The 64,723-nt window shown below is 37.3% G+C and overlaps 4 protein-coding genes across 8 annotated transcripts; 1 reads left to right on the forward strand and 3 right to left on the reverse strand.

Annotated features, from left to right (window-relative positions):
• Positions 1–3,621: 3,621 nt before the first annotated feature.
• Positions 3,622–7,628, reverse strand: LOC145768290 (protein SET-like). Its single transcript, XM_082579766.1, has 7 exons — positions 7,458–7,628; positions 6,408–6,525; positions 5,403–5,589; positions 5,100–5,213; positions 4,791–4,864; positions 4,277–4,469; positions 3,622–4,158 (listed from the first exon to the last, which is right to left on the reverse strand). The coding sequence occupies exons 1-7, from the start codon at positions 7,522–7,524 to the stop codon at positions 4,147–4,149; spliced, it is 765 nt and encodes a 254-aa protein (XP_082435892.1). The 5' UTR covers positions 7,525–7,628; the 3' UTR covers positions 3,622–4,146.
• A 1,926-nt stretch (positions 7,629–9,554) lies between these two features.
• LOC145768417 (cytoplasmic dynein 2 intermediate chain 2-like) lies at positions 9,555–19,044 on the forward strand. Of its 2 annotated transcripts, none has more exons than XM_082579904.1 (12): positions 9,555–9,797; positions 11,918–12,091; positions 12,955–13,091; positions 13,542–13,638; positions 13,805–13,932; positions 15,248–15,368; positions 15,708–15,768; positions 16,219–16,280; positions 16,969–17,164; positions 17,253–17,338; positions 17,905–18,105; positions 18,472–19,044. In XM_082579904.1, exons 1-12 carry the CDS (start codon positions 9,709–9,711, stop codon positions 18,665–18,667), a joined length of 1,548 nt encoding a protein of 515 aa, XP_082436030.1. In that variant the 5' UTR covers positions 9,555–9,708; the 3' UTR covers positions 18,668–19,044. The 2 variants fall into 2 exon arrangements, with proteins under 2 accessions (XP_082436030.1, XP_082436029.1); XM_082579903.1 differs by having other exon boundaries at positions 9,556–9,797; positions 13,539–13,638.
• A 139-nt stretch (positions 19,045–19,183) lies between these two features.
• Positions 19,184–43,901, reverse strand: LOC145768415 (ral guanine nucleotide dissociation stimulator-like 1). Of its 2 annotated transcripts, none has more exons than XM_082579902.1 (18): positions 43,812–43,901; positions 29,991–30,086; positions 29,482–29,672; positions 27,607–27,657; positions 27,034–27,272; positions 26,122–26,273; positions 25,443–25,637; positions 24,615–24,779; positions 23,813–23,989; positions 23,335–23,492; positions 22,960–23,043; positions 22,595–22,699; positions 22,294–22,363; positions 21,799–21,879; positions 21,344–21,458; positions 20,973–21,087; positions 20,250–20,620; positions 19,184–20,098 (listed from the first exon to the last, which is right to left on the reverse strand). In XM_082579902.1, the coding sequence occupies exons 1-18, from the start codon at positions 43,884–43,886 to the stop codon at positions 19,389–19,391; spliced, it is 3,150 nt and encodes a 1,049-aa protein (XP_082436028.1). In that variant the 5' UTR covers positions 43,887–43,901; the 3' UTR covers positions 19,184–19,388. The 2 variants fall into 2 exon arrangements, with proteins under 2 accessions (XP_082436028.1, XP_082436027.1); XM_082579901.1 differs by lacking the exon at positions 43,812–43,901 and adding an exon at positions 30,499–31,177.
• Positions 43,902–51,807: 7,906 nt separating this feature from the next.
• Positions 51,808–54,770, reverse strand: LOC145768755 (uncharacterized). 3 transcript variants are annotated; one of them, XM_082580338.1, is made up of 5 exons: positions 54,042–54,770; positions 53,432–53,551; positions 52,949–53,110; positions 52,619–52,801; positions 51,808–52,296 (listed from the first exon to the last, which is right to left on the reverse strand). In XM_082580338.1, the coding sequence occupies exons 3-5, from the start codon at positions 53,091–53,093 to the stop codon at positions 52,130–52,132; spliced, it is 495 nt and encodes a 164-aa protein (XP_082436464.1). In that variant the 5' UTR covers positions 53,094–53,110; positions 53,432–53,551; positions 54,042–54,770; the 3' UTR covers positions 51,808–52,129. The 3 variants fall into 3 exon arrangements, with proteins under 3 accessions (XP_082436464.1, XP_082436465.1, XP_082436466.1); XM_082580339.1 differs by lacking the exon at positions 52,619–52,801; XM_082580340.1 differs by having other exon boundaries at positions 51,808–52,801.
• Between the last annotated feature and the right edge of the window lie 9,953 nt (positions 54,771–64,723).

Raw genomic sequence — 64,723 nt, forward strand, 5'->3', positions numbered from 1 at the left:
CCTCATCGTTAATGGGTCCCTCCCCAGAATGGCCTGCCCGACCGCAAAGAACATCATCAGGCTTAAACTCAGTCGAGTCGACGGCGGTCGAGTCCCTGTCACCACCGAGTGTAGACATATTAAATGTTAGGGCTAAATTTAACAACTAAAAAAATTAAGTTACACAAACACACAAAATTAAGTTATAAAAAACTTAACTGCAAAGACCGTAAAAATACAAAAAAGAATTTAAATGCACGATACCGTAGCTGTACGAGTATGAAGTCCTAAAGTCCACAAAACTTGCTTGGATTCTTCGACTTGAATCTTCAAGCACAGATGGATTGCCTTTAATCTTCTTTCTTGCCGATAAATGTCAAAGTTATTTTTCTTCTGTACCAAACTGAGAAGAAATGTCTTTACTGTTTAGCTTAAAGTTCTTCAGTTGCCTACCGAGAAGAAATGTCTTTAATTTTCTTTGCTTCTTTAGACTACCAACCAATAAGATCTTCTTTTATTATTTCTTTGCTTCTAAGTGCTTCTTAGCCTACCAACTACAAGCCACGTCTTTTATTTTTTATGGTCACAGCGGTAAACCATAATCTCTTCGTGGGAAAATTGTAACGTAAGATTCCCAAATCCGTTCGTCTGCATGCAATGACCCAAAAATAAACACACTTTCGAAACGTCTATTCAAAGTGTATTCCAGTAAAATTAGCCCGAGGCTACCGAAAACGAGGGGGTGTAACGCCGTACACCTAAAAACTGTCACTACAATACAAATTACTTGGATAAAAGACGGAACTTTTGTCCAGCTAGCAAGCACTAAGCCAACAGTTAAATGAGCGGCCAACTTTCAAGCAATCATTTTACGAATGACCAGAATAGATAGCAATATCTCAAATTCACGTATGCAGTACTGTGACGCAATAATGAAAGACAATTATGAAGTCATTTCAACAGGTGTTTAAAGCTAATGTAATATTTCCTGTTTAAACAGGCCCAAACAAGTCCTAACAAGTTTGACACAAGTCTATGAACGATGGTGCAATTTTGGCACATTTTCTAGCAACTTCCATGACGTAATATTCAGTAGACTTGAACGGTTTTATATGACGTTTGATTTGTACAGAGATTGGCCGTAACAGTACCATACCTTACCTTGCATGGCCTATGACAGCTTTGGTCTGTCCCTTCACCAACAATTTCAATGGATAAGTCAACAGACCTGGCTTATTTTTTTCAAACTCGAGATTGCAAAAAGCCTATACTACCTGTCTTCACATAAAAAGCACGTGCAACAAGATCGAAGCAGCGAAAAAAAACTTCCTTCCTCTAGGTCTAGGACAAACACAACTAGCTAAACTAAAACTAGTAAAAGACTTGTAAAAGTAAAACCAGTTGTCGCTTCGATCTGACTGACTCCAACTGACGTCATAATCTGCGTGTTGCGCAATGCAGGCGGAACGTGGCCAAAAATACAAGCGCGTGGAAAACCATAGTTTTGTTAATTTTTATTGAGATAATTATAGCCTTAAAAAGTAAGGGCGAGGTTGGTATTTATAGATTGAAACATGCTCTTTCAGATAAAGTGCGGTCAAAGTCATCGTGCAGTAGCACTTTAAGACAAATCTTCTCTCGGCTACAGCGCCGCCTTCGGCCTGAAAATGTCTGGTCATCGCGAGCTTTTTTTACGCTCTGGAGAGATTCGCTTGACCAAGGTTCTGGCTCAAAATTTAGTTTGAGCTCAGGTCTTAGCATTTTGTGGGACTTTGGCGGAAAGGCAGTTTCAGTTTTCTGGAAAGATGGTACTCTGTTTCAGTTAATAGGTTAGTTGGTGAGTGTAGATAAAAATTAAAAGGTTAGGTTTAAAAAAGTCTTACATAGGCCTACTTAGCTGTTAGTTTGGTTAAGGTGGCACTTCACTAGGATGTTGGTATGATTAAAGTTGGCCTTCCAGCTAGTATGGTGGTCCTACTTCTTAGACGGATTCAAACTATCTTTAGCTGTTGGTCAGGTTCAGGTAGCACTTCACCAGGCTTTTGGTCAAACTTGGGTTGGCCTACCTGCTAGCCTTGCATTGATTGCAGTGTTCAACTGTACAAGTTAAAAGATAGCTGTAGGCCTACAATACTATTCTAGATTATTTTCAGTTGACCTATTACACTGTGTCAGTACAGCGATGGATGCGTTTGATTGATAAGTTTGAATCAATTGAAGGCGAATTTCCAGCCAGATGATGTAACCAAGCAGAAAGTGATGTTGTTAGCGCTTGAATGCACACGGTTGCAAGATCAAATTTGCCAGTGTAGACAGTTTTTAGTCAGTCGAGGCTGGACAAGGCAGGCGTTTGCGCTTTTCGGGCTTGTAGTGTAGACCAGGCTTTACGTTTGCATTTCTAAGTTAATCGTTGATCAACAATCTGCTGACTCAAAAGAATTAAGTTGACCATCGCCTTATTAAAAAAATTAATTTATTAATATAATATTTTTAGTTACGAAACGAAGCCTTTGTTCGATGTCCTTGGAAAATTCAAACCACGCACCAGTTCATTGCTGTGTCCAGTTTGAGAATTAGGCCTATCCCTGATTAGGCCTATACTGAAATACATAGCCTATAGCACAATCAATTTCGTAATTTATCAATCATGCTGCAAACTCGGAAAGTTTTACGGACACCCGGTTGGGAACCACTGATGTAGCCGACTCTACAAGCCCCAAACAGGTGCTTCACGTATTGGCTGGTTTTGAATATTTATCCTCGGACACAAAACCTTGATAGGTTCCTGGTAGTTTCGCATATTTGTAGAGGCTCTGGACGCAGGGCCGGTTACAGAGTTTTTTTTCGATTGTTGCCGCTGAATGGAGAGCAGTCCTGAAATGCGTTGCTCGAGCGCACACCCGAACCAGCGCCGCTTGATCTTGAGCAAGCCGGACAGGTTACCTATAACTACTGTATCTACTACTAGGGGTGCGTAACTATCCATCGTTGCACCGAGGCTGCGTACATTTCTGGAATTGGGAAGAAAACCAACTGCAATCTTTCGTGAGGCTCACTTTTGTTTTGAATTATTTTGTAAGACACAATTCTGTTATGTAGTTTGTAATCTCTAACCATAGCCTGGATAACTTTAGTGATATAGAACTTGCGCAAGTGACAATTGAAGTAACCTCCGAAAAAGTCAATATAGCCGAATTCTATCTGTCGTCTGAAAACGGGATTTTGCAACAGATGCTACTTTAGCAAAATGTCACAATAGCCAAGTTGTACTGTAACCGCATTCAGCGCAACCAAGCTATGTCTTCCTCTAATGTTCTTGCAATTAATTGGCAAAGAAAATGTTCAAACAACTACGTACCGTACCGGAGTTTTTGCTCGCAGTTTAGAATTCAATTTTAGAGACCACGGTATGTACTTACATGGCAGTTTCTTTTGTGAAAATGGTACAACCTGATACTTTCTCCACGTCATGTTTTCACGCTATTCAAATGTGATACGTCATCACATCGCCTGTTTAAACTTCACAGAACGGTTCGTGATTTACCTCAACGCAAACGCCATGATCTGGCATGAGCCCCTCATGGTCTAGCTCTGCAAGATGTGCCTTGATAAAAATCTGTATCGATAAGAAACGAAAAAGACTTAAGAAAATCCAACAATGATTTTATAGCAAATAACTGAGATCGTAAATTATGAACAAATTCACATTTTCAGACCTTAGAAAATCAACCAATAAGTGGCGAAAGCATTAAAATGTTGAGGAAGTCAAGTGGTATTTTAACTATATTTTTTGATTGACAAACATAAAAGAAACTCGTTTGCAGGCCAAATTGAGGATAAGAATCCACAAACATACGATTGCAAAATCAGTTTCTAACTCCATGCACTCAAATGGCGCGTATTGTTTTTACGTTGGAAGAAGTCAACATGATGGCAAGCGCAAAAAACAAGAGCCAAGTAAAAAAATTCAAGAAGCGATGCAACCCGTTGTCCATATTCCTAAGACGGAGTTGAAAAGCTTCCCAAAAGAGTAGAGCAGCAACCAGTCCAAGTAGATGAGCAAGAATAAAGATTAAAAAAGACAAATCATCTTGCATTAGCACTACTCCGGACCAGGAATCGCGGCATTTTGTAAATGTGATCGATTTCGGGGTATCCAAGGGATTTTCAATCTTCATCCTGAAACAATGGGCTATGATTAACACACTATGCTTCAAAGAATTATTATGCTATTTTTAGCTTGAAAGTGCAGTGTTTAAATGTGATTATTTCGACTCAAACCATAAGCATTAACTACTTCATCGCCTAAATCTTCTTCTTCGTCCTCGTCTTCATCAATGTCGTCCAATCCTTCCTCTTCATCATCCTCATCTTCGTCTTCTAGGTCTCCTTCTGCGACCAAGTAGTACTGCAGAGGATTTGGCCAAATGTCATCCTTGATCACTTCACCAAGCTCGTCCGCTCCCGCATCACCGGGATCACTAAACCAACTGGAAGACAAAAATGATAACAGCTATCAGAGTTGTAGAGGATGTAACCATAGTCTGTTCCAATTAATGGCGGAATCATGGATTTGTATGGCACTCGTTTGAAAGGTATTGAGTAACGATAGAGCTTAATTGCAATCCAGTTACAAGAGATTTATATCAGAGAAAGTAAAACCGCATTACCAGATTTTGGTAGTTTCAACTCACGGTAATGGGGGGCAAAAAAAACTTGTTAAATTTACTCAAAACGATCAGAACAACTTGGCACGCTGTGTCTAAACTACAGCACTTGTTGCAGTACGCTGTCAAGCAGATTTCATGTACCTGAAGAAACTGTCTGGCTCATCATTTCGCTTGTTTGCCTCTCCATTGTTTCTTGGCTCATGCTTAGTGAGGTTCTGTGCAGAAATATACAACTGATTAAAATCACATAAAACAATGCATTAAATTCTTACGGTTTTTGCATGAAGAAACAAACACGATGCTAAATGCAAATATATCTTCAGTAAACCAAGATACCCAGACAGCAATCAATTGTTTCTACATTGATTCAAGGTCTGTAGAACAGGTATTTGCCATAACAGCTAAATGTTTCACATTCTAATTGGTTAATTCAATGGGAAAAGTGCTCACCTTCCCCTCTTTCCACTTGATGATGGTGGAAACAGATGAGGGATCACCTGTCTCATTCATGTGAAATTCCTTGGAAATCACATCATTTTCAAAATATGGATTTTCTTTGAAGTGCTAAAAACATATTTTGCGTATAGTTTAAGTTCAACATTTTCTACCTGGTAAACATTTATAAAGTGAAACACACTACACCTCTTAATTTTATAATTCTGAAAGCAATTTTTAAGTAAAATGCAATGCCTTTCAGTTTCGATTTCAGAAATCAGTTACAGCTGTGGACATCCTGTGCAAAATTTTACTTACAAAAGTAATGGTATATCCAGTCTTGATGTCATCAAATTCCTGAACTTCAACCTTTGTGAGGTAATGTAATGCATCCTCATCATCTTCATTTAATAACGCAGAAATCTGGGGGTGATTCACAAAACTGGTAACCCAAAAGTTTGGGATTTTTTCAATCAATGATGATCTTTTCTGATAGTATGGCCACCTGTAATTTTAACATAGAAATGGTAAAATGAAATTGAAGGTGGTAAAATTATGTGACAATGTAGTATGTACATTGTACACACACATTTAAAGTTGATTTTACTACCATGGCAAGGACACATGTGAGTATGATCATAAGTTAAATGACAGAAACTAGAAGTTGTCAAAGGTAATCCATTTCTAGAAAAAATATTTTAACCATTAATGCATTGCACTAGGCATATACTATATAATTCTTCAAAAACATTATCATGTTTATAAATAACACATACCTTTCAAGGCTTTCATGCAGATTTTTTTCTACATTAGATTGATGAAGGTTTCGCATCAGTAGCGTAGCCAGGAATTTTGAAAGGGGGGGGGGGGGGGTTGATGGCCGGCAGGCAAAGCCCGACGTCGTCGTCGCCAAGAGCGACACCCAGCGGCGGGGGTTTAGAGAGCCTCCCCCAGAAAATTTTTAAAATTACTTTGAATTTGGTGCATTCTGAGAGCATTTTCAACAAAAATTTGGGTATAAATATTACTGTAAAATGGTGCTGTCTGGTGGCACAGCAAAAGGATAAGATCATGTTTTCTTGGGCATTTTTCGGTAATAAAGCTAAGTCTCTGTGTTTTCTTGTTGCTAATTCCTGGCTGAGATATTTGAATGTTTGGTATCGGCAAAACTCGCTCTTTTAGTGCAGTTTCGTTTAAATTAGGCAAACTTTGTTTTACAGACATAAAGCATCATTCTCAATATCGTGACGTCACACGCGTGTCAAAGGGGGGGTTGTAAGTAACCCCCAAACCCCCCCTTGGCTACGCCACTGTTTCACATACCTCAACTTGATGTATTTCTGTTCTACTTTCAATATTTCTTCACTAGCTTGCTCATTCAGCTTATCAACATCATTTTGCAGCTCATCAATGCTTTCGATGGCTTCTTGTGCAACAACATCTACAGAACACAAAGCTTTAAAGTAAGTATGCATTTTTATTTTGTTTTAAAATCATGACATACAAAAATGAAGTGCCATTAATTAACTTTATATAAACACTAAATTTGAAGGGTAGATTGCATTGGGCACAAAAGAATTGTAATATAATCTTGTTTTGTCTAATCTAAATAGTAATATATTAGATGTTGTAAGCACCAAGGTGTTTCTCGTCTCTCTGATGTACATAATTTAATTATATATATGAAAAATACATAGCACAATAGTAGCCTACTATGACTTAATGCATCATTAAGTCAAAGATGATTTCAAAGTAAATGTCAATGGATTACTGCTAGTTTTAACACAAGTTTCATGGGTGATTAACAAACCAAAGTAACAGCTTTTACCTGGAAGTGACAACCCAGAAATAATATGTAAAAAATTAAGTGCCGTATGTTTAGTAAACTTACAAACTTTAACTTAATTGCTAAAAGCTAAAACTAATCAGTGCTTTTAGACAAGATAAATTTTTATGATTTTTGTTGCATGGTTCACATAATCATAACTTAGGCCAAAAAAAAATGTTAGACTTAGTGTCATAACCTGACTTTACTTTATACAAAGGAATTACGACCAAAACCTCAACCACAATCAACAGCTAATCGCACACCACACGTGACGCAGAGCGTCTTTTCGAAAAAACCCGCGACATGACGAAAACGAGACACGACCAGACGATGCGACACAATCATTTAAAATGACAAGTTAAAAACAAAAATGCGCCACTGCACTTTCAGGCATTTTACACTTGCTAAATATATGTCCATTTGCAAAATAAAAAGCCATTACTTTGTAAACATGACGTTGATAATCATACCGTGCATGAATTTGTGAATATACTGAAAACGGTCAAAAATCGTGAGTTTGAAAGAAATTAGTTCAGAAAACTTACCAGGACCCTGTTGAATTTCTTCTTTATCGTTGTCGAGTCTAGGCTTCTTTGCTACTGTTTCTGACATCTTAAAATCTGATTAAAAAAATACAATTACACCAAAAATCTTAACTTCTGAACCACAAAATGCCTTTTCCTTTGCTTCGTTCGCACACCAGAATGAATGATTTTCACGACACGAGTGCTATTGAGCAAGGCGTGAGCCGACTTTAGCAGAGTTGCCAGATAACGTATTTAAACCATAAAATCACAATTCATATCCAAGTTACTTATAAACATGCATTAAAATTACTTCATTTTGATGCTTTCAATTTAGCCAAAATCGAAAATTTTACGATAAAATTCATGCACTAATTTAGAATTTTAGCATAACTTCAGTTTTCTATAGCGTAATTTTTAGGTCAGATCTTTTGTTGACAAAAGGCCTATGTAGAAAACAACACAAAAGTTTATCCAGCCCGCAACACCTGTGGCAAGGTCAAGTCAATTTATTTATTTCGACAGTGCCATTTAATCAACAAAGTGAAAAATTTTTCAAAAAAAAAATAATAAGTGTGAGGTCAAAACAATATGCGCAAAGACTGTTACATTTTTTCAAATTTCTTTATTGGCTAATCAGTAAAATGGGCACCATAAAAACTGCATTTCCACCAAACACAAAATTATACCATTTTTTAGAATTTAACAGCAGTAGCCTATCTGTTGACTGTTGTAAGAGAGAGAGAGAGAGAAAACTTTTATTTTGTCTGTTGCAACAATAGCACGGTAACGGTACAATTATACACAACATGAATAGAATAGCACCATAGCCATCTAGGTACCACAACAGACAGGAAGCAGCGAAAGACTATATCAGTCATCGAGTCAGCTTGTTGTAAACTGTGGAAACTATTGCAAAAACACTTGACAAACATTCTACACAGTGAAAAAACATGTAAAATAAAAGAGTTTTTGAAACTGACATTCTGACATAGACCTATTGTTTTCAATACCGTAGCCTACTTCTTCACCTCTGTTGTATTATGGCAAATCCGCTCTTGTTTCCGCTTAGATAATGAGAAATAAACAAACCTGTACAAAAACTAAAAGCGTCAAATTCTACAGAAAAAAATAAAACAATTATTTAGATGAAATCGTATGGTGTTTTTAAATTTATGCAAAAAAAGAACAATGTAGCCAACAATGACTTTCTAAGTTGTGCAAGTTAAAAATATGCTTTTCTAATGATTTTGAGTTTTTCGTGCTCATTGCACCTTTTAGGACACTGCATTTGAAAATATTTTATTTATTTCATGACTTGCCATTTAGAATATCTATAACTTTCTTATCAAGGGTTGCACATTATTTATTAAACTATTGGCTTACCCGTTGACACAAATCGCTTGTCTAAAAAATACGTCTAGTCAGTTACTTTTTACTCAGCAATGTCTTTGTATATTTTCAATATTTTGTGTGAATTGATAAAAAGCTTAAATATAATAAAAAAAACTACTATTTTTGTAAATTGCAAAATTTGTTCACTTTTATATTTCGTATGCAAACAATCGGCAGCAGTGGCCGAGTGGTTAGCGCGTTGGGTTCGCAGTCGAGATCCTGCATGTTCGACTCCAGCCACCAGCACTTGCTGCTGTTTCTCTGGGCAAGAAACTTTACGATAATTGCCTCTACCCAGTGATCGATTTCGAGTAATGGGTAGTACCAAATTTAAGTCATAAGTAGAGTAGACAACCGGAAACAGACATTGCAGTCGGCTGCAGCGTGGGTCAGGTGTACGTCGGAAGGCGTACACCGATGCATAGCGCTCAAGTCCGCTTTCCCGCAATGCAGGATAAAGATAATAAAACAAATAATAATACCCAGCATCGGTAACTGTATGTACTTGGCAAATTACCTGAATTGGCAACTCTGATTTAAATTTTTCTTTTCTTTCAGCGAAGCTTGCTTCCAAAATATCATTTATGTGATTGGTTAAAATTGTTCTCTCGGAAAGAACACTCGATTGTTGATTGGTCTAATTTCTCCCACTTTTTAAGCTTTGCCTTCTACTTATGTTTCTTCCTTATTCTTCATGCGGTGACAAACCAGTGAAGCGTGTAGATTCATTTGAAACATTCTTCTCCAGCCTGTGAAATTGTGAAAAGAATTCATGTGACGAAGTGCATGAATAGGGTTGGAATGTAGAAAAACAATTTTTGTTCCTTATTCCGATCATCGCGGCCAACTTTTGTGAAATTTTTGTTCACCCATTGTGATGTTCGGCGACTTTTCCTCAGATACTGTAGAATTCCAGTCCTGTTGGAGATCAGAAAAGAAATTTAGAGAAAATTGTTCACAGACAAGGTATGTTCCTTTGGGGAGGTATAACCGGATTTGTTAAGGCATTAAAAAAGTTTGATCTACTAGTTAATATTTAATGACTAACTAGAAAGTGTCTTATTTAACCATGAGGCCTAATTAATGTAGATTAACAATATTTGAAAGTTAAAACAAGTGTTGGACAAGTCAAGTCAATTTATCAACAACGCCATATATTAACAAACAAGCAGTGTAAATGTACGGTAGTTGTCAAAACAATGCATTGTACAACTGTTGGTTAGATTATGGCACAATCAGGATATTAGCGAAAAACCATAAGCAGTCATTCACCACCCCATAACAGTAAATCTAACTACACATTCATACACACGGGTGCAACCTAATTTGTACCATGAACAATTCGTACCGTCAGTTTGTATCTTGAAATGATCGAGAGAAAAAAGAAGTCGCTGATCAAAGTTTCCACAAGGTTAGGGTACCGGAGTATCGGTTAGACATCGATAGTTAGGGTATCGGTATCCGCAAACAAACAGAAAAGATCAAGAGAAAAAAATTGAACATCGCTGATTGCAGTTTCCGCTTTTCTGCAGTTTCCGCAAACATTTTAAAATTTCTGGTAATGATCCTAAGAGTTTGCCGAAGTCGCTGATCGCAGTTTCCGCAAATATTTTAAAAGGGTTAGGGTTGATCAGAGCTTCCGCAAACATTTTAAAAGGGTTAGGGTGTTTCTGCAAACAAACAAACTGAAAAGATGGATAGAAAAAAATAGAACAAAGCCGAAGTCGCTGATTGCAGTTTCCATTTTTCCGCAGTTTTTGCAAACATTTTATGTATTTTAAAATTTCCGGTAATGATCATAAGAGTTTGCCAAAGTCGCTGTTTCGCTGATCGCAGTTTCCGCAAACATTTTAAAAGGGTTAGGGTTGATCGGAGTTTCCGCAAACATTTTAATAGGGTTAGGGTTGATCGGAGTTTATGCAAACATTTAAAATTTCTGGTAATGATCCTAAAAGTTTTTGTTTGTTTGCGGAAAATTTTAAAATGTTCGCGGAAACTGCGATCAGCGACTTCAGCTTTTTTTAATTTTTTCACTCGATCTTTTCAAGGTACAAATTGACAGTACAAATTGTTCATGGTACGAATTAGGTTTCATCCCATACAGACTAGTGTGCAGAGGCAGGCACACTACTTCAATAAATGCAAAGGGTTTGCCACTTAGATTGAGAAACAACTGCTGTTGGTTTGAATCTCCATTCTCAGACTGAGTAAGCCGAAGATGAAGATTCAAACCAGCAACCAAGACTTACCCAATATGTGATTGTGTGCTAGAATAGGCTACAGCACTCGTGAAACTTTTCCTTAAATAGCGGGGTAAAACGTGAATACCACCAGTCCAACACCGAATTGCAACAATTATTATGTAAAACGTACGTGCATATTTGTGACCATTGACAAAAATGCGTTCACTTCATAGACAGCTGAACAAACTTTTGAGCTGAAAGGTGGGCCATGAAAATTTTTGCTTCATTTTGTTATTAGACTAAAACTCTAATATCAAAGTTATTAGAATTACTTTGTGCACAACTGCAGCAGCAATACCGCACCTCTTTGATTTAATTATTTTTTTATATGTTAATACCCAATGATACCAACTTGATTGGTTTCGAATTGATTATTCCTGGTAGTTTAGCATACTCGCAGAGGCTTTTGACGCAGGGTCGGTTGAAGTTTGGTTAGCCGGGGAATTATTCCATTCATTGTGTGCCGCTGAATTTAAGCAGTCCTTAGAATGCGTTGCTCAAGCACACACCCTGAGAGTTGGACCAGCGCCGCTTGATCTTGAAACTTGTTAGTTCACGAAGCCACTCGCTAACCAAACTGAGCTATCGGGACGCACACTGATGCCTGGACTGTATTGAAAGGCTAGCAGAGGGCAGCCAGTTTCTGTTAGTTATTTGAACTTGAAGGTGTGATCTAAAGGTTTCTTAGTATTAAACAAAAACAGTTTGAAGTTTTGCAACTGCCTAAACTTCAGTATTAAAATCATTGTATGTGCCATACTGCTTTTTATAGCACTGCAATGGCAGTTATTGTACATTCCAAATGTCTTTTGTTTTTAATTGTTATTTTGTCTTGTATTTTAGTGAAATTTTAACATATGAAGCTGAAAGCCAAACGCGGCGACCGCGTGAAGCTGAATGCCAAACTGAATCATTACTTGATCTCATGAAAGCTGCTCAAGTTTCCAAAGAAAATCAAAGATATGATGAAGATACATTAATTACTTTTCTCCAAAGAGTAGAGCCTACAATAACAAAGTTAGTTGTTTTTTGATTACGGTATATATACTTTCTCATACAGTAATATTTATTTGTAGAATTTTTGGTGTCATGTCTGGATCATTTTGATTTATTGTTAAAATAGCATTCCGAGTTGTATTAATTTGTGCTTTCAAATTCCTCTTCACTATATACGGTACTAAAAAGAATCATGTTCCTCTGATGAAAAACTTGCTTCACACGTTTTTGTATTGTTTCACATACACTTGAAAATAGATGCACAAACTTTTGAATGCTCTAGCACCTAGTTGATTGATTTACACATTGTAAGTGTACCAGAACCTTTTTTTTTTCATTGGTTGTGAAACTGCTCATGTGACAGCTGTAGTTTTCTAGCTAATGCCACTGAGGTTTATTTTTATGTTTGTAAAAAGACAGCAGAAAACTAATATGATGTCAAAATTCGATAAAAGACATTCTATATTACTGAATATCTCGATTAAATGATTTTCACCATCATCATGTACAATGCTTAGAGACACAGATAGCAGTACATGAGTCGCAATATTCTTATTTGCATGCCAAACCTTTGCTTTGTTTTTGTTGCGTACAGATTAGAAATCCCAAATCAAAGACAACTATTTGTTAAGAAGACACCCTCACCAACTAAATGGAATTTACCAAGCTATTTGGTTATATGGATTATAACATATGTGTCTATTCTATTTTAGGTAGACATGAGAAAGTGTATTGTTTATATTTTAGAATGTGGTCGTATTAACTTTCAGTGTCTTATCTCCATGACCACTACCCACTAATTTTATAAACCATTGGAGAATTTTAGCTCATAAACATATTGAAACCGTTCATTTCTCGTATGTTTATAACTATTCTCTTTTCAGACAATTGAAAGTAAACACATCAACCGCACACTTGTATGCCAGTGTTTTAAGGGAAAGAGATAGCTCTTCGGAAGTTTCTATAACTTGTCAATACACATTACATGAGGACATAGCTGATGGTAGCAACCAATCTAATGGTTAGTGTGCCATACAGTTTCAGTTGTTTTTTTTGATTGAATAAACAGTTTTTTGACTGAGTGTGAAAGGCTTTGAATGACAAACTCTTGACAATGTAAATCTTCTACAATACTTCTAGCATCTCGTACTATGTATAACAAATAAGCTCATTGCATTAACAATAGTTTTAAGTGTTTAAAGCTCATCTTGACATACATGGCGGATTGGTGATATCCGTGGCCTACAAAAGTAGTATTTTCGTAGGCCACAGTGGTATCGCAAACTAATTAAAATAAATTTATTCATATTTTAAGCTTTTATATCTCTGTGTTAAAACTTGGCATGAACAAACAGGAGAATTTGTAGTATAGCCTAACACAAAAAGATAAAGGTAATTCCATATTTACTGGTGTACTACTGTACATTTTCAGAAACTTCAAGGCATTCTATTTTTTTTTGCATGTTAGAAGATCGCCTTGAAGTGACAAGTGTATCTTGGAGTAGCAGCGGTGCCACTGTAGCTGTTGCTTATGGCACAAACGAAAATCAAGCATGGAGTGAGAAAAGGTGCTATAAAAAGCTGTGTGTAGTGTTAAGAAAATATTCAAAGTAGAGGTAAAAATCAACAGTTAGACTAACTTGCTCATTCTGGAAAACATTTTACTTCACCCCATATTTTATTTAGCTTTACTGTGAGGTGATCTGAAGGAAATTGTTTCTGCATTTTTATCAGGTCTGTTTTATGCTTATGGAATCTTGACCGTCCAAAGTTGAACCAGCAAGCGTGTGATCAGAAATTGGAACTCGAAAGCAGCATTCAGACAATTGCCTGCCACCCCCAATTTCCAGGATATATAGCTGGTATGTAATGTGCCATGGTTTTAGGTGGCCAAAAACAATGACGCTCTATGGTTACAATAATTCAACTTTCAAGTGTGTTTGCTCAAATATTTTTTCACTGTATTGCTTAAAGAAAAAAACGTTCATTTAATCTTGCATTAAACTAGCAATACAAAATTACTGTAACTAGTAATTATTTAGTCATATTGTTTTGTGATAGGTACAGACAGTTGTCAAACTGGTGACAGTGAAAGTGTTATGTATAGTAGGGTTGGTCGTTTTTTAAAGACTTTTTTCGAAATTCAAAAAGGGCTAGTCATAAAAAGTGGCACATGTATAAAAAATTACGTGTGCAAAATTTCATCAGTTTAGGGGTGCATCTTCTTCCCCCGCAGGGGGGTCAAACTTTCAATTTTTCGAGAGAAAAAAGGGGAAATTTCACTTTCCGTTTTAACATATTTTTTTATAATTTTTCTTCTGGCTAGTTCATCATCATCATAATCCATCGTCGGTTTGTTCCCCACTAGTGGGGGTGGCCGATTGTTTCCTCGCAGCAATTGTTTCAATCCCTTTTCTCCATTTCACCCTGTCCCTTGCATCTTCCTCCTTCAGTCCGACTTTTTTAAATTCATCCTTCACTTGTTGTTTCCACGTTCTTCTTGAACGACCGCGTTTCCTCTTTCCATCCACCTTTAGATCTAGTGCCTTTCTAAGAAAACTATAGTTATAAATTGTAAGTGGGATGTACCCTGAACTTTCCTATAGATGTAAAGGCATGTTCGAAGCTTAAGGTTTACTGCCCCTGCATCGACAACTCAAATTTATAAAAATTCAGCATTTTGGTCATCGATGCAGGGGCAGTAAACCTTAAGCTTCGAACGTGCCTTTACATAGGAAAGTTCTGGGTACATCCCACTTACAATTTATAACTAGCTAGAAGAAAAATTATAAAAAAAAATATGTTAAAACGGAAAGTAAAATTTCCCCTTTTTTTTCAAAAAATTGAAAGTTTGACCCCCTTGCAGGGGCAGAAGAGGCACCCCCAAACTGATGAAATTTGCACACGTAATTTTTTTATGCATGTGCCACTTTTTATGACGTCCTTTTTAAATTTCGAAAGAAGTCAAAAACGACCCACCCTATTGTATAGTATGAGCTCTGTTTCAGAGGTTATAAAGTCATAAAAATCATAGCCTATGTTTGGTTTTATGTCGTAAATACAGCATGACTGCGTTTTTGCTTTACAAAGCGGATACTGAACTTCGGTAACTTTGCATATTCAGTTCCTACAGACACCTAAATAGTAATTATGCCTGATGCTTTTGTTGAATTACAGCTGGGATGTTCTCTGGTGTGGTGTTAATATGGGATCTCGCTAAGGATGAGGTCATCTATTGCTCGTCACCCCACGAAGACCCAGTGACATGTCTTTGTTGGATAGAGTGTAAAAATTCTAAGTAAGTAGCCTTCTCTCGTGTTGTCGCTATATGTCAGGGCATCCGTTGGTTAGCCACTGTTGCAAGTAAGTAGCAATTCTTGCGTAATGCAAATGTAACCTGAAATCCAGAGCTGACGGTTCAACTAGTATTTTCGTATTTCACAAGCAAAAAATATAATCTTAAAATAATGAGATTGAGAACCTTATTCTAAAACCAGCATGAGGCTCAGTAGTACGATAGTGGTGAGGCCAAGCTTCGTGGGCGAAACGTGTGTTTACCGCTGTCAATTCTTGCTACAGTTGACCGCCGAGAAACTTGATATTTTGCTTTAGTAAAAGTGCTGCATTGTTTTCTTAGGTATATTCAACTACTAAGTGGCAGTTCCGATGGGAAGCTGATAGTCTGGAGACATAGGAAGGTATGAAAACCTGCGTTGTGTTCAGTCAGATGTTGTTGCAATGTTGGTTTGACGCTGGGTTTAGTTATTAGTACCCAGACATCAAAATCCGTCATTTTTACATTGATTCAACGTCAACTTGCTTTCTCAAAACATTGTCAAGCGCTAACTGCAACAGAAATCGAGTTATTTCGGTAGGTTTAACGAGATCAAGGTGGTGGGATTGACGAGGCTTCATATGCGAGTTTGAGACTATCAAGTTTTGTTTTCCGTGTGTCAATGTAAAAAACGACTAATTTGCTGTCTGGGAACTGCTGTTTTATTGTTTCGACTATGTCAATGACAAAAAGTGCAGTGAAATTTACATCGCAGCGCATGCAAATTGCTAGTCACTGTATTCTTGCTGCTGTCTGGCGTTGAAATATTTCATGAAGTATTCACGCACCTGGCTGCATTGTTTTTGTCTTTCAGGGTAAAGATGCTACTTTGAAGATCGAAAAGCAATTTCAAATCCGCGGGATTAATTTACCGAAGTATTTCTTGCTGTATTTGTTTGATGACGCATAGTTAATGTTATCAATCTCTGCAATTGGCTTAAACAGTGGTATTCAACTTACTGCATTACAAACTGGTTTGATGGTTTTTAATCTTTATCCTCAAACTGACGAAGCTATTGATAGGTTATTCCAGGTAGTTTCGCATACTTGTAGAGGCATTTTAAACAAGGCTGGTTACTGAGATTGGCAGAGTGAAGTTTCTGATTGTTGTTGCCGGGGAATTATTTTATCTACTAGTTGCTGCTAAATGGATACCGGTACTAGTTCTGAAATGTGTTGTTCAAGCGCACACCGCGAGAAACTATCGTCCATCATAAGTTTTATATGATTTGATGACAACGAGAAGCATCAAGAACAATTTGGTGTTGTTGGAGATAAAATTCGAATACGATATTTTTCTATAACGTCATATAGAAAGCACGCCCGCTTTTCGAAAATCTTGCATAATGCTTACCAAATTACAATCCTTTGTTAAATGACCACTAAAACCACAAGACATAAAACTGCAACCGAGTTGCATCGAAAGGTCAAACCACTGATGTTACACAACGTGTTTATAGACTTACATCAAAGACAATCATTTGTGCCCCCGCAACAGCAAAGATGTTTTTTCAAATGTGCCATACATTCTGTCGCACCTTTAAACTTCAATCCGATGCTACAGGCGCGCTGGAGTGAAAGGCTCCGGTGTAGTCGGCATCACCTGCATGGCTCCTGGGAAGGCGGATGTAAGAATTGGTGGCGGCAATAGAAGATCATTGCTCACAACCGGAATTCTCGCTGTCGGCTGCGAGAACGGCTCCGTGCTTAAATGCAACATGGATACCAGTGACGAAAATCCTGTCGTATTCACATACGAGGTAAGGTTTGTATGACAATTTTAAGATAACTGCTATTTCACTCACACGACTGCTGTTGGAGTTATAAAGACAACTTTCATGGTTTCAGGGTCACGTGGGTCCTGTTTACACAGTTGATTGGTCGCCTTTCAATCGCCATCTTCTGTTATCATGCTCCACTGATCAAGGGTGTCGGTACGTTTTAAGTCTTACTTAGATACATCTACTTTAATTATTTAGCGCTTCAAACTATTTTTCATTAATTTTGCAAATTGCAACGTGAATATAAAAGATTTAAGAAGATTTATTGACGTAGTTAGCGTAAGTTTAGCTGCTGCATTGCAATAGAAAAGTCTCTGTCGTAATTCTGTTGTTGTAATATTATTTCATGGCGGAATGATGAGGTTAAGGATACGCCGGAGTCTGTTAGACTTGCTACAAATCACAGAAAATAAATTGGAATCAAAACATTTTTACGCTTGCGAATCGCAATAACCTCCCTCTAGAATCATCTAATTCCGCGTTGTTTTCTTGATCTGTAGCAAGCAGCACCATACAGACGATGACCACAATTAAACTGGAAAGATCTGACCGCCATCTAAACTTCTTAATTAGTTTTATATTGCGCTTTTTACGACTGGGGTGTTTGACATTCCCAGACAGCACACCAGTCGTTTTTTTCATTGATTCAACGTCTGAATAAAAGAAAATATGTGCACATTGTATTCAGCATCACATACATGACTCGTGTTTTTAATCAGCATCTACCACTCTCTGCAAGCCGCCCCATTGAGGGAGATACGCCCTGAAGAAGCGGTCGGCGGCAGAGAGGCTAACTATCTTTATGCCGCTTTTTGGTCACCCACACGACCCACTTTGTTCTACGCGGCGGGAACACGAGGCAGAGTTGAAGCGTGTGACGTCATAACGACGCGAACCCAGGCTTTCTCTGACGTAACAACGTGAGTAAAAATCACCTTTCCATAAAGTTTGTTATTTACTTTATGGCTACTGATTGTAGCATTACCCTTTCCTCGCAGCTAAATTATCATGTCTTTGAGTAGGTTTTGTGTCAGGTGTAGTTTTCCTTATTGTTGTGTAGTCTAAATAATCATGAGCTTGATGTATCACAGCATAAGCTGTATGACTGGTAACGTCACTAACACTCAACATAACGCTGATTTGGTTTTTGAAAATTTCTCAATGGCAAGATCAGCAATATCAATAATCGTGCTGGCGTAATTCCAAAATCCCCACGTCTTGAACAGCCTCTTGTCAAAACCCACCAGCCTAACAATTCCATTACAAAACCGCATCTTGCTTTGCAGTCGCAGCGGGAAGCCATGCATCGTGACGTCAATGCAGATGAACTTGGCCCGTGCTGACGTCATGGCGACTGGTTGTGCTCAGGGAATCACTCATGCGTGGCGACTTGGTTCGCGTCTTGTCAATTGCGATGATCTCATGGAAGAAACGAAAGCTCTCGATGAACTTGCGAACGAAGCGATGATGTCAGATTCATAATTGTCGTGCGCCTAACTTGAAGATGCTGCTTGTATAGATTAGACATTGGAAGTAGTTAATTTTGAACTGAATCAAATTCTTTTTGCAGAATTCTAGCCTTTTCAGGGTTATTGCACCACCAAACTAGAATGTTATTTTAGAATTCAGAAACAAAGTATAACAGTGGGTCAGTGGCCTATATTTTCCAATCAACTTAAATTTTTTCCAGTGTTCACTAATTTGGCAGCAATGTAATTGCAGTTCGTTTTTACCCGGTTTATGAACGTCTACTGTAAAATTTTAACCTAACTTGATTGCGTGCTTGTATTACACTAGATATTTTTATATTTGTGCTTATTTCATAGTTTATTTTTGTAAGTAAACACAATTTCAACGTTTGTATTATGTCAAATATTGCACGATTGAACAGCAAGAAATAGAAGTATGGCAACGATAATACTTTTTGAAAGCCAATGTGTGAAGAACACATGATACATTTTTATCAAGGTCAGAGTACATTTGATGCGTTCAGGATAGCCTTGATAGAGAGAGAGAGAGAAACCTTTTATTAGCTTATACCCACTACCCAGTCAACAAAATCGTTAGCAGGCAAACGTTTTTTTTTACTTTGATTCAACTTAAGCGTAAGTTGAATCAAAGTAAAAAGGACTGATTTGAGCTCTGAAGCTGCACAGAAATAAACATATCAATAAACGTAAGGCGAATGTAGCAGTGGAAAATTTTACAAGATAGTGGTTCTTGTTTCTGATGACAATCGCACACGTGGCTTAGGTTGTAGTGCTCTACCTTTTCCCGGAAGCTTGTTAGGGGACGGGCATTGTATAGTAATAATTGGGAGGGCAGCAGTGTCCTTAAAAACCTCATTTTCTCCCAACTCCAGTATGCACGGGTCGCTGGCAGATCTGGCGAACACTCTTGAGTTCTTGGGAGGCAAGTCAGTGGATGGGTCCTCAGCCTCGTTGATGGGCTTCATTGAGTCACTGCTGGTGTTGCGACTTAGTTTTTCTTCCACTGGCTTGTCATTGATTTCAACGTAAAATCTTGAACGCGAATCAGTTTTTCGAAAAGTATTGGACGAATGCAACGGACTTGATCTATTTTTGTTCAACTTAAAAGGAGATTCTTTTCGGAGATCTTTGCCCCCACCTTGCGAATGGGAGTGATGTTTTTTTACAGCCGCTTGCCTGTGCTGTTGACTTTCATTGGCTACCGAAATGACGTGTTTTCTTGGCCACGTGGATGATGAAGCAGCCTCTACATCTCCATCACTTGATGTTGATGGCCAACGCATGTCATTAATGCTGGATTCGGAAGATGACAGATCAGCTTGGTTGCTGACAGGGATAACGAAATTGTCTGTGATGGCTGCAATTAATTGCTTGGTATGTGGCCTTGCAGTTGCATGATCAGAGTGAGCTCTCCAAAAGGCGCCTGTAAATAAATTGATGTTAGTTTCGTAGTCTTTACTTAAATCACGTTTTGTTTGCGTTGAGCATCGTTACATGTTTATAACGTTTCGAATTGCATCTCTGCGTGACTGAAATCATCAAGGATATCCTGGCGTTTATTCAATCTTACAAACCTGAATCAGAATGATTCCTCCTGTGACCTTTGACCCGTGTAAGCGTCTTCCATACTTTTTGCCTCAAGGAATTGTCGCTTTCGTCACTTGAACTTTCGCTAGAGCGAGTAACAGAAGATAAAGAGCTGTCAACAGACTTCTTTCTGTGCTTCATTTCTGGTGTTGACCGTATACTTTCCGAATCACTTTTATCCTCTGATGCTTCCTCATGCTTTTGTATTTCTTTGGACCAGGAATAAAAACTGCTTGTCATCCCTAAGTGGCGGTAAAAGCTTTTCATCGGAGATGAAGACGAAAGGGGCGTGGAAGTGCTGGCTGCAGCTCTTCTTGGCCGTTTTTGCTTGTTCAAACGTGGAAGCGTTTGGGTTCGACTGAAAATAAACATGATTTTTAGTTGTTTTTGTTATAGAAATCACTGAGGGACCAGAGTTGGTTTGGTTTTGAATCTTTATCCTCGAACTGACAAAGCCTTGATAGGGTATTCCTGGTAATTTCACATACTTGTAGAGGCTTTCGACGCAGGGCCGAGCGATAATAATTGTTTTAAAATTAAATTAAAGCATTCTCAAGCTATTCAAAAACCCAGGCACAAGTTTCCTGATTTATAAAACGTCCGATTCAAACACAGCAAAAGCTTGCAACAAATTGGCTGTTTCTTTCGGTTTTACTCTAAATAAAGAGCTCTTTCATGCAATCTGCTTCCGTCGTTCAAATCTTGCTTACTTTTCACGTTTTTCTCTTGGGAACTCTGCTCCTTCCTCGACTAAAACAAAATTATATTCTTTGGTAGAACTGTTCATGGCGTAAAACACATTTCCAGTTTCCGGTATAACAAGCTCTGGAAAATAAAACGGCCAGATCAAATTATGAACAACGATCTGATAAGAGTAATTTCAATATGAAAAAAAATTAACTTTTGCTCCCCAATGGTTATGTAGTAGCTTACTTTGTTTTCATCCATCGTAAACAATAGCCTTACGTTGTAATCGTGTTACGTGCTAATACTATAGCCTACAGTATTAACATAGCCTCTACAGAAAATGCTGCTTATGACCTACAAAATCAAAATTATCAATCATGCTTCCAAGACTTACCTTTGTCATCTGGCAGAATTTGCATTAGTTTAAAGTTGCGAAGGTCTTCATTTTTCAAGTCGAACAAACCGAATGCTTTCTTCATGAAGGCGGGTGAACGGTCGTTGGAGCACAACTAAACGCAATGGTCAAAAAATTAATAACCTACTCCATCAATTAGAACGATAGCAGAAGTTTGATGTAAATTAAAACTGTTAATTGCTGGAAAGGTGTTTATAAAGGGGAGAAAGAGACTTTAGATGAACTCGAAGGCTGCTCGATCAGTAGCCTATGCTTCGAAATAGCCTATTCTTAATTGCAGCCTGCAATAAGTCTATCACTGCCAGTTTTTATAAGATTAGCAGAAAAATCGAACAGGTTTCGCTGCTGAAAAACTTAATGAAGATTTGTTAAAAAAAAGCTTTGCTTAGAAAACAAGCTAAACACAAAACAAGATTTTTGCAAGCACTGCATACATTCATTTCTTTTGGTTCTTTCTCAGTGATTTCGTTTTCGTCACTGGCTTTCTTTATCACTTGAACGTTGATTGTTCTGCCCTGCATAACGATACAAATGGTAAAGTTAAATGCTGGTCCAAAGCTTTGTTACCACTTTAGAAGCTTATGTGGTAGCTCGAAAGTAGGCCAAAGAATCAGTTGCAGACTACCTGAAGTTGCGGTTGAATTTAGGCTTGCTGTAGGCATACGTTTGAATAATAATATAATCGGCCGTAATTAAGGGCTTTGAGTTTGACAAGTGAGATTAAGGTTTTTGGTAGACCTTCCTGCTTTTTCCGATGTTATTCGTTAGGGTTTGCTCAAAAAACTTAAGTGTTTGAGACAGATCCAAAGCCTTCTTAAAGCAATGTTTGTACGGTACCAATAAGACGAAATGCCAGTCATACAAAAACCAAGTATTTTTCACAATAATTTCACAAGCGAAGTCAGGTTAAAGCGCAGAACAAGAGTCACCTCAGCACAAGGAGTCTCCGTTGTAGCATGACCGTTAGGCCTAGATACTGTAGATTCGGAATCAATCTTGCTGAAAAAAAAACAAAAAATGTTAAAAGCAAATCATCAAATTTAGGCTCTATCTATACTAAATAGGCTACTAGATCTTTCAGAAAATTTGGAAAAGTGAAACGTGAGTCGACATGATGGAAATGAAGTTATAGGCCTAGGCTGTTAAAATGCCATAATCACGTAATCAGTGACAAGATAATCAAATTACTGTGAACTCCACACATTGACCAATGTTTTAAACAGTACTTACGTTGTCTCTGAAAGTCCGTTACTAGAGTTGCTCACGTAGCTGGCCGGAAATGACGTACAACTATTGCCGCTTGAATTAAAGCCACCGTTGTGGCTTGAAAACATCCTGCATAAAAGAGACGAAAGACAGTTACAAGCCTTTTTCGTTTCATCCCGTATAATCAGCAGATTTCACGCACGCCACTTGCTCTATTGCGTAAGTTTCCGCACAAATTGGTGTGCTTCGCGGTCATGTAAATTTGAAATGGGGCAAAAACTCAGTTTTGCCAGATATGTTTCGACAGAGCTCGATCAGCATTTATGTAAAGTTTGCAAGTACGAAATGTTCTTAATATCAATCGCACTAAGATTGGAATTACAACTCACTCGGAAGCGGCCTGACTTAAAGGAGTTGCGGAAGGGGAGAGGGGAATGAAATTTGGAGCTTCGATCTCTTCTGAAAGCTGAATTCTGAAAGAAAATTAAAATTTTAAATTCGTCTACCACTAAAGTTATCAAATTTTGTAAGAGGACGTGACTCCACATAAAATCCAACATCAGTACCAAAACTAGGTGTACAAAAAAATTCAAAAAGACTGTGTCCATGTCATACGTATGTTATAATTTTAACCAGAGATTGGCTATATTTGACAGCAACAATTACATTTCTATAAACTTTCCATTAAGAACGGTAATTACGATAATCTACGAGGAAATTGGAGTTTTGTCACTTTGATTGACAGTCACGGTAACTAGACTTACGCTTGTTCGTCGGTTGGTAACGTGACAGAATTGAACCAATCAAAAAAGCCGGAATCAGTGTCCAAATGCTGATAGCTGCGGCATGATGCTTGCCATAACTGAAGCTGGGCCAACAATTCAAATTCCTTCCTCCTTTTGTCAAAGTTCACCAAGCCTTTCTGCAAAGCCCAAACATGCAATGTGATAACAATGCAGTAGGTGAATGGTTTCATGATGATATTCATAACATGTTTTGAACGTTGCATTTAGTTTGAGCGTGAGATCGGTAAACCATTATGTAACGTGGTTTTTTCTGAAGTAATTTAATTTCCATCCTAAAAACATTTACAAAATTCAATTTTTTTTTAATTCAGACGTTGAAATAATGTAAAAGTGACATTTCTTTTAGCTGGAAAGGTCGCCGTACTGGATGCTCTTGCAAGCGGTTGCAAATGCAGTGATCAGATGTAACCTTCGCTTCATCTCAGCCTTCCCTTACCTCAATGAAATCAGGCTTGGCAGTATCAAGATAAGTAAGATCAGACAGAAAAGAACCCAGATAGGGCACAGTGCCGTGCATGATCCCAGAGTGGATGGCTTGTTGGCGCCGTGTAGTGGCATCTTTACGTACTCTGCTGATGGAACTTTTTTCGGTGTTTACTTTTGCAGTACCAACCTAAAAAATACGAAACAATGGATACTCTTAATCCAATTGTGTTTTGTTTAGACCCATGGATATTATCCCTGGCAACGTAGACGAATCTTGACAGGACTTGACAGAGATTGGAAAGAAGTCGGTTCCATATCCACGAAGAATTCGTTGCTGTGGTAAAAACCTTTTAATGAAAGTAAGATCGAAATTGACTTTCTTACTGACCTGCCTTTTTAATCTAAATTTCCACCACTGAGCTTAAGTATGGTACCTCAAAACAATATTCTGAGCAATATTTGTCCTACTGTGTCTTGAAAAGCATAGGGTACCGTAATCCTATGGAACGGTTTGGTTTGCATTCAATCGTTGAGGGTTGTCATGTTTGTGTTTTAGCATCAGATATCAAACAAAAACGTTCATCTGTCCACCAGACAGTCCGCGAACTTAAATTAGGGCAACTAACTGCGCAGTAGCTTAATTGTGAGGGATGTAGAGTAGGCTACAACTGTCAATTTCGTTTTCTTTGAATTTCAAGTACCGTAGGTTTAAGTATTGTGAAAGTTTCTTTAACTAATCAAGTAAATTTAAAGCGAATGAACCACAAAATATTTTAATTTCACACAACCTTTGTTATTAGAACTTTAGATACCTTTTTGATCAAATCCTTCATGTTGATCTTACTCAGCTCCTCCAGCAAGCTGCAGTTTGCGTTTGGAACTTGTTGCCAAGTCCTCTTCAGACGATGGATGGCATGAGTCTGTAATCCAGATGCAATAGCACGCAAGGAGGAGAAGTTCTTCAGCTCTCTGCACTCCTGGAGTTTAAGATGTTTGGTTTAGACAATAAGATTACAACATCAGCAAAACTAGCTCAGACTCCGATACGGAGGATTACCAAAGCATGTAAGCGAAAATCACATGGAAGGTGAAAAGACTAAAAAAAAAGAAAATAATGAAGATTTGGAATTGTGCAATAAAAGATTAGTGACGTTGACATGAAAAGCAGAAAATATGAATCTGTGAAAGTGAAGGAGGGAAGAGCAGCAGATCGACCACAAGGCAAACAGTTAACCAGCCTAACTAGAATTTGTATCATGTGTTTCGAATGACGTGGTAGGCGATACAAAATTTGACGCATGCACTCTTTCAGTAAATTGTGAGTCAGCAAAGCCACATCTTGATACAACAGAAGATGTGTCGCGTTTTTACAAGTGGTGCGATTGATAGAGCAAAATTTCCTTACAAAAGTTTGAATGCAATCGCTTGAGACGTAACTTATTCACTGTATTTTTTGGATACTCTTGAAAAATATTTTTACACTTTTGAAAAATAAAACAAAAGGCTACTTTCCATATGATAGGCCTACTAGTTTAGTGAAAACATGTGATTTAACTAAAAGCAGACCAAGTTTAAATCACTCAATGTCACAAAAAACTCTAGGAAAACGTTAAGCCTGAATTTCCAAGTAGCCATTTTACCTGAGCCACTTCAATCCATTTGCATATTATTTTGGCTCTTTGTGAGGTCTTCAAGCCTGGGCAAAGACATGTGCCCAACACACAAAACACCACTTTGTTAAATTGGTCTATAGTTGCTTTGACTGTTGCCGGCTTGTCTTTGGTAGATCTCACGGCGTTAAGGCAATGATAAGGAACAATGCGCAAGAACAGATTCTAAAAACAAGAATAGATTTGTAAGTTTATCATTGGACATCTACAAACAGGTTTACACCAGAAAGATTTTTAAAAGTGATATGTTTTAAATAGCCTACGTGTTAAAAGTGCATTATACCGTTGCACATGACCAATAATATTTTAAAATTCTTTTTTAAGGATGCAAAATTTAGATTCAAAAGCTAAATAGAGCGGACTGCATATAGGCTTAGCCTACGTCCTTTTGAACAAAAACATGTAAATCTGTAACAAACAAACGACTACAACAACCGACAAGCAAAATTAAATGTTTTACATTTGTGTATCAGCTTTTGTTTCAAAAACTTATGCAAGTTAAGCAGAAATAGTTAAACGTGAAGACTCCTGCATGCCTGTAGCAGGTTTCAGTATAAGCCAGTAACGATCATTACAAAAAGTAGGCTATTTTATCTTCATTTATTTAATAATAACTAGTTTGATCACATGTGCAATTGTATTGTCTTACCGCATCCATCACGGTTAATTGTTCGGCTATCTGTTGCGAAGACAGGCGGCTGAGAAACGTTTTTGCTGCTTCCATGTTTAAAGATTCTTCTTCAACACAAATGTCTTCCGTTTCATCAAGTATATCGGCAAAATGGGAAGTTGTAAATATGCCTATGACCATAAAATATACAAAAGTTCATAATGACAGGAATTCATAATTTCAGATTAGGGTTGTTCAATCCATGATTTAGTTGCCAAAGTTGGAAAATATTTTACAATCAAGTGTTTAAGTAACATTTCAATGAGGGTTGCCAGAGCGTTGCCGCCACGAGCCGTCGAACCATCAACATCGACACTTCACGCTTAATCATTAATTCAGCTACTGATGCTAACGCAGCTGTTGCTTTAGGTCGAATTGTGCCGATGTCAATGATCAACAATGTGCAAATATTGCAAAAACAAAAACCACTCCCTTTCATTTAAATACGTGCAGTACTTGCGGCAGCACAGAAAAACTTGCAATATTGGCATAGTTTCGTTCGAAGCGACAGCACAGAAAATTAAGTCTTTGAAAAATATCCCCCCCTACAAGTTTTATTGCCTCAACAACAAATGCAAGCTATTTGATCTCAACACGTTTATCTAGAATTTGCTGACTAAAACATATCCAAAGTATTGGTCACAAAATAAAATACATTAACACCGCAAATAAGCAAGTAACGTTGAATCAAAAGCGTTTTAATGAACATGTTACAAACAGAAAAATATTATTGAAAATGTGACCGGTAAGAAGCGTTGTTGTTTGTTCTCTGTAATGCATCACAGGCTCATGAAAGTCTTGCACTCTCTTCTTGCGTAGCTTTCCATTTGGAAAACAACTAAGTTGAGGAAACTCATCATAACTTTAAAAAGAAGAACAATCATCACATACTTTCACTAGCTTCCTCTTGTGATCCCTTTACTTCAGCGGATTGAAGTTTTGATTTTACGAAAGTCACGAAATCACAATCACTTTCAGATGGAGTAGATGGTTGACATATTTGATTCTCATCTGCCTGATATTCTTCTGCAAGATCTTGCAACCTCTTCAGGAGGGAGTGGTGAGGAGGATCGTAAAAGTCTTCTTTGAAATAGCGCTCCAACCAAGTCTTAAGAACTCTCACGATGGAGCTGCAGAATAATGTGTGTCACATGATTGGGAAACTTTCACATTTGAACAAAAGTCTCAGAGTTTTTTTCCAAGTAGTAACCAAGAATAAACAAAATTGTAATGTAATTTTTTTTTATCACAAGAGCACGACACTAAAAAATTGAAAAGGCAGAGAAAGTTTTCGTAGAGAAAGTTTTCAGCAAAAGGCTCAGTTCATGTGCATAACTTTTTCGATGTAACAGTGAATTTACGGCCAACCAATGGCATCATCAATTACTCTTCAGGTTCCTTTAAATTAAAAACACTTGATGATAATAGCAATTGAAACACAACAAATTGAGCGGTTTAGCTTACTTTAGTGTTGGGCTTCTTTTTTCAATGCTTTCTTGCTTGAATTTTTCGCCCCTGGAAACAAATCAAGTAAATGTTTAATATAATTAAAATAAGTTTTCATGCGGCTTTGCATGTAAACAAAACTAACTGCAGCAGCCTACGTAAGCTTAGTGGGTCAGCAGTCTGAACGATTCTATTTATGTATTCCATTGCACACTCAAAGTTGGCAAGCATGCTCAATTTATTCGCTCAGAAAAGATTGTTGCCAAATATACAACCAAAAGTTACAGAAACAACAATTGCAATCGCGATGCAAAGCGTACATTAATGGCATCAAAGGCACTGTATCTTTGTTTTTGTTAAAGCTGCATTCAGACCAATAATAATGGTATGGTTTATTTATTGTTGCTCTACAACAGCTAAGATCTTTTAGCGACAGGGCTCATTTTTAATTTCATATCAGGTTTACGAAGTAATCACATTATTTTCTCTGCGTTGTGCAAGAAACAACACAATCGGTACCGTTTTTAAAGTCTTCGGTTTAGCCCGACCTGGAATCGATCTCAACCAGCACCACAGCCGAAACTACACGGCCACTGAGCTGGTGCATTCAGACTACAGCAATGTTGTTTTCAAACAATGCATTTGCAACTTGAGGCGCTCTACTGACTGTGCAATGTGCATTGCAACACAATACACGCTGGCACCAGGTACGCTCTTGGATTAGAACTTTTATTGTTTCCTGGAATGCTGGAAATTCCAATTCAAGTTGTGCGCGGCAAAGTTACGCAGTCAACGCCAACCGTTGATGGATTAAAAGGTGAAAAATGTCGTCGTAATTGCATTCGTTTTGTAGCTGTAAACGCCTTGTTATTGCGCATTTAGCGGGGTTGAAGAAGCCCGGCAACCGTTTGGCGCGCAAGTAGAATTATCAGGAAAGTGGTATCTTAATTGCTTGGATTTGCAAACTGGATTACTCTGAGCGAACTATTCCAAAAAGTGACTCACTCAAAAATTAATCATCTTGGAACAAACTGATACCATCCTCACAAAAAGTTTGTAAATCATTTAGAACACATCAGAACAATTTTGCACGGCAAACTCCAAAACAATACGGAAGTCAAACTCAGCATTTACGGCAACAAGTCAAAAATACAGCTATCAAACAAAACATTACACATTCTTTGATAAAAGCGCTTTAAAACTACACATTATTTACAGAAAGACCATTAAAACATGCCCATCGGCCATCGTACAATCAAAACCACGGTTTTATTAGATCTATAAAACAAGATAAACAAGACTAACAGTTCTATTGACAGAGCCTCTGGTAAAGCTTACTTATGGTGCAAGCCTGCACGTCAATTCTTCCAAATTACTTTAAATTTTTCTTGCATTGCAAACGTTGGACAACGTAAAAGGATGATTAATGTTTAACCTAGCTAGAGTTATGTAACTGGAAGAACGAACAGGGAAACAATAGGTGGTAAACCAATGCAGTTCTTCCCACTGGTGGAGCGGTGGCATAATGTAAGAACTCATCAAACTGGTGTGAAAAGTTAGTGAAAACCGCACAACTTCATGAGTTAAAAAGAAAAAATAGGTAGCTGATATAATAATGATAAACCAACTAATTTTGTCAACGTTAGCACAACTGGACCCAAAAATACATTTTTAATTTTTATGTACCTTTCCAAGAATAAGCTATCACTTGACTAGCGTCCAAAAGGTTTTAAGGCCTCGTTGTTATGATTTATAAACATGGCAACCTGGAGATGGTACGGTTTAGGTTGCCAATCTTTAAGTAGCCATGTTTATAAACTATTTTACAATTCCGCGGAAATGTGAAATGGTGTTAGAAGCTACTCGATCGAAATCTTAGCTAATGCAACTTACTCTTTAATGATGAGGTTTAGTACTTCAGCTGGAGTGGCAAAGGATCTGTATGTTGCTAAAAAGACTGTCAGAAAGTTGCGTTCTCCCCAATCGTCCACGAAAAACTTGCACAACTGACCAACTAAGTACGGCAGTGTAGCACCTTTGATGTAACGCACCTTTTGTGTTTCCCAAAGCAAGCCGTTTGATATCTGAAAAACAAAAATACTGTATGAAGCTTTTGCTATTATGAAATAAACGCATGGTATTAGTCGTAAATCAGTCTAAACCTCATAGTTAGAACAAGTCGAAATAGACATTTTTTAGCAAATTATGGTAATCTTCCTATGACTTAGCAGAACATATTTAATGTTTAAAACCATCATGGTAATTTCTGAATACCGGCCAGCCTTACTTTAATCTTACCATTTGCTTCAAGGCAAAGTTTGTATCTGAATTATTAGAGAAAAAAAACTAGCAGTTAATTCTGCAAAACTTCAATGACTTCCGATTTATCTCAATTTTCTTACTTCTTTCTCTGGCGAATGAGCTTTTTTTATTCTCTTTAACATCACCGCGTAAACAACATCCTTGTGGTGTTCCTCTCCCCATTCTCTTTTATTCTCCTAAAAAAGCAAAAGTTGCTGAATTTGTTCAAATTAATAATGTTATTGTTCTAATCAGGAACTGCAGCCAAACTCAACAACACGGAAAAACAGCACTTTTCTGACCTCAAACCGCATCAGCTGATCGATAACAAAAATGCACATTAACAACAAAAACAAAACCGTAAATCACAATGGATTAAGTTACACAGCTATGCCAGCTAAACAGATGCGTCTAGCATTACAATACCAAAACAACTGTTCATGCGTGTTTTATCAAGAATTGTTCAAGTTTGCTTGCGTGTTGCCTGCTGATACTGTATATCGTATATTCCAGCTGGTAATTTTTTAGGCTGGGCAAGTGAATGGCAAAACTAAAATGAAATGCTCAGATGTCCTGCAATACAACACTTGCTCACACAATGAAACGGACCTTGCCAAAAATGGACACCGGCTGCGACGTTGTCGTCTTTCGCCGCAGCACAGATGCCTGAGACTTTCTGCTGCCACGACTGATGACGTCACAGTTGACGGTGACGTCACGACGACGAGACTTTCTCTTCATTTTTTGCCAGCGAGAAATAATCTGCCAACAGCAGGAAGAGTCTTCTTCTTCTTGGATGTTCACAGTGTGAGAATGGATCTTGTTTGTGGGGATAATACAAGAAAGTCTTCTGGATGCAGGGGAGTACAAGTCACTTTCACTTATGACTACGGGATGGGTTTTATCCGGAAGACTGCATGAAAAGGATGTGTCTCTGTGGAGCATGGACTCAGGAGTGGGAGGTAAAGTGGGGGAGAAAGTGTTTCTTTTGGCAAGAGGGAGATGAGTGGGCCTCCTGATTGAAAATGGGAAGGACATATTTTCCCCATGATCAAAATGGATCTCTTCTCCGCCGGAAATAGCTTCCAATTCTATGAGCATTAGGATCGGTATTGATTGCACCTTGAACTTCCGATCAACAATTTCATTTCTATTGCAGCGTAATCATTATTACGTTACCGTATACCAGTAATCTAATCAACACGTTACATAAGAAACATTCTTTTGGTTCCTGCGTAGTTTTCATAAAATTCTTCAATTAAATTTTTTTGTCAATCACACAGTATATCTATAATACAGCAAAATAACTTCTCTTCTACAAGTATACTTTCTAAAAACACAATATGTTTATTTCCTTTGGAAGCGCTCAGCATGTATGAAATTGTACATCACAAAAATTTATCATATTTCTGCATTGATCAAGCAATAGGTCTACTCTACCCCCACGTTATAATCACTCAACCTGAACAAACAATCCCATAAAAAATTACCGTAATTTTCTACACTAATCGATGCTTTGCTGGAGATTTGTTGAAAATGACCGTCCATTTATTTCAAACACAAATTCTTAGATGGTTATCAGGAAAACTATGCCTTTTTAGCGTAATTGGATAAGCAAAAAATCTTTACCACATTCGCCAAAAAAATAACGTCGCTGTACATTTAATAAACGCAAAAACTATAAGTTCAAAGGATTTGTTGCTACACCAGATTTTGTGAATTTGTTATATATTTTTCAACAAATTACCTACGAATGTTACATAAACAATCTTGTTGGATAACGTTTTGTAAATGTCACAAACCATAAACTGTTCCACGGTGTTATTTATCCGTTTTCCCAAATATTGCAAGACATTTTTTTTTAACATCTTGACCTATCTCGTGATCACGATCACAAAATCATATCACGTGGACACTCACATCTCAGATAGCAGAGATGCCCATTTTTGTCGATTCAAAGTTGATGTAAAACAACCAGGCCCGGATTTAGGGGGGGCAGAGGGGGCAGTTGCCCCGGGCCCCCCGACTTTTGAAGGGCCCCCCTATGTGGAAAAAAATGTGATTTTGTGTTATTTTTTTCCTTTTGGCTTTTAAAGTTTCTGCAAAATGCTGTGCAGTACTGGACTGATGCTACTGTAAACGTAGAGACGGTTTTTCGCGCCGTAGGCGCAAAAAATTTTTTTGCACGGGGGCCCCCCGATCTAAAAGTGCCCCGGGCCACCCATCAGCTAAATCCGGCCCTGAAAACAACGTGTATATGAAAACATTTGCTCCCTTCAGTTTTCAACACCAGCAGACACAGCCAATGAAACTAGGAAAACTACTATGATTCAACTTTTTTCTATACTTTTCTTTCTTTGCTATTCATCGATAAGAAACTGAAAATCCAGCAACCAAACTACAATGATTCTTACTTGGCCTCACGAAAACACAAGCGGACAAAACAAGCTTAATCATAATATTTTGTGCTTATGCCCTGTTAAATATTTTTACGTAGGTTTAAAACACCAAATTTGCTGTTCGTAAGTTTTTCGGCTAACACAACCTAGGAATACTGTTTTGCTGCATCAAAAGCAAATGAGACCAACTTAGACAGCAAATCAGTCGTTTTGTACATCGATTTAACGTCTAAATGGAAATAATGTAATAATGTAAATAAGTTAAAATAATGTAAACAAAACGCCTGATTTGTTGTCCGGGACGCAACAAGCCACTGATTTTACTACAAAAAAAGCTGCAAAATTTTCCTCTTCATTTCGGTGAGATAAATGTCTTACAGGAAATGGATACCTCACTTATCAAAAACTACTTTTTCTATTCAACAAGATACGTTCTTTTGGTGCAAAAGAGAAACGTATCTTGTTCTTTAAGTAAACGCCTGGTGAATATTCTCATTCAATATTTTTGCTAAGTTTTATCTTTTGCCTAATAGCTTTAATAACTGCATTGTTGTACATATCACCTTCCAAAAGCTGTGCTCAGTGCTCACTCTTGCTGTCTTGAACGAAACTAAACTCTGCCCAGATTGTTGATTGCTAATAACTGTTTGCTGAGGTTGCCACAATGCAACTGCACTCTGTTAACACAAGGAAGTTCGAAGTTGGTCAATTGACTTATTACTTCCTTGTCCTACAATTGTTATTAGAAATATCATTGACTGTCAATTCCACTGGGAATAGTTGAAGCAGCATACACTTTATCGAGTGTTACATTTATATCTAAAATCCTCGGGGAGGGTGTGGAGTTCTTTTTTTCCAGCAGCTTTGCGATGTACAATTGTTTATTGTTTGTTTTGCCCAAGGGATTCTGCGCAGCTGACCTCATGCCAAAAGCGTTGTGACTCAGAAACAAAAAGCACAACAGAGTTGAAAACCTTGCTAAAGCACTCGTGTGTGCTCACTCAGTCAGAAATGGACAAAATGATAAGTTTTAGGTTCATTTGTTTATCATCATTTGAAAAAGCTATCATCACAGCCGCAAGAACTTTCCTGTTATCACAGCTCGCCTTAATACTTTCAAAATACACTCAAAAACTCGCTGAATGGAAAAACAAAGTAGGCTACAGAAAAGATTGTTTTTTTGTATTTATACAAAAACTTGACGCTATGCTATCAAGACTATTGCGCATAAAACATGATAGAAAAAAAACTAAGCTTTTACGAAATATGTTAGCTATCATGTTTTGAAATATACAAAATACGTAAGTAGTCTAAACGACTGTATTGAAACATTGTTAAAATAATATATTTAAATCTCCATGCTTCCAATTTATTATATTTTCATATTTTCAAGTAGCCTACGCACTTAATACAGTATTGTCGCTTGGATCAAATCCCAGTCGTCACAACTCGCATTGACTTGTAAAGAAAGATCCCAGCCAAAGAGCTAATGAATCTGTCATTTCTGACGCTGATATTCAAGAAAATAACTTTCTTGATCACGAATTAGCAAGCAACATTCATCAATCTTTTTGAACACAGCTTATGTTGTTTTTGATGGTAATTGATGGCTTACGTCTGAAGGCGCTGCTAAAAAGGAAACAAACTTGCCCTTATAAATCGATACTTGCTTTTGAAAGTGCAAACCAAAAATCAACCTATTTGCTACGTTGCATTAGCCTTAAATTGTTGAAAAGTCTGACTCTGAAATTTCTTAAACGTGATTCTTTCCACGCGTCGGTTCTTACCGTTGGCTCAGAAACATCCCTGTTGTTCATTCTTGACCTTTCCAACAAAGGTTATTCCTAAGATTCATTCCAGTTGCGTTGATAGGGGTTGGGGTATTACTTTTAGACCTGGGGGTTGGTGGTGCTTTTTCACCTCGGCCTGGTATGATTTTAGAGGCTCGAAACCTTTTCAGGAGGTCCAGAAACTAACGAAATATTTTGTTTTTTTATACAGTGTAGTACGTTTGCATTCAGTCATGGACTTCTAAATAGTAGCACCTGGACTGGAAACTAACTGGACAACATGAGGCCAAACAGTTGGTACAACAGTTGGCCAACAGTGGGCCAACAGGGTTAGTTACTTGGCTGTTGGCCCACTGTTGGCCAACTGTTGTACCAACTGTTTGGCCTCATGTTGTCCAGTTAGTTTCCAGTCCAGATGCTACTATTTAGAAGTCCATGATTCAGTCCATAAAGAGACAACCCCGATCTTTTGGAAAAACAAACTATCTCTTTCCTTCATAAAGTTACTAATATTTTCACCGACGATTTCCCCTTCTTTAAGTGAGGTTTCTGTTTTCAAAAAGAGGTGCCTTGTTATGGGTTGGGGCACCTGGGTATCATTGGTACCGAGCCCAAATTATCCTCGCAAAGGCCCTGCTTCTCTCAATCGTGAACTAATCAGAAACAAAGGTGCGGTGAAAAATTATGCACGTGTTAAACCTTGTTTGCTCTCTATTAATAGGCATATAGTTAAAAAGCAACTAAGGCTACATTTGCAGTAGTGTACCAACACTGCAGGATTATATTTGTTTTGGCTTGTATTTTTTGGTAAAAAATGACGATATGGATATGGAATGCGGTCAGCTATGCCAGAATTCTGCTAATATTGACGCAATTTGACAACAGGTAGGCTATATTATGTGCAACAACATATGTGTTATTGTCTACAGTTTTAGCTTTTATTTGCTGTCGAAAACCTTCACTAATTAAAGGGGGGTACCTTTTCCCAATAAGCTACTTCTCTCGCAGCAATTTAAAATCTGAAAACTCGCAAAAACTAACAAAAAATTATTTACAAAAATCGCATCGACATTTTGATGCGCTGCGATTGAGTCTACTAAATTTGCTATCAAACTTGAAACACAATGTCATCAAAATTATTTCCTCATCATATTTAAAATAATTATTATCTGTACAGAAAACTTGATGTAAAAATAACATTTGCCTGGTAACTGCTGTTACTGTTAAACTTCCGCCCGTTTTTTGTTGTTAGTCATTACATATTCATCAGAACTGTCGCGCATTTCAACGAATGCGATATATCATTTTCTGTCTGCACGATTTTCTTGAACTGAATTCTGCTGATTTAGTGCATGAAAAACTATGCCATTTCTGACTTGACCAGCATCAATCGTCATAATCACTAAACCACTGCAAATACTGACATAAAACAAGAACAATAGAAAACTAAACACTACCTTTAGCCTATCGCAATCGCGTAGCGCTTTTAGGAACCTCACATCAACAAAAGAATGGTCCATTGATGCACTTTTTTTCAAGGAATGCATTAATTTTCGGTGTGGTTGGTCGTGATTGGTAGGCTGCGTTCAGAAATGCGCTAAACGACGCCTGTGGCGTTATGAAAGTTTGGTTTGGGTTCAGAAAGCTGTTTCTCAGCGGGTGCTTACGAATACAGCAACAAAATAATGCCTAGTTTGTCTCTTTGGTCAACTAATACACAAACACACCTCTGTTCTATCTGTTTGTTACAAAAACTGTCTTGTTTTGCATGATTGGCCACATTTGGTAAATGTAACATACTTTTGACAACTTCCGACCTAGTTTTTTCAAAAGACTACGTAATAAAACGATGTTGATAACAAAACACTTGTAATACGACGACTGTTCACTCTGTATGACTGTCCGCTAAAAGTGGCTAAAAGATATACAGTTTTTATAGGTTGCAGTACACTTTTTATCAAAATCCATTTTCTAAGCACTTGTAAAACTATCTACTGCTATGCAATGCATGGAGGCCCATTTAGTCTACAATAACTACTCGGGCACTGTGCTACGCCCTAAAATTCATTTCGAAAAAACGCAGATAAATTTGATTGATTTTTACTGTCAAGCTGTTTCTTACGTATAGCTTTCACATCATAGATTTGGCAGGTCTACCAAATTCTTGAAGTAACTATTTTAGTCTTTCGGATATTCACGTTTTATTTCTTATTTGCATGCACGTTTGCGGGATACTTACCAGTCAAAACAAACCTTTTGAGAAATGTAGGCTAAATTATGCATTGAATATTTTTTAATATAAAAATATAATTTAATATAAAAAATTTTATATTTGGAGAAAAGCGTAATCAATGCATTTGAGTTGCAAACATGATTGTTAAGATATCAATTTCTTTGTTAGGTATCTTGGCTTAACTATTGAATCACTAAAAATTGTGCTTTATTTTGCTAAATCCGTGAAATGATAAGACCAGCTATTTTAGCCATGCAAAGAGGATTGAAACGACAAATATCGAACAACTGACGTCACATATACTGTTTTCGCTTGCCTGTCAGGTCGTTCTAACTTGAAAGTCATAAACAAGTTCTTAAAGTTCATATATGACTATAATATCAACAGCAACCTTTTGTTTGGCATAAAAAAACACCATGGTAACAGCTAAGTCAGTTTTCCCGGATAACAAATTGCTGCGTGAAACGCTCTTGTGTATCAAAAAGTCTTGACAAATTTTGTATTTTAGCATCAGATATTGCTGCTTTAACATATCTATTTGATTATTGACTTAATCTTTCCAAATGCATTCCTGTAGTTTCTACACTCGCCACTGGTTACTGGTTGCTCAACAACCAGTTTCATAAACAAGCTGGCCTTTGCAACTGGTAAAATATTAAAACAATTCGTTTCATTACTGAGCTTGTTGTCGATTTAAACGTCTGCGAGAGAGGCGTTCTTCGAAAAACCGCAATTTTAATCTTTTCTCGATTGACATTCCAAAGACTCGATGAGCTATGTTGCGAAACGTCATAAAATTTTACTTGTTTTGAAAAACAGTACTTTTAATTGTGGTGTGACTGATGATGCCCATACATGCCAAGCATGAATTAATGAATTATTAACACCCATCATGAAGCACTCAAGAGTAAGTTTTTGATTTGGGCGTCATGTTTACGTTATTATTACTGAAAAATATTTTTGTTTTTTGCAAAATCCGCATTCGAGCTTCACCCATAGACGTGCCGTTAGGAAGCAGGCGAGGTACCACCTACCACAAAAGATTTAATTAATTATGATAATAATATGATGAATTATAATGTAACAGCTGACTCCATGGCTTTACGTTTTCATGACCACCCTTCAAACAATTTCATTCAAAGTCAAACTGAGAGTTCTAATAAAGTGAAATATCCGGTGAAATTAAAATGTCCTTTGGGACTCTAACTAGCCCATTTCACCGATAAGGCCGATCTGTAAACAATGATGAATGACACAGGCTCGTCGGGTCAGAACAGCAAAGTCTTCTGTTACCCACAGTGGCAGGTCCAGAGGGGCTGTTAGAGTGATCGTTCCTTTCCCCCAAAAAAAACAAAGTAGTTTTATACACGGTATATATAAGGTTACTTGTTGGATCGTTCCTGGCCCCGAGTATCCAAAACACGTTGATGTACACATGCACATTGCACTTACCAATGGGTAAACTCATTCAATATGCACTAATGTACTGCCAGAGAATGTGTTACAACGGATATGACTCGCTAGAAATCGCAATCAGTTCAGCAGGAAAACAAACACAACACAAAGTGCTCCCGAAAGCATTGGTAATTAATAAGAAAATAAAAGAAACCGCAAATTCTTCAAATGAGGTATGTAGCAAAAAAAAACTCCAGAACAGTTTGACAAAAACCACAATGCAACATGGTGGTATGAAAGCTATGAGGGAGTAGCCTACATTATAAAAGCCTCTAAGCCCAATTACTCAAATAACAAATCAAAGATGAAGACTGTAGTCCCTTCTTGTACTAGTACATTCTAGGCTTTAGTTTAGCTTTGACAGCTGTATCATAACGATAGCATTAATTCGAGAATGTTCTTAGTCACACACAGTAAAATAAGAGTTGGGATTGCAATCATTGACTCAAAGATAACCTTATGTTTGAAGTAGAGTTACTTTTATGTGTGTTACTTTCATTGAAATTGTATTGCGTAAGTATAAAATCATTTTTGTATCGGTAAAGCAACTTTTCACGAATATGCCTGCTAGTGACTCACCTCTGATAAGGCAAAACCAACCAAAACAGGTGGAAAATGCATCGCTTTCTTTTGAAAAGTCATTGTTGGACTATAGGTAACGTGTGGTGCCAACAAAACCATAATTACTTCCGAACAACGCTGCTCATTTTGCAAAAGAGTAATGGATCAAGACGATTGGGCTTTACGCTTGCTTAGTTGCAAAGACAACTTAATAGCTGTCTGATTAACCCACTTAATTGCGATCGGTTTCATGCCATTTGTTATAAAGGAATCTATTTTTAGAAAAATTTGGTAATCTTTCGATGCCATGCATTGCGCACGCTCCCAGTTCAAAATCCCACTGACGTAAAAAGTGCGTGTGCATTATCAATAAGCGGACGCAAATACGTCATTACGCAAAGTGACGCTCGAGGCGATAAGAAAAACACAATCTCTCACAATATGTGTAACGTAACGTGATGCTATTGGGGAAAAACCCTTTTGCAAGTTCAATATTTAAGAAAAGAGAAATCAATGGAAAAAAATAGGATTTTAGTTGGATTTGAGTGCTAAACTAATTTTAAGAAAAGACTGAAAATTAATGTCTCGCTTCAATGACACAGAACATGAAATTATTTTGCCAAAATGTCAAAAAACCCTGTAATTAACAATCTTCCAAGAACTGCAGTATGTTTCACTACTTAGCTTATCCTTACGCGTACTTAGTAGCTTTTGTGCTAAAAGTTTATCCAATTATTTTGAAACAACAGTGCATTTACTGTAAATCATATGAACAACATGTGTGTGAAGTGAAAGCATAAAACACATTGCGTGGAATGTTTTCGTCGCAAATTACTCCAAATGTTGTTGTGTACCATACGGTGTCTTGGGCATAATCATTTAAGTCAATACAATGAAACCTGATCCAGTAGTGAGTAAGAAATCAAATATTTCCATAATGTCGGTGACAATAGCCCGTGTTAACCGATCACCCTGGCAGCCTCGCTTGCCCTTTATTACAAAACCGCTCCATTGTTCAAAAACATTGAACTGGTCATACATTAACCAATTTTGCTGTATGATCTCCAACAGGACCTACAGCAAAATCACACCTACTTGCAGTAAAAAGCCTCGAGTTGCAGTTTTGACGTTGTGACTTTTCCACACCAAATCCCACATGATACAACTCATTCTTTTTGTTTCGCAAAACATAACCTATTGTTAGGCTGGTGTCACAGCGTTCTCAAGTGGTGAACAAAACAGAGGGCTACTGAAAATCAGCAATAGCTTTTTTACAAGTTTAAGATGAAAACAACCACAATGAGAAAAATACTTTTTGGAGACAAACTTTCGTTCACAAAAGTGATTTCAAAAAATCTAATTTGAAAATGATTTTGCATCGACACTGGCATGGCCGTACGCGTAGCCTAACACTGTACCATGCGCTGTACTAATAAAAATAACAGCAGCCACCTAACGTAGCTTTTTTCTACGTGCGTTCACTGCTGAATCAATCGAAACTGACAATGACTCGTTTGTTGGAATTATTTAATATTCCAGCAACCTTTGGGGGGAAAAAATGTTGCAAGCGTTTTTCTTATGTTGTGATCGGTTTTGTCAGAAAAGGAAAATTATTTTCACGAACATAGACAATTTTAGCTTCGGAAAAAACAAACTCCAGCAACAAAGAGTTGAAAATTTGACGTAAAAGCATGGACCAACTAAATTAAGTCAAAATAATAGTTTTCATCTTGAAATGCAATGATGCAGAATGACAAACGATTTTGGATGAAGGATATAAAACGTCGTTTCAAACCATTTAGCTACATTTTATCAACGTTTTATTGCGTGACTTTGTTTGATGGGCGTAGTCAAATAGTCAAATGATTGGACAAATTTTCTCATTATGTTTCTAAAGCTTTTTTTACCTACTTAATCATAGTTTGTATTTCACTGACTAAATCATTTTACATTCAGGTTAGTTGTTCTAGATTTCTATTCACTATGTAAAGCAACACGTTTTCCAAATGTCAAATAACACCTGAAACACAGTTTGATAAACTCAATACTTGAAAAAACTTGTCATGGATAATGTTTTCCTGGTATTTTGCTAATTGCTCTTGTTTAGTCGATATGTTTTAAATAAGTTCAATGGTTCAAATAGATGTAAATTGTTGTTGCTATTTGTACTGTAGAGATGAAATCCAGAATCTGAGTAGTGGAAATTTAAAAGCCAGAAGTGTTGCCAAAGCAAATTCTATTTTAAACACACCCGCCTACCGTATCGCATTGACTGTTGAATAGTTTTTGACACAAATCGTGTTGACAAAACGTATTATGAGAAAGCAAAGTTGTGCTCAGATCAACGCATATGGTTTACAGATTGCCTATTCCAAGTCACGGAGAAGAGACGCATTTCAAGCTTAAAATAGTTGTTTTTTTTTACTTTGTTTTCACTCTACAAAAATTGTATATCAACAACACGAAGTGAAAATGTTAAAAACAAAACAAAAACAAAAACTAAAAGCCACCACAAAAATTGACAAGTAGCAAAAAATACTTGGCCTAACCACCAAGCGTTAAAATTAAATAGGATATTTTTAATAGGAACATATAATAGGAATATTTGGTCCAATTATTGATTTGAAGCCGTCGATGCCTGGTTCAGGCAAGGCAATTGAAGAAGAAGGATATTTTTAAACAAAATTTCATTTGTCTGCAGCTTTCTATTGTTGTCTGATCATCAGGCTTGTCCATGGGAATGGGATTCACAACACTATCAGAATCACAACACTACTATATGCTTCCGAGACCTGGACCACCTACCGAAACCATATTAAAACTCTTGAAAGATTCCAACAACGCTGCCTGCGCAAAATTCTGAATGTCAGCTGGGAAGAGAAAAGAACAAATTTAAGCGTGCTAGAAGAGGCTGAAACAACAAGCATTGAGTCCCGCATTATTCGAAATCAACTCAGATGGTGCGGGCATGTAGTGCGAATGCCAGATCAGCGTCTCCCTAAACAAATGTTCTACTCGGAATTGGCTAAGGGTAAGCGTTCGGTAGGTGGACAAAAGAAGCGGTATAAAGACTCACTGAAGAGCAATCTTAAAATGTGTAACATCAATTATACAAACTGGGAGGAAACCGCAGAGGATAGGCTGCTTTGGAGATCTGCCACTCATGAAGGTGTTGCCACGTTTGAGAAGAGCAGATCTAAAAGGTTAAAAGAAAAAAGAATGCAAAGAAAAGAACGACAATCACACCCACAACCAACTCTCCCAAAGGATCTTAAATGTACCAAATGTTACCGAACTTTTAAAGCCAAGATTGGACTAATTAGCCATTTAAGAACTCACCGTTAGCTTTTATTTTATTGCGAAGGCCATCATCCTCGAAAACGAGGGATAGCCATCATCATCATCATTGTTGTCTGATCATCAGGCTTGTCCATGGGAATGGGATTCCCACGGGAATCCCATGGGAAATGTCCCATGGGATGGGATGGGATGGGACAGCACGAATTGCACTTCCCATGGGACAGTAGCTAGGCATTTTTATTTAAAAATATTTTAGACAGATTGTCAGAAATTCTTCTTGCAAAACTTTAAAATTAATACGATATGTTATGCTTGAATATGTTATGCTTGAATTGATTTTTTTGTATCTCTTTTTGTACATTTAATCCTATCTAGTACACATTAGACTTAAATTTCCATAAATTTAATAACATTTATTGAATTGTATTTTGATGGGAATCCCATGGGATGGGATGGGACGGGACAGGCATGAATTGCTATGAGATGGGATGGGAGAGAAAAAAATGTCCCATGGACAAGCCTGCTGATCATGATAAACGTTTCGCAGTTGAAGGCCTGAGTTGAACAACTACTTAAGTTCAACATACGACTTTTGAAATAAGCAACTTAAAATTCTTTCAACGTTGTTTTATCTTTTATTTCTATGCAAACACCAGCATGTATTATAATGAAATTAGCTGTTTTGTAAATAAAATTCTACGCGGGGACAGGCATCGTATCAACAGGGACAGGTATTGATCATCATACAACATACTTTTGGTGATAACTTAATTTCCACAAAATGTGATTTAAGTAGTTCTGCAACTCAGGTCTTCAATTGTAGCCAGCAAGCTTCTTCAAGCAATATAATTAATTAATTCTGTAAGAGTTTCCTTGTTCAAGTCACACAATTAAAGTTCTGAAAGAGACTATTATAGGGGCTGCGTTTGTTTGAGTAGAAAAAAAATCTGAGAAACCGAAACTGTCAAAACTATATTAGAAACAAAACCTGTACTAATTATTAAAAGTAGTTAGGGACTTTTACTTTATTGTAGACATCGTCTACTCTAGTTTGACGTTCGTTATGTACACGTGCGCTGTAGAATAAGGTTTTGGTTTCATTGCTTCCGTCTTTGTGTTTTAAAAAAAATAAAAACTTGGCGTCATAGGCTATAAATATAAGCCTATCTTGTGTTTCACTATCTTATATAAGCAAAGTTATTTGTTGCTGAAGCTATGTACAACTATCGGTTGACATCACAGCTATTTTTTTTTAATCTATTTACTCGGGAAAGTGAACTACATTGACCTTGAAGAGCGAAACCTGACACAGTTTATTTTTAAACTTTTCTAAAAGTGATGGGAGTAAAATTTCATCGTTTAACTGTATGAAAAGTTATTTTTTTGAAAAGGCCATTAACACACCTTTTGTGACACTGTAAACCTGGGTCTAATTTTATGACTTTTTACTGGACGTTATGCTGCTTCTGGTATTCAGTATGATCAGTTAAATTAATATCATTTTTATAAGCCCCAAAAAAAAGACAAACAGCTTTAATACAGATCACTTTTTGCTTCACTATTTGAACTACCTTTGGTGTATTAATAAAGATGTCAAATGTTGACAAAAAGTTAACATAAAAGAAAAAAAATAGAAAAGTGTTTATATGTTGTGTATATTCTTTATAGCCTAAGTCATCATTGTCACCGTTTGTGTACTCCAAGACCTACAGTATATAAAAAGTGATTCGTCTTTATTTCGATTCATCTATTTCCAAATGAATTCACTTTGACAAAGCGTAGTGGGTTGCTTTGAAGCCTATTCAATAACTAGTTCTGCACTTAGGCTAATATATATTTTCTTTTCATGAAATTTGTGGTACAGATTGACTTTTACTCACCACAAAGCATTCCTCACTGTGAACATATTCAATTGAACGAATCGAGGAGCAGAGATTTGACACATTTTTTCACGTTAATGCATAGGGTTCAAGCACACACCTAATAGTTACATCAAAAACATGAAACAGAAGCAAATTGGCTAACATATGGTCACTGCCTACAAGTATTATCACATCGTGTTTTGTAGTTTGGCGGAGTGTAAAGTGACAATAAATTATTTTTTCTTGTCAGACCCAGTCAGAAACTCAGTCCTTGTTTGCATTGAATCAACGTCTACTAGCTGAGAACATGCATTGCTCTTACCTTTTCTTCATCGTAAGCGCTTGGTGTCACATTTTCATTGATTAGTGACGTAGTTAAAGATGACATCATCACCATGACTGGGAGCTGCAGATATCTTCATGAAATTGTCACAAACAAAATTCAAAACATTTCACACCTTATGGTATAACTATTAATGTAATGAAACGTTCAAAATCAGATTCTATAAGTAAAAAAAGAAGTATGTAATTATTTCTTGTTTACCGTTCTTTTTAAGTCTCTGCTGCTCAGACTTTGTAAATGACATTTTGTTTGCACTAAACTATGCTTAGGCTACAAAAATACGTATTTTGCATCTACAAACATTAGCTGCATAACTTCCTGTAATCTTCTATTGAAAACAGAGGATATAAATTTAACCATCCTTGCTGAGTTGCTTAAGTTGCAGACCAATACAGGCATTGGCACTTTACAATCTACGAAAAGCTAAATGACAGTCTGCTGGTTCTTGGTTCAATATACAACCACTGCAGAAAAATCGTATTGCTCTCACTTTAAGCAATTTTAAATGCACTGCCAGCTTTATGTATTGTATCGCGTGTCCTTTCAACCTGCAATGAACTTGTTACTGATTAACAAGCTTCGTTTTATATGATTTGCAACTGATATTTATCTTTGTCATTCTTTCACTTGCAAAATCTAGAACTTTTCCAGGTCGTAAATGTAAGGCCAGTGAGCAAGCGGCGGGTTTGATTTGAAGTTTTGGAAAAAGTTTGATCAAATGTTGCCTTGTTGCACAGCAATATCTTGCTTTTAGGCGTAGGAGAAAAAACGAAAAAAAGCAACCAAAACACCTCGTCCTTGTGTTACCTGTGGCGTTTTGCTTTGTTTTACACATCATTTTTACTTTGGATGCGAAGACAGTTAAAATTTGAAAACTCAGTTGTAGTAAACTGCTGAGTGTCTTTGCCATTGCATTGGCGTTTGTTTGATTCCAGATCGGGTTAAGCTTAAAGTTAAACGTGGTAGATTTATTGATTGTTTTCTTTCCTGAGCATCAGCAAAGGAAACGTGTGAAGGAATAGAACATGATCGAAATTTCTATAAGTTTCTAAACGATCTTAGCTGTTGCAAAACACAAATCATGACATTAAAGTGCTACTAAAGACTAAAGAAATGTAAAAATATAAATTTATAACCTTTGGATGGGATCCTGGACCACCATATTACGTTACATAGGTTATCACGTGGCACAACATGTTTGTTCCGTCAACCTAGGGGGTAAAAACATCAAGAAATTTGCGTCATATAATATTTTTCCAACTGTAATAGTATTTGATTTTTGTAACTTTACTTTGGTGTCAAATCCAAGTAGACTAATGAACCGCTGAGAACTGGACAAAACAGCTTAAGACCTAAAAAAGATCTGATGATGTTTTTTCTTGAAGGTTTCAAGAGTCCCTGAGAGTCTAAAAAGCCTTCTACTAAACTAAAACAAAACAAAAAATATTTCCAAAGCCAGCAGGCTATGTTTTGGAACAATACTCAATGCTCAAGAAAACGTGACTAATACAGGACTACAAGTGGTTTTGCAATAATTCCAGCTCAACTTTAATATTTGGATGAAACAAACGCAGATAAAAGCACTTGGGCCTGGTATGAAATATTAAAGCAAAAGGTCGCTTTATATAAAAAGGTTTGAACTATTTTTATTTCGAAAAACTTTAATATAGGGCATTGCGGAAATTATTTGTCAGCCTACCAAGCAGTGAGGTGGCTACAAAGAAAATTTTAGGGTGGTAAAAACTACTGCTTGAAGAGTAAATAACCTATATTAATTTTTAAAATAGCAACATTGTTTAAAAATATAGCTACTGAATACAGCCAAAATTTTATGAAACGTCATTCAACATGTACAGTAATACAATGTGATTAAAACGTTGTAATAATACTAAAAACATATTTTTTGGTGGGACAAGATAAAATTTTTGGGCTGCTATTGCTCCCCCGAGCCCTCCTGGCTACGTCGCTGATACTAAGTCTATAATCCAGAAGGTTGCCAGCCTACTCTGTCCGCATCGTGTAGTAGAATTATCATTAGAAATTTTTAAAGTTCAATTAAATCGTTCTTTCTTAAACTTTAACTTTCATGATCACTGTATTACTACTTGTAAACATAAAATATACTGTATTTGCTGAGTTTACCGCTTCGACTTGCTACAAAACACTGAAGACTTTCACGTTCTCACTGCCGTGTTATTATGTTCACTACTAAAGTCGATTTCAACGGATGCTGGCTTACGTAGCAGTTCACACCTGCCATGTCATAAATAGCAAGCACATCGTAGCATGCCATAATCAAAGAGTCAAAAACTGCAACTTCGCAGAATCAGGTAGGACTCGGTTTGTTGTTTTGCCACGCTTGTTATCACGTTGTCTCAAACCGCTTTAAAAGACGTTTTCCTGCTCTACCTGTAACTGGTTATACTACAACACATAGCGACAATTATGTATATTAGCTTCCTTTGTTGGTAGTGATTCATTTTGTAGACACGTGATTTACGCAAGTAATACAGTGACGTCGTGTAGGCTAATTTAGGCCTAGGTGCTTGGCTGGCCATAGAAACTGACGCTTTCTACGCTCAGAACGGAAATTCAACAACGTGCAAATAAAGTCTAAACCTTTCACTGAGACTTTATCTTCTGCTCAAACATCAAACCTGTTGATACATTTATTTCAGAGTAAAAGTCCCAGAAAAACTTTTCAAGACACAAAACAAAACATGGCTGGAGTTTTTGTTTTTTTCTTTGTCGAGACACCATTCTTAAAGTTTTACATTAGAAGATTGCGGTAAAGCAAACAAACATTGAAAGAAATCTTTAATTGAGACTTTATCTTCTGCTAACAAACGTCATACCTGTTGAGTGTTGATACCCTTACTTCAGAGAAGAAAAAAACAAGAAAAGATTTGTAATAAAAAACATGAATGGATTTTTTGCTTCACAAACCATTCTCAAAGTCTTACAATAAAAGATTGCGTCAAAGCAAACAAACGCTGAAGGAAACGTCAAGAGCAATTCGTTTCTACACTCGGTCAACACTGTGTATTATGTTTTGTAGATTTATCATGACGATTACGCCACCTTTGTATTGCCCAAATTATACCATCCGTAACTGTCCACATAACAACGCTAAATAAAATCATTTTTAGCCAATACATTTGATTTCATACAGCAATCAACAAATATAGGTTTGCATTTTTTTCAAAACATTGTAATTTTTATTTCACCTTTTCTGATCAATTTATCGTCAAAAACTGTTTTTGTTTTTAAAACACCAATTCTCCTTGTTATCAACCACGCCATGGTTTGCGTAAAAGTTTTATTCCCCTGTTTGGGTTTCTCGATATTACGGAAAATTATAAACTGCGATTATTATAACAAAAATTTTTGGTTGTCAACGAGACTGCGAGTCTTTCACTGTGAGAATAGTAAAAAACGCACATTTTGTGATTTGTGCAGTTTGATTCAATTCTTTCGAGCATCGATCAGTCTTCCTCTCCAAAGCCTAAACTACTAACGAAAACCATTCACTTGCAAAAGAGCCTGTTTGTCTGAAGATGCGTTCGAACGATATGAATACAAACTTACTCCACTTCATATTTATCTCGAATGGCTGACTATAGTACAGGTAGACCTAGTTTTGCACCTGTGACAGATTTAACTATTTTCTTTCTTTTTTTAGTAAATAGGAGAAGAGGATTTAGCTGATCTGAAACATTCCATCCTTGCATGGCACTTTGTTTTTATTTTTTGTTACTTTACCTATTGTTGGCTACGTCATCGATTATATTTATGTACTAGATGTGGTGTGCAAATACTGCCATCTTAAGATTGTTACCCTGTTTAAACATGATCTATTTATCATGTCTTACTCATACTGCAGCTATAAAGACTTGAAATGGAGAAAACCTCAAAAACAAGCGCTTTTTATGACCTGACCTCTTTCTCAAAGCGTAGCCTATGTTTAGTTGACCTATATGGCTAACTCGAACAATTTTGAAGTGCGATAAAAGATTGGTTGGAAATTCAGATAGTGCAACAAATTTGATTGCATCATGAAGTGTAGTCTTCTCGTCTTGACATGAAATTGTATGCTACAGCTGTTCACAGGTAGCAGCCTTTTTATTTAGGCAATAATTATGAAAATGTTCAAGGTTACTGAATTATGTTAATTTTTAACAGTGCTTTGCGTTGTTTGTTGTACAGCATGATGCATGATGAAGAATACGTAATGTAATTTTTTATATTTGTTTTATGTTGCAAGACAAAGAACAATTTTATTGCAATACTGAGAAATTTTTAGTAAAAGTGTGTTAAACCTTTGATTGCTGTTCCAGTGTTCCTGCAGTTGAAATTCTGGACAGATTTGCTAAAAATTCGAGCATGTAAGATTTTGGAAACAACCTTTAACCTGTTGAAATTCTGGACAGATTTGCTAAAAATTCGGGCATGTAAGATTTTGGAAACAACCTTTAATCTGTTGGAATTTTGGAAAGATTTTCGAAAATGTGGGCAAAATATTTTTGACTTTTGTTTAGTTTCTAAAGTGATCGAAAAAATTATGGCTTAATTATAAAGTAGTGCATTCTATATTGGTACAAATGTGGCAAAGTAGTTGAAGTAGTGCTTGATTTGTCTCAAAAAATACTTGGGCAAGAATTTTTTCCCACGCTCAAAAAGTAACCTTCCCTTGCACCTATGTGACCAGCTCTCCAGCTTTGCCATTTAGTGCCTTTTTGACACAACCACATAGGCTAGTCTAAATAAGTGTCAGAACTACGATTGTGACATGAAACAGAAAAAGACATGGCTCCAAATTCTCAAGGTTTAATGGACCACTCTAACAGGGACTTCCTTGTTAGGGATGCCAAATTTTTTCAGTGTCTTCAATTCCTTTACGTTTAGGTTTTGGCAAATAAATGGCCTAGTTATGCAACAATAATATTGAATTGACGGATAATAACTCCAGCAGATTCACAAAGTAGCTTATTCTGGCCTGATTATCGTAATTATAAATGAAAGGTTAATGATTACCAAACTTTGAAATTTATAAACAAACAGTAGGCTAAGTAAAATAAGCTGTGTTAGCACATTATGCAATTTGCGAGCATGTTCGCTGCATTTTTGCTATCACATACCAAATAGAATGCAAATGGTGTGCTACCACACACCAAATTTCAAAGCACCAAATGGAATTCATGGTAAAGCAGCACTGAACGACACACCAACTTGGGTTTCCATCACCTACCATGAAATCTAACTTCTAAAAAAAGTGTCTAAAAAATGAGAATATTTGGCCTTGATCTGAAGCTTGGAGATCACAATAGTCAAACTTTTCCTCTCAACAGTCCTGGTTTCATAACTTATATTATAAATTTACGGTTGATGAGATTCTAAGCCAAGGCCTAAAAACCATTGAGGTTAGGCAAACCGGTAATGGGGGAAACCTTTAGCCTATAAGATTTTCAGTTGTCTAGTTGCTCTTTGCAATCATGCAATCCTGGTCAACTCTCGGCTTCAGCCGGTTGTTGAAAAACACCGCTTATCTACGGAGTAATAAATTAGCTGGGCGTAGTTGATGAAGAAAAGGCGACCGAGAGAAAGGAACTAGCTCGTTAGTGCCGAATGCTTAGTATGTTGAAAGCCTTATCGTATCATTCCCCTATGCTTGGATCAAGTATGGGACTCACATTTATCTTTACCTTCGTTGCTCTTTGAAATGTTTTATGCTGCTGCGCTGAATCTTCATTTTGATATTAAACATATAGCGTCACAGTAGTGACCTTTAGTGTTGATTGAATTAAAGGTATTAACGGCAAAGGAGATGTCCCCAGGGACACCGGAAACGGGGAAGCAGGGAGGCAGATGCCCCCTGCCCTCAATTGTTCTGTGGATGGAGGGGAAGGGGGGCAATGGTGCCCTTTTAAGGTCATGTAAGCTACTTCACATTTTGCAATACGATTGGTAACAATTTCAGCTAGCTTATTTGCTTTTAGCTTAATTATAATCTTACATTTCTGCCTCAAAATAATATTCACGACACAAAGTTCTGTATCACAGAGGTTAGCCTATACATCATTATAACATAGCATGATGCCCTTTCGTGCCATTGTTCTTTGTATACCTGACACTTGTATCATTACTCGATGATGAGCTGATGGATGAGCATTATTGCTATATCTTATCTTAAAACTTAAAAAAAAGGACTTTCAGCAACAAAAGTTCCCTTTATTCATTATCCTGCCCCTCCCTAGTCAAAAACCGTTCCGGCACCCCTGGATGTCCCATAAAATCTGTAGATATCATTCTCCTAAACCTAGCCTATAGCTGGACTACAAGGTAATGCAGCACTGAATGGACGACCATCCAAGTAAAACTCGAAACAAACTGAAAAAGACTCAATAATTTTTGAATTTCGGAAAATAGCCTACAAAGCACACAGAATGACAGATCACAAGACCCAATGATGATCGTAACGCCAACACACATACCCACCTCCAAGTGAGGTCTTGACCCTAAAATCCTCTTGATTACTCCTACTCTACTGCATGTGAAATAATTTTAAATAATCACTGAAATAATTTCTTGAGCAAAACAGTAATCAAGGATAGACGAAACCTACAAAACAGGGGTTTTTAACTAAGGTGCGAGATCTATTTAGTGCATGCTGAATCATTACGATTATTTATAAAAGGAAATAAGAACCTATACTTGTTCAGCGAGAGCTTAACTAACATTCTGAATTGTAGGAGGCTATTACTTTTCAGCTATGATGCGAGAACTGGTTGTTGATTTCAAGGTGGTTCAAACTAAGAAGACAGAAAGAAAGGAGGCAATGTTATTAAAAAATAAACGATTTAAACTATTTTGATGTGGCCTGTGTCACACATGACTAGCAAGAATAGTACAAGAATATTGCACGTTGGCTACGTTAGAATAGCCTAATTGCACTTAATGTGAATTAATTTTCGGGGTGTGCGCTTGAGCAACGCATTTCAGGACTGCTATCTATTCAGCGGCATCTAGTGAACTCAATGGAATAGTTCATAGACAACAACATTCAACAACCAGCAGAAACTTCAATCTGTCAATCTCGGTGACTGGCCTTGCGTCATTGGTTTAAAGCAGGGATATCTAAAGAAGGGGATACGAAGGCTCACAGGGATTGCTTTATTCTCAGGACACTAGAAGGGCGGTAGTTGGTCCATACCGCGTTAAATATGCGGTTCTTATTAAAATTGTAGGCAACCAAGTTTTGTAATGCAGCTGATAGCCTACAGTCACCAACAGGACACTGAGGACAGTTAGAAAATTTTATTAAAGTGCAACTGCACGATTGAATTAACATAGGCTAGAATCCATTGCCAAGACATCTGGAACCTGTTGAATAACTCACTTCCTTACAATTGAGGCCCACAGTCGAGAAACCGACCCTTTTCTCACGCTCTCTAGCGCTTCTCTCTCACGCTACCTGGAAGTAGCAAACTCGTCAACGCCACCTAGCGATATGACGTCAGTTGGAGTCGAGACCAAACTAGCCGAGATAGGCTTGGTTGCTACTGAATGCGCAAATTTATAAGGCCTCCATAGTGAAGACGCATCTTTCAGCCAGCATTATACAAATTTAGTTGTTCATGCTTGTGTGCCAGGAGAGGTTTGCGAAGCCCATCGCCGAAGGCTAGTTTCGTAGATTACAACAGCCAAACTTGGTTATATCGAAAATATGTTGTATTGTACACCAGCTCAGTGGCCGAGTGGTTTTGCCTTCGGCTCTGGTGCTGGTAGATCTGAGATCGATTCCAGGTCGGGTCAAACCGAAGACTTTAAAAACGGTACCGATTGTGTTCTATCCTGCATAGCGCAGTGAGAATGAGTCGGGTAATAATGTGATAACATCGTAAACCTGATACAAATTAAAAATGAGCCCTGTCGCTAAAAGACCTTAGCTGTTGTAGAGCGACAATAAATAAAACCATAACATTATTATTATGTTGTATTGTACGGTATTGCAGGACATAGTACAGTCGACTATCATGCGATAACGCTTTAGCATTCATTGGGACTGTCTTCGGCGGTGTTGACATCTCCGTTCTATAAAAATAATCTAGATGAAGCTAAAAAAAGACTAGAATAAGCCAAATTGAAGCAGAAATAAAGTAAAAGGATAAACCAACATACAATACTGATGACAAATCACATTACGACACACAAATCGAAAACAAACCAAACCAAAAAACACCAAATCGAAAAATAAACGAAACGGTTGCAATAAACCAGGTTAAATCAAGACTAAAATGTTAACACTGGTCTTTGGAACCCAGCATAGTCTCCATCGTCACTGGGATACTTTCTGCGGATAAATGACACAATGCAGGATGGCAGCACGACTCTGTTGGACTTGCCCAGAACTTCTCCATCCAACAGCCACTCCAGCACCTGCCTATAGGCGACCAGCCTGAATTGCCTGGGAAATGTAACAGCAAGTCGTTTAATAATGAATGGAACAATTACGCAACCAGCTCTTGAAAGGCTGTTGAACAATGAACAGTAAACAAGCTCAAGTGAACGCACTCATAAGAAAAAGAGATGTCAATAGAAATGTAAACCTAATAGCCTACAAGGCAATGAAGGAATATACTTCATATACTGGTTCCACCCATATGCAAATGGATATGTTTTAAGAGCATACTAGATATGCCGGTTATAACATGCAATTGTTACACTACTAAGGTAACTCTACAATACTCCACCAATCTTTTTGACTATTTTATTTCAAATATTGCTGCCCTTCAATTGTTGTGTCCCACGACTTCTCGGATAGTTCATATTCAGACGACAGATAGAAAAATGAGCAGATGCATCTCTATTTTTAAGTGGGGTAGAAGATGCAACTGGCTTAACCAGACCGGAAAGCAACATTGTTTCAGTGTTCGTGCCCACGGTATTTCGTCCAAACCACGTTTGGGTACCTGTTGAGAACTAATGCTGTAGTAGTGGCACAATAGACTGTTATGAGTAGTTGTAAATAAACAAAAAGAAACATTTTAACATTGACTGCAGAATCAATCAAACTTTAAAAAAAAGATAGCAGATAAGCACTTATTGATGTGACTCACCAACAGATCGCTTTGTAGTCTGCTCCTGTTTTAATGAAACCTGACAAGCCTTGGATTGGAAAGATGCTGTTTCACACCGGGTGGAAACATCCAAATGACTCACTTGAAAACTCGCAGCTAACCATTTGTTTGTCAACATCCGCATTCCGCAACCTCCAATACCTAATATGTATTGTAAAGTACACTTTGCTTTATTAACAACCATTGAAGATTATAACGTTTTGAAATTGGTACCATGCCAGTATTAGATGCACTTGAATTGTACATAAGAGATTAATGCAACAGCATTATGCGGTGATTTTGACTACTGGGTAATTTACAAAAAAAGAATGAAATATGATTGAACGATAAACCCCTCGGCCACCACCAGAGATAAAAGAGGAGGACATCACCCGTAACTGAATACAAGCAGCACATTAGATTGAACCTGTAGCCTATATTAATTATGTTGGTTCATCAATACAACAATGCAAGGCTACATACTGTCATCTCATCATGCATAGCAACGTCAATGGGATCTTCAGCAGCAGACGGCACAGCTTGTTGAGATGCAGTGGTTTTACTTTTCTTGGTCGAACCCGCACCCATTTCATCATTCATGGCCTACAAAAAATTGACAATTAATATCAGATTACTGTATGTCTCACGCACCTCCTGAACACATATGAAGACCTGGGTAGCACAATTGTAGTTTGGGCAACATTGAATTATGATCAGATTATGAATCCCACTAGCTACATTCTGTAAAAGTTAGGAAAGAAAACAATCTGGACATCAAATTTGTATAAAAAATTGCTAAGCCACATATTCTGAGCCAAAAGTTGTTAATCCCAATTGAGAGATAAAAGGTGTTATGTCAAAGTAAGTACCGACCGTAAGCAACACAGTAAGTTTTGCAACCTTGCTGTTTTGCAAGGTTGTGATCTGTTGTAATTAGACTATATAATAACAGTGGTACCGGTATTACATAACTACTTAATCGTTTTGAGCAGATGGCACATTGTATGTTCATAAAATTTAAAACAAGTAGGCCTAAAAACATTACATAGGATATGCAGCCTATTTCTATAGCTTCTATTGTGTAACTACAAACCTTCACTATTGTCCGCTTTTGCATTCGATGATCTCTATCCAGCTTAGATGCAGTAGCATCAGACGTACCGGTAGCAGAAGTACATTTTATGGTGGGAACAGCAGATTTCTTCAGAATGTAACGTTTGCAAAATCCCATATTAACTTCAAAATAATTTTCAAAATCCTGCTCAAGAAAGTGATTTGAGCAGATAAGACTGGTAGGGAAGGGTCCATTCCATTTGCGGACTTGATGAGCAAACTTGCACCAGTTAATTCGCAAACGTTAATCGTTAGGAAAGGCAAAAAATGTCACCTTTGCACCAGAAACAAATTTTGTGTGATAGATAGAGCAAATTTTCACCATTTTAAATGTTTGGCTCAGAACTACAATAATCTAAGAAACGAAGTTGCAAGAGAAATGTTTTGTTTTAAAAGTTTTATATATTTGAACTAAAGACTTGAAGCTTACAAGAATGTCACATAACATTGGTTAAGATGTACCGTACTTTACCTTGCATGGCCTATGACAGCTTTGGTCTGTCCCTTCACCAACAATTTCAATGGATAAGTCAACACACCTGGCTTATTTTTTTCAAAAAGAGCCTATACTACCTGTCTTCACATAAAAAGCACGTGCAACAAGATCGAAGCAGCGAAAAAAAACTTCCTTCCTCTAGGTCTAGTCTAGGACAAACACAACTAGCTAAACTAAAACTAGTAAAAGACTTGTAAAACCAGTTGTCGCTTCGATCTGACTGACTCCAACTGACGTCATAATCTGCGTGTTGCGCAATGCAGGCGGAACGTGGCCAAAAATACAAGCGCGTGGAAAACCATAGTTTTGATAATTTTTATTGAGATAATTATAGCCTTAAAAAGTAAGGGCGAGGTTGGTATTTATAGATTGAAACATGCTCTTTCAGATAAAGTGCGGTCAAAGTCATCGTGCAGTAGCACTTTAAGGGCATATTTAAAGAATACTTGGTTGAAAAGACAGTTGAAGGGTTACCAGTGAGCTGCCTTTCTTTAATAAAGCCTTTGCAGTAGGCTAGGTGTGAAGCAAGTAGGCTACCGTCAGGGATTCATAGTGTCTGAATCCCTGGCTACCGTATACGGGTAGTTGAATTAACAAGTTACTTGAGCATGCAGTGCATATCCAGGCTTAATACGAATATCGTAATACAGGTTATCATACCAAGTTTTATCAAATTACTACAGTGTCAATTGTCATTTTACGTGAAACAGCCTTCGTATCCCCTTCTTGAGATAGCCTATCTCTGGTTCAAAGTCTCTGCAAGTTTGTGAAACTGCCAGAAATAACGTATCACAGTCTTTGTCAAACCGAGGATAGGCTAAAGGTTAAAAACCAAAGCAACCAAAAATGTAAAATAGCCTTAGCAGTGGCGCAGGTCATATTTTCATAAAGGAGACATTCTCACTTTTTTTAAACATTTGCAACAAATAATACAATAGCAAATGGGGCAGAACAACTTTGTAACTTTTCGGTCAAACAATGTTTGCATGCACGTTGACCACTGTAAATGACAAGCCTCATTTATGAATGGTAGAGTTGGAACAACGAACCTTCGTTGACAGTCAGCAATTACTCAACAGAATTTGTGTGAATTCTTATCTTCGGACTGAGAAAGTTCCTGAGTCATTTTCGGCAGTTTCGCATACTTGTAGAGACTTTGTATTGAACCACTGACACAAGCTTGTGATTGTTATTTATGAATTATTCCATCCACTAGTTGCCGCTAAATAGAGACTGGTCCTTGTAAAGCGTTGTTTGACCAATTTGTCAGCCACAAGAGCTGAAATAAAGCCGCTTGCGCCTGATCTAGAAGTTTCTTCCAGCGCAAAGTCGGTCGCTTTAACCCACTTCTTAACCTTTTTTGGCCCATGGACCATATTTGAAAAAAATATATCCGATGGACTACTTTGCTATGTTGACTCCTCATGAACGCCACTAGTCGAAACTGTGTTGCACATAGGTCAGAAAACTCAAGGGCGTGTTTACTGTTTAATCTTAGTCCTTAATAAAATAATACGTAATTAGCTAATTAAGAAAACCCTCTTAATTTGCACACTCAACTTTAACTAATTTATTTGAATAAGCTTACACATAATTTTAATTTCAAATTTTATTTTAACAAAACATCATGTACATTGCACATATGGTTTCAATAAAATGGCAATGTCATGGTACTGTTTCAGTTTTTCCTTCTTAGCAACAGGAACTTAGCCTATGACATTTTGTTAATTTAGAAGTACCGCAGAATAGGCTTATCAGCCAACCAAGCGCTGCTTGTTGTCTTTTAGAAAAGCTATTCTCTTAGGGTATTGCGACCGTGCCATATTGGTTTGGTTTGTTTTTGAATCTTTATCCTTGGACCGACAAAGCCTTGATAGGTTATTCCTGGTAGTTTCGCATACTTGTAGAGGCTCTTGAGTCTTGACGCAGGGCTGGTTACCGAGATTGACAGAGTGAAATTTTCGCTTGTCGAAGTGTTGTTGCCAGGGAATTATTCCACTCACTAGGTGCCGCTGAATGGAGAGCAGTCCGTTGCTCAAGCGCACACCCCGAGAGCCGAACCAGCGCCGCGTGATCTAGAGTCGGGCGCGTATCAACTGTGCTAATGGGGCATATTTTAAACTGATTGTCCAGGGGCGTTGACAGGAGGGTCTAGGTAGTACTTTTGAACCCGGGCCCGGAATATTTAAGGAGCCCGGATGTAAAAGATTCACAGCGACTTCAAACATTATCAAGATCTTAATATAAAACAGCCACTTCAGCCGTCAGATGGTAAAGTACCGGGCCCACTTCAGCTCTCTGGTGGTAAAATAGCCACTTCAGACACCAAACAGTAAAATAAAAATTTAGTTTAGTCTAGTATAGTGATTTCCTTAACCACGAATATTTAGTGAAATATAACCCGAAACACGAATTTCAAAATAAACAAGCTAATGTTTGTTTAAAGGGGTATTAAAGGAAAAACCTGACTTGGCGATTTTCCACGTTCTTTGTGTTTAACATGCTACCATAAAACGATTTTCAATAAAATTTTGCCCCATTGCGGTCTGACCACCATTGTGCGCGTGCTTTTGTCAGAGCTTTCAAAACGACATTGGCCTGAGCAACGAAGCGTGCGACTGTAAAGAACGTCATAAAGTCTACGTCATAAAGTCTAGCAATCAACCGATCACGCAATAATTGTTACTGCGGGCGATTTGACTGTAGGTTATGTATGTATTTACATCAAAACAGCACATTTTAACATCAAAACAGCAGACAGTTTGCTCAAAACATCAGATTGGTAACGTGGTTTTTGTTATTGCTGGACTTTATGACGTATTCTTGAGCTGTGTTTGCACGTTTTGGTCATTTTGAAAAAAATGAAAATAAATGAAACACTGGACTTTGGGCCTTGCCAGCGCCATTGAAAACAAATTTTTTTGGGTAATTGTTTTTGAAATGTATTCTTGAATGTTCAGTTTACTCATTTTAATGCTTAATTCCGGTTTGAAATTTTCCTTTAGTATGCCTTTAAACTCAAAAACTGAAATGGCAGAGGCAAGAAGATTGCTATCCCTATTTCTAGTTTAAAAACTAGACCAAAACCCTTTTCAGATTGCAGCAATCATCAAATGTTTGACCTAGGCCCAAAAACCTTTCACAAATCAAATTAAAAACTTTCTAACTGCGTGCACTAACTTTACTGTAAATTCTCTTCTGGTGAGCCAGGGATTCATACTATAGGGATCGCCAACTCGGTTGAATATCCGACAACCGGAGTGTAAAAGTGTTGCCAGACAGTTTTAAAAAAAATATATTATTTTGGCATTTTTAAAGTAGTAGTTGCCCAAAACTTGCCCGTAAATAAATATTTTAAAACTAATCTAAAGCAATTTTTTTGTTCACTTATTAAACTATCATATTTTTGGCAAATTTACCCTCTCTTGTACATAAAACATATTAAGCCTACTTGAAAAATAATTACCGGCCTCAACACTTGAAACATGAAGCTCTTTATTCCTGAGGTGTATTTTAATTTTCTTAATTTTTTTTGTTCTTAATTGGTTTCTAATAATTTTTTTACACCTGCAAGTTTTATTTAAGTTTGGTACATAAATTTAGAACATTCTTATTGCAAAGTTACACAACTACAAATTACTTTAACTCAATCTTGTGCAACTTTAAACTTCAGGTTAGTTTTAAACGGACAAGCTTTAGGCGACCACTACTCTTTAAAAATGCCAAAATAATATTTTGTTCTAAAAATATATAAATTATCTGGCAACACTTTTACACTCCGATTGTCGGGATTTTCAGCCGAGTTGGCGATCCCTATAGCCTACTATGAATCCCTGTGGTGAGCCTAGAATGACCAGTGAAACATCAATGGAACAGGGAAGTAATAGGCTACTCTAGCGCCATGTGACCAATAAAAGTTCAAAAAAGTAACCTTTAGATGGTAAGTTTTCCGGTTCGGGAAATTTTAAGATTTGCGCAAGATTTGTTAGACAACCATGCTTTTGGCATATCGGGTTTGATCTATTCCTCATGCCAATAATCGCCGATAAATTTTATTTCGGATCAACACACAAGTGGAAAAACCATGAAAAGTAATATTTTTGCTAGCCACCTAGTTGATGAAACTAAAATTGAAACCAGTTCTTCTTCAGTGCCTGAAGTGTGTGTGCACAGACCGTTGTCAGGGGAGAGGGCACGCCCCCCTGCAGCGACGGCCCTGACAACACAATAATTTTTAGAGTTGCAAATTGCAATGCAATGAAATGCATGCAACAATTGTCTTGTTGTTTTGCTGCAATCGGCAACCGCAAAAGAATTTTACAATTAGAATGTAAGCGCACAGGCGGGGCGGAACAGCTTCCTTTGAAGCGAAGCGAAAGAAATTGGCAAGTGGTTTGTGAAAGTGTCGCAATACGAGGCCGCTTTCAAGTATGCATTGCAGCAGAAAGATAACTCTGATTGCAGCATCGTGTATTTTACCGCACTTTTCAAGATCAAGACTCTGGAGAGTGGGATTTTATTGCATAGGCTTAGATTAGGGGCGTAGCAAATTAAAACTTGTTCCTGTTTAAAGTTAAAGAAAATTAGCCATGCAGTAGGCCTAAGTATGAAGTAGATAGGCCACATGTGGCCCGCGGGCCACGGGTTGGACGCCCCTGTTTTAGACAGACTGTGAAAACTCTTTGACTTATTTAAAAAGGTTAGAGAAGCATATGTCTGTATATGTCTGTGGTTAGAGAAGCAATCTGGTAGTAAATTGTTGTGAAATTTAAACATGAAAGCACCAATTTTCAGTTTGAACAATTGATATCAGGATCTTGCTACAAATATCATTGTTGTGGCAGAAAATACGATGACATTTGTCACAGATTTTTTGAAGTTTTTGTATAAGTCCTTCATAGCCATATTTCCAAGTCTTACCCTATGTCCCCGGTCTTACCTTAGGTTGTTTTCAATTAAAGAATGGTATATATATGCAGATCAAATTTGACGAATTAAGACAGGGTCTAATCTTGGTAATTATGCCAAAATATCTTCGGAGCTTTTTGAGGTTTGAGATCCAGTTACAGTTACTGTTTCTTGTCCTGGTGGGTGACGGAATGGATGAGCTAGTAGATAAGATAATGATGTCCTGATGGTGTTGATAAAGCTCTCATTCCCTTTTGTGAAGGTGTCGTGTAGGTTATGGAGTGTTATGGAGACAGGCTATATTTGGCAATTTTGTTTGAGAACATGTTGATTAGTGATGGTACATACAGTAATATAATCGGAAGAGCACACTTTCATTTCATCTCCTTTGCTATCTAGAATTATTTGTTTTTTGATGTTGCCGATTGGCAACAATGGGAGGTTAGGCAAGTGAGTGTGAGTGTTTTGCTGAAACTTTAAAGATTGATGTTAGCTTTGTTTATTGCAGCTTATCTGTCAAAAATTACTGTTTAGTTAGCCTACTAGTGCTACCTTTATATGAAATGGCGAAGAGATTTGAGTTGATGATGCGATTAATTACATTTTGCTCCCTGATGGGGTCGAGTCAGATGTGGAAGATGGCTATGAAAGAGATGAGGAAATGTATCTTGATGATAATGTTGTTGACCCGAATTATAAATCCAGATCAAGATATAACTGCTGGGCCATTAGAAGTTGAAATTGAAGAAGTGGCTGTGTCTGTCGATGAGGAAGAAGATCAAGTATCGGCAAGTTGTAGCTCTAGTCAAACGGGCGTGGAGAACCAAAGCAACAGCACGCAGAAAAAACTACCGATGGAAGAACCAACCGTAGCCCATACATTTCCAGACGTTACTTTCAAAGGTGAATTTTCAAGTCCACCAGGTGAAATTTTGACGCCGTTGCAGTATTTTAAATTATTTCTAAACAATAATTGCATGGTGTACATTGCAGAGCAAACGAACTGCTGTGCTCATGCTGAAGATGAAAAAGTCATTAGTACATCAGGAAAGGAAATAGAGCGGTTCTTTGGGATATTGCTCTTTACAGGAATTTTTCCATGCAGAGCTTATACCATGTATTGTACTGGTTCAATTTCTCACGCTTACCTTTGATAGCAGACGTAATGTCAAGAAATCCCTTTCAAGATCTTCTCGGGTATATTCATTTCAATAATTATGCCGACGGCCCTTCACCACTCAGACTACGATCCACTTTGCATAGTGTCTCTTCTGATAGACTACGTGATGCCATGTCACAGCTTGAGCCCAAAGAATGTCATGCTGTTGACGAACAGATGAACCCTTTCAAAGGGCGCTCTGGGCTCAAACAACATAAAAAAATAAGCCTCATCGTAGGGCAGCGTTTCTCAACCTGGGAGTCGCGCGAAGGTCATGTCATGGGGGTCGCAAAGAATTCAGAAAAAATGAAAAATCTTTGCAGCAATCACTTGTATACAGTAATGTTGTAGACGAAAGAGAACGCGTAGCTCGGTTGTAGGCTAATTTATCATCGTTTGTTCAAGTAGAACGAATGACCTGAGTCAGCCTGTTTAACAGTCTCAAAACGTTGGTTGTCGAAAAACCTTGGTCGGCGAAGTGAAGAAAATTGCGGTAAAAGTGAAGAACAAAGTTGTTAAAAAACATTTGTCTAAATCAGATTTTAATTATTGTGCAGTTGCGTTTAGTGAGTCAGGAGTAAACGTATTTCAGTGTTTATATTAAAAATATTTCAGTTCAATAGCCTACTTAGCTTATCATGGACAAGAAACGAAAATATTTTGAAGAGTATTAATTTAATGTTTGGCGTTACTACTATAGTTAGCAGCAGCATTGAGAAGCCACAGTGTGTTTTGTGCAATGTAGTTCTCAGCGCTGAATTTATGATGCCATCAAAGTTAAAACGACATTTAGAAACAAAGCATTCCAATCACATCAGCAAGTCTTTAGAATTTGTTCAACGCCATGAGGCCGGTTTGAAACGCCAAACATTAAAAGTTGTGATATTCAGCAGTTCTTTGAAATTAAATGTTATTGAAATGTATTTTTGTGCTAATTTTTATAGCTTATCCACATAGAAAAGAGAGCAGGAAGGGGGTCGCAGGCTGTATTAAACACCTAAAAGGGGTCGTAAACCACAAAAGGTTGAGAAACACTGCCGTAGGGGCTTCAAGGTTTTTGCGAGAGCAGGCATGTCTGGAATCATCTGCAATTTTGTGATTTATTCCGAAAAAGCCATGAAGTTGCCTGGAAACTTAGGCATTTCTGGAAATGTTGTCATGAGGCTTGTAAACATTAAACAAACTTCCAGAAGACCAGAACTTCAAATTATATTTTGATAACTGGTTCAGTTCGGTCTATCTGGTATGCTTACTCAAGCTGCAAACCATATGGTCAGTTAGCACTAACCGGTCAAACAGGCTGAAAGGATGCACACTCAAGAGCAACGAAGCCTGGATTACAAGTTCCCAACCTTTTAGACCTTGCGGCACCCTATCAAAGAGATAAATAGTTTGCGACACCCTGGCAAAATTAGATCAATTCTATGAGGTTTCTGTATTTCAAACAACTGTATGAAATAACACAGAATGAGTTGTACAGTATAGGGCGCGTAAATAAATGTTGTTATTCAAAAGTCAGTGTGAAATTTGGGCTTGACTTCTTGCACAAAGTCCCTTAATATGACGTGGGGGCACATTCGATAAAGCCACTCGCATTTCTTCCTCGACTATAAGCAGTCGTTCTCGTTTTTAGTTCGTTACAAAAAATCCACTCTCACATAGGTAGGCTATGACGTTGAAAACTGCAGCAAAAGCACAATAGCTTTCTTTCCAACGCAAGGATATTCATTTTGAATTTTTATCCAGAAGTCGTGGAGAGGCATTTGCTTGTGCATAAGCTTAAAATTTCTATCGTTGCGAATGTCAATTAATTCTTCTTTAAGCTTCAAAACAATATGAGAGTCCAGTAAAACTAGATTTCTCGAATTCTTCGCAAAATAAAATCATGAAACCTGGCAATAATGATGCATTTCAAATGTTTTTATGGAAAGAACAGCAACGAGTCAAAATCTCTTTCACGCTGTTTTTCCTGGGTGAGAAAACAAAGGCTTACCGCGGATTATTATCTGCATACCGCCAGCGACTTCCCCACTAAGCGACCCTCCAGAAAGGAGCTAGGAATAACTGCGAGACGCGCAACTTAATACGCACTGAAACTCGGTTAGAAATAAATAAATTCCACACTTAACAGGTTAAAGTTAAAATAAAGAATGGGCCGCAGTATTGCAATATCTCGGGGCATCCTTGAGCATTGCAATTGGCAGCCCAGGGTGCCGCGGCATCCCGGTTAGGAACCGCTGATCTAACAGACAAATACAAGCGCTGGAGTGTTGCTGAGAAAAAGCGGATTGATGTGGAAAGGTCATACATTGTCAAGGAGTATGGTGATTCCCCTAACCACGATTTTTTTTCGAAACACAAACTATTTTTCATCACCCACTCTTTAATTTTGAATATATATATTTTTGGTGGTAATCCACTTCTAGCTACTTGCGTCTACCTTACATAACATTAATTTCATCCAAAAACTCCATCAACTTTGCACATACCGACGAAGATCGTGATTGAGAGAAAGAATTTTTGCGGAATCGGAAAAATCCGTAATGCGTAAATGTGCAGTTGGGGAAATTCGTGGATAATGGATATATACAACAAATCTTTCAATTGCACGTTTATTTTGGAATAAATTTACTTACATTTGACATGGTTAGCTCCTGCATACCTACTGATTATTTTCACGTAGTTTCATCCGAAAAAAAAAACAAACCTTGGCGTAATGGATCCCGAAAACGATGTTGGTCTGTATGGCAATATATTTAAATTACCGCAAATCTGCAATTTCCTAATTCTTATTTATTTAATGAAAAAATATCAATCCAAACTTTTTAAAGACTTGAGAACACAATAACAGTGATATGACATTATTCATCAATGCCATTACGCAACGCAACAGTCGACATAAAAAATTTATTAAAGAAATTAAAATCAACAACACAGCATAAGAAACACGAAAACAACACGAAGAAATTAAAATGGTTTGACAAAGTCTTCAAATATCTTGATTTCCTCTGCGTGACTAAAACTCTATCAAACTAACTTTAACTAAATAACTCTATCAGGCTTAAACAACCATAGATGTGTAGCAAACATGCAAACCTACCTGCAAACAAACATGACCATTATATATTTATTATTCGGCCTATCTTAAAATCAGATTTTCAATAATAGGAAGCGGAAGAAATTTAGTTTTTTAGTGCAATAGCTGTAGCTGTAAAGTTATGTGAAGATTTAAATACAAAGACACAAAAAAACAGTTAATGCGTTAGCTACTGTAGATGCTTTAATTTTCCTATTTTCTGTTTATCACTAAAACACCAATCACACCAGTATTAACTCATACGTCTTGCTAGTCGGAATCACTAGCGCCTAGTAGTGACTTTTAATTAATACAACTATTACCTCTATGTGATCTTGGGATTCGTGTACCGCTTTATAACGTGTTCTGACCAAGAGGACGTTATCCTCCATAATGCACATCGCACTACAACACTTTTTTATAGTTTTAATGCAAATTTTAGTTTTTCTAATGTTCACTGCTTAATGTATTTTGGCTTGGTATAATACAGCATTTTTCAGCCATCTTTTTACATTATTTTTCTGCTTATTATATTTACTGAGATTTGAGTTCGAATTCTGAATTCGAGATTTACTGACTTTTTCTGATTCCGTGTAGGCTACGTCTGTACATACTGTACAAGTTTTACAAAATGTATTTCTTGAATTTCTCTGAATGTGAAATTTTACTGCTAAATCAGAAATATTTCAATTTTTATCTTTAAATCTGTACGTATAAAGCAAAAACATCAGCTTACAAATTAAGACTACTGCAAGCAGACGTATTGAAGAATAAATTGATTAAAAATAGCGAGACAAGTGTGGTTCAATCCTTTAAAGTAGTGATTATAGAGAAAATGATTAAATCTAGCTTGCTTGCATGTATGAACCGGTATATCGGATTCATTTCAAGACACCTCGTCATTCAGCTAGCATTGTCATAGTATGTTTAAATGGCATTGCATTCGTGTACATAAATATTTCTATGGAATTTTCCAGATTGTTGGAATAAACTTAAACTTTTCTTATTGTCTTCGGTTGTGAA

This window comes from Aplidium turbinatum, chromosome 4, assembly GCF_918807975.1.
Source record: "Aplidium turbinatum chromosome 4, kaAplTurb1.1, whole genome shotgun sequence".
Lineage (NCBI taxonomy): Eukaryota > Metazoa > Chordata > Ascidiacea > Aplousobranchia > Polyclinidae > Aplidium > Aplidium turbinatum.

Excerpts from the sequence above, each read along its gene's own strand:
- LOC145768417 (XM_082579903.1), top strand. The coding sequence starts at position 9,709 with ATGTTCGGCGACTTTTCCTCAGATACTGTAGAATTCCAGTCCTGTTGG. Across the intron at positions 15,769-16,218 it reads TAGTCTGGAGACATAGGAAG|GGTAAAGATGCTACTTTGAA; the intron begins GTATGAAAACCT and ends TTTGTCTTTCAG. Across the intron at positions 18,106-18,471 it reads GCTTTCTCTGACGTAACAAC|TCGCAGCGGGAAGCCATGCA; the intron begins GTGAGTAAAAAT and ends CTTGCTTTGCAG.
- LOC145768755 (XM_082580338.1), bottom strand. The coding sequence starts at position 53,093 with ATGCGGATGTTGACAAACAAATGGTTAGCTGCGAGTTTTCAAGTGAGT. Across the intron at positions 52,802-52,948 it reads GACTACAAAGCGATCTGTTG|GTACCCAAACGTGGTTTGGA; the intron begins GTGAGTCACATC and ends AGTTCTCAACAG. Across the intron at positions 52,297-52,618 it reads TGGGACACAACAATTGAAGG|GCAATTCAGGCTGGTCGCCT; the intron begins GCAGCAATATTT and ends TACATTTCCCAG.
- LOC145768415 (XM_082579901.1), bottom strand. The coding sequence starts at position 30,990 with ATGCTCATAGAATTGGAAGCTATTTCCGGCGGAGAAGAGATCCATTTT. Across the intron at positions 24,780-25,442 it reads AATGGATTGAAGTGGCTCAG|GAGTGCAGAGAGCTGAAGAA; the intron begins GTAAAATGGCTA and ends CTTAAACTCCAG. Across the intron at positions 21,088-21,343 it reads AATTCTGCCAGATGACAAAG|AGCTTGTTATACCGGAAACT; the intron begins GTAAGTCTTGGA and ends TTTATTTTCCAG.
- LOC145768290 (XM_082579766.1), bottom strand. The coding sequence starts at position 7,524 with ATGTCAGAAACAGTAGCAAAGAAGCCTAGACTCGACAACGATAAAGAA. Across the intron at positions 5,590-6,407 it reads CAGAAATACATCAAGTTGAG|GTGGCCATACTATCAGAAAA; the intron begins GTATGTGAAACA and ends TTAAAATTACAG. Across the intron at positions 5,214-5,402 it reads CTGGATATACCATTACTTTT|CACTTCAAAGAAAATCCATA; the intron begins GTAAGTAAAATT and ends ATATGTTTTTAG.